At 40.3% G+C, this 72089-nt stretch overlaps 1 protein-coding gene across 2 annotated transcripts; it reads left to right on the forward strand.

The window, feature by feature from the left end:
* Positions 1 to 8543: 8543 nt before the first annotated feature.
* Positions 8544 to 36046, forward strand: LOC136100187 (patched domain-containing protein 4). 2 transcript variants are annotated; one of them, XM_065835056.2, is made up of 2 exons: positions 8544 to 9347; positions 34985 to 36046. In XM_065835056.2, the coding sequence occupies exons 1-2, from the start codon at positions 8748 to 8750 to the stop codon at positions 35483 to 35485; spliced, it is 1101 nt and encodes a 366-aa protein (XP_065691128.2). In that variant the 5' UTR covers positions 8544 to 8747; the 3' UTR covers positions 35486 to 36046. The 2 variants fall into 2 exon arrangements, with proteins under 2 accessions (XP_065691128.2, XP_065691129.2); XM_065835057.2 differs by having other exon boundaries at positions 8544 to 9173.
* The last annotated feature ends 36043 nt before the right edge of the window (positions 36047 to 72089 follow it).

The following is a 72089-nucleotide window of genomic DNA, read 5'->3' on the forward strand; positions in this document are numbered from 1 at the left end:
GGGTTTGAAAGGAAGATCTGCTTTATCTAAATTAGATTATTAAATTTAGGCAGGCAAGATCTCTCCTCAGATGCCTCCAGAACATCCTGCCTATCCCCATTGGCCACATAGGGATTTTCATCTCTTCTTTTGGGAGGAACTTGACACCAAGTCAGGTAAACTGGATCACGTTGCCTGTGAAGCTAGTTGACCTATATAAATCTATATTGTCTCTACTGATAGGTGAACCTGTCTTGTTCACTCACAAGTCTCAGCTAAGCAGCCTGTCTTGTTAAGCCCATGAAATTAGGCCAGTGCAACAAAAAGTTGATACCATATGCGAGAATCACCTTTATATACATTGTGCCAAAAGTGAAGAGCATACAGAATTCTCTTTAAGGCCAAGATATGTCCTGAATCAAATTCATGCTTTGCCAGGAATTTGGGGCATGAAAATTAAATTTTCAGCTGGTGTAAACTGGGACAAAAATCACCGAGGTCTTGGTTTTATGGAGAAGTAATGTTCCTTCCTTTTTCTAATGGTATGCTTCTCTTTTCGCCTATCTCTCAGTTTCAGTCATTCATAATTCACTCTTCTATTTTTCTGTTTTATAGCCATCCCACAGGAGTAATGTGAAACATAATCAATCAGTATTTGTAAAGCACTCTGAGGCTATCAGGTGGAAGGAAATGTATAAATGCAAATTGTTACGATTGCTCTTACACTGCTGCCAAGGGACCTGCAAACAGAATCAGGCCCTCGTATATTCAGATATACACGGATTTAGTCACATCTTGTGAAAGCAGCCAGAAGATAAAACCTGAGGAAATGTAGTAAAATGGAAGTTTAATAAAGTATAGGAAAACACGGTTTGGGAATTGTTTGTGAGTTTAAGATTGAATATTAGTTCTGCCACAGAGTTTTACACCGTTTTGCTTCTAGCACTGTCTACAATACCTACATTTAGAGTATAATTACTCTGGGTTGTCTATATTGATGTATATTGTCCATAATGTGGTGACCTACTCTTTCCGGGCTACTCCTATAGTCAATGTTACCTAATGCAGCTTTTATGGTACAATACATGTGACTGTTACTAGACATCCACTTAGTGATAAGTAGATCTCACATGATGAGAGAAATTATACCCAAGTGTTTCTCTTCATTGTCTATACGTAGTCTCGGGTAAACCCAGACAACTGTCTCAGATGTGGGCATCTATATTTGATTAGGCAAATCCCATCCCATAATTACCTCTGTCAGTAGATTTAACTGTGCCAGGGAACATTCCCAAGCACTGGAATGCAATCATCTATATTCTTCAATTTTTAGAATGGTGCCTGGAATGATTTGGGCCCAAAACAATCAGCACTTTCTCAATGCATTCCTGAGTGTGGGTCAGGATCCAGCACCAGCCAGGGACCATTCTGAGCTATCAGGTTGGATGCAACTACCCTGTTCCAGAGACTGGGAGACTTTAACGCTATAGACACAGCCAGGCTGTGCCAGCTGGATCCAGGGCTACAAAATGTGCCCTGGAGCCACTTAGTATACTCATATAGTCATATCCACAGCTCAACACCCATCACAACTGTGGCTGGGAATGGTCAGAGGTTCAGCAAAATAGACCTGATGATCCGAAGCTGAAAGAAGACTTACAGCCCTCCTGGATCTAAGCCATTTAGCATCCCATAGGAACAACGTTGCAGGGTCAGGAACACGACCAGACCCTCTCCAGACAGCATTCAAATGCTTCCCACTCCTGCAGCTGCTGTCCCACTGGTTTGGGGTTTTTTGTTGTTATGGGAAGTTTTTTGTTTGGTTGTTGTTGTTGTTGTTGTTTTTTTAAATTCTGCATTATTCTTTAAAAGACAGAAAGAAAGAAGCTGGACTGAGACATTTTGCATGGACTCATGACAATGTAGGTTTGCTCTTTGCTCTTCATGAAACATGTTCACTGGTTCCCTGTCATAAATATCCTAAGGCAATGCAGCTTTTAGGAATAATACAGTACTTTATCTTGAGACTCTTTTCCTAGGTAACAAATCCATTTGTTTTCATGCTCCTTTTTACTCCTTGTTTTAACCACCATGTCATTAAACAGACAACATCACCAGTAGGTGAGATTTATTGCATATCTCTTGATTTCATTTCTGTCTAAATAGAAAAAGTCCTGAAGTTGACTACATTTTACTCCCTCCTATCAGTTTCTGTAGCAGCTTGTTTTACTGCATCCAGCCCTGTCCTCACAGGACTTGTAGCAAAGGACATCTCAGGCCACCTCCAAAAAGACAGACTAAGGCTGACAAAATCAGCAGAGAAAGCCTGCAATAATGAAGAAGCAGGAAGCCTCTTGGGAGGATGCTTTATGAAGGTGATCTCTCCTACAATACCTATAGGATTGTCTTTTCATTCTGAGCACTCCTTTGTAAACAGAAAATAACACTGACCTATGGCAACACCCTTTGATTTAGGCTAAATAACAACACGACCCTCCATTCTCAATGAGAAGGTGAAATGATGCAAGGCAGGTATCCAAGATGTTGTCAGACCAAGGTCTGATACCATCTATTTTGTTATTTGGGTTTCTGTGCTTAAGAGTGTCTTTTCCATCTTCCTTGGGAACTGTACCATTAAGAAAACATTGCAATAGTTTGAAAAACCACAGGATAGACATGGTCTTTGCATAAAGCCCTTAAGGAAGACACGAATAGCAGGTATAATTTACAGTTACACATATCTCCACCTAGAGACAGGTTGTAGAAGACACCTTTGTCTTCAAAGTATTTTTCCAAATAGACAGGGACATATATAAAGACACATGGTGATGGAAGAAATGAATATTCATAACCATTTATGACAGCAGGAAACACAGTAAGAAGCACTGAAAAGATGAGGTTTAATTTTTGCAGAAGTGATAAGGAGAAGCACATGTGGGAGTGTATTTATTTGATATTTTTGCTCATCTAGGTAGCTTCCTCAGTCATTTCCATTTTTTCCAGCTGAATTAATATTTTCTTTCTAACAAAAGAAAACAAAACCAAAACTTAACCTCCCCACCCACACAAAACATATTACTTAACTGCCTGCTGCTCCCAGCTATCTTTGCAAGCTGTCTTCTTTCAGTATTTTAATTTTTCAGTCTTCTCAAGAAATACAATGCATTAACATTATGCATTTTATGATTCTCTTACTTGTCACAGATCTCACAGCTCCTTGCTAACACTGGAGGCTTTTGTCAGGTAGCAGTGTGAATTAGCTGCAGTTGCTTAGAAAATGGCAAGGATATCTTTGCAATCAAAACACCAACCTAAACAGGAGCGTAATCTGCTTATCTCTTTCTAGGAAATTTCTAAGAAAGCTTCCATTTTTTTGTGAAAAACTGAAATTTAAAAAGATTTGGAGAATTACTCAGGAAAAAAAAAAAAAAGAAAAGTATTTTTAACCTGTTACCAAAAGCTTGGTCTTTGAATTTACATTTTTTTGCTTTTCAAAACTGAAATAATTTGCTGATTATAGGAAAAAAAATAAATCCCATAAATGTAGAAAAAAACCCAGTGGTTTTATGTCTGATATTTTTCAAATTCTGTTTTCCTTATTTGAAAATATTGACCCATTTTATTCAATGAAGGTTAACCCTTTGAAAATCCTGGCTTGACAGTCTTTACTTATGTGAGTAGCATTTTAGCAATTTCACCAGCTGCCCTGTAGTTACTTCAGTAAATAACACCTAACTGTGGTTAAAACTTTTAATAATAAAGCAGAATATTGGAAAATATATCAATACATAAAGGATCCAATACTTGCTTCCTCCCATGTAAGAGTTTCTCTTTAGCACCTATTGCTTTTGTTACTATTACTACAGCCTGTGTCTTTACTAACAGCCTGACCATCCCTGCTTTTCATCCATCTCAGGTGTTTCTGTTTAAAATCTCCAAAGTCTCTGAGTGAAGGTTTCTGGTGATAGAGGACCTGTCTTGCTCCCTAAAAGGCACGAAACACCTCAGTGTTTCATACCTTCCATTTCCGCAGCTGGCAGGTTTTTCTCAACTACTTTCAAAACCACCAGAGAGCACAAAATCAAAACAGCAAATTCAATTACAGTAACCACAATTATTTTATTTTTCCCTGCTTGAGGGCTCACCCGAGCTCTTACATCATTTCTCCAATGCTCTCATTCCCCAATATTGTGCACAGACCTCCTCTGTCTCTCCCTTTCCATCCCTGCCCTCCCTGCCTGGCTCCTGCATAGCACTGGTCCTATAGCTCAAGGAACTTGAGAATTTAAATTAAAATTGGTAAGAAGTGATCTTTTCTTAAATCCACATTTTTAAACTAAACTCTGTATCATACTAGAGTTTTTCTTTCCCATTTTAAGGTAGAAAATCATATCAGTATATGAACATGGACCACAGTCTGAAACCTGTTTGATGTACTCTTCTATACACAGACTGTGTGGCTATTCTAAATTATTCCTCTGATTTTTCACTATTTAATGTCTTTTTGTACCATTAATTTTTACTAGATCCACCCAGGTATTAAACCATAACAACTTAAAATCACTATGTCAATAGGACTGTTTGCAGCTTTACTTGTCTGTGAATCAACTATGGCAATCTGGCTCTCAGGTACCCCACTCTACCTTCTTCAGTACTGAATTAGTGCTCCTATGCGAACCGCTTGAGTACAGTGATAATTCTTATCTAAACTATCGACAGGTTTACCGTGTCTCCAGCCCTCTGAGCAGAACATAGTTCCCCAGTGCAGCTACATCAGAGTAACAGAGGGACTATTGCCTTCCTGCTTTAAGATATCTCTGCAAGTAAATGTGTATTGCTTTGACTTTCTGCTATGTATGTCTACCATGTCTACCTTACCTTGTGCTGTAATCCTGGGTTTTTTTGTTGTTGTTTATTTTTTTCCATGCAGTATTATTTGTTCCTAAAGATGCCTCCTTTCTGACAGCAGGGAACTCCAGTTATTTTCCCCAAATACCGTTGCATTTTTTCCAAGCTGAATCTTGTTTCAAAGATTTCTGGGTGTTTTGAATCTCTCTGTGGTTTGTTACTTCTCTGGGCTCCAGAATCCATAAACTATCATTCAGTTCCCCCAGCAACATCCCTGACATGTCAGCTATTCCCTTTTGAAGAGGATTCATTGGATGACACCAAAGAGTATATAAATATCAGCATACCCCAACACCACTCTCAGGAAAGGTGTTAATTCCCTGCTTGTTTCTGAGAAGTACTCCAAACTGACTTTCTAGATCCTCCATGGATTTTGCCATTTAGGATGACTAACATAATGCATTGATAGCTTCAACATCCACATTATCTATGGGGGCATTGATGTCAGATCACACTTTCATAGAATCATAGAACCATAGAATAACAGAATCATAGAGTCATAGAATCATTGAATCATTGAATCATTGAACTACAGAATAGTTTGGATTGGAAGGAACCTTCATAGCTCATCCAGGCCAACCTTCTGCAATGGGCAGGGACTTTTTCACCCAGATCAGGTTGCTCAGAGACCCATCCAGCCTGGCCTGGGATGTCTTCAGGGATGGGGCATCTACCATGTCTCTGGCAACCTGGGACAGTGTTTCACCAACCTCATTGTAAAAAATTTCTTCTTCATGCCTGGTCTGAATCTTCTCTCCTTTAGTTTAAAACCATCACTCCTTGTCCTGTCATAACACACCTTTCTAAAAAGTCTGTCCCCATCCTTCTTATCCTTAGCTATTGTGTACTCCAATGGACAGACAAGACCAGCTCCCAGTGCCCTTTGGCAATATTGCTTTATTTTCCTGCTCAGAGAGGAACCAGCGTGTGCTCAGTCACACCTTTCTTTGTACATATTTCTTTGCCCTCGCTTTGCACAGTCTGTGATTCAGCAGTGCCGTGTCTGAACGCTTCACTGCAGCATCCTGGCAGAGAGATGTCCAAGACCCGGAGAAGCTGCAGACAAAAAAACATCCTTTGCCATATCTTATTTAGGCGCTAGAGGGACCTTGTCTTCCTAGGGTGGTCCAGACTGCTTGTGCTGGGTTCCTGAACTCTTCCTGTGGTCAAGAGGAAGATCTGGCCAACGCTCCTGAGCAATGATCAGCTCTCTGGAGGGCTTACTGGGCAAGGTCAGAGTAACCAAGAAAAGCAATTGCAGCTTTCTCCCTGCCAGACCAGGTACCAGCACCATATAAGCCCCAGAGGCAATGGGTACCAAGGACCTAGAAGCCCCAGGCAGAGCTTCTGCAGCCTGTGCTGAAGCCCACAGTGCTAAGATATCTCTGCCAGTAGCACCTATCACTTAGATACAGTGACATATTCTGTCAAAGGCTATTATAAGCCTGCACGTGTACAAATGAGGAATGAGGTTCTGACTTCCCGCTCAAGGTCTTGCTTATGTGTGTAAGTACAAAGGCTCAATAAAGCCTTTGCATTTAAACTTTATTCACTGGGAGCACTCAACCATCGGCGTAAGTGCATCATAAAATAGACAAAGAGCTGTAATTTGTACCAATGGAGCCCAGCATTTCCTGGGATGGTTGAAGCAGATTTCCATCATGAGTGAAAGTTTAAGGTGAGCAAAAGGGAAGCTGATAGTGTGTTTTCTACAGAATTTCCCACCTTCAACCTCTCCTTGTTGCCTGTAAGAACTCCAGCCCACATTTGCAAGTGCCTTCAGATCAGCAGTATTTAGGTCACTAAAAAACAGTCTGAATTTGAAAGGCATGATGTGCTTATAACACCCATTCAAATATCTAAAAATTAAGCCATTTTCACCAAGGCAGTTGTAAATCTCAGCCACTGATTTCAGTCAGGTATGTTTCCAATCCAAAGCTCCTGGCCCCTCTGTTGCATCATTTGGAAGAAGTTCACATTTCTGCACTTTTTCAGGATCTCAAGCTCCTAGTCTGAATTACTATCTCTAAGACCTAACACAAGTACTCCAAAACCCCCAAAGATGGGTTCCTTCTGTGTACGCCCTGTCCATGCACACAAAAATGTGTGTGTGGGAAGTGTTAGCATTAAAGGGATTGCTGAATAAGCTGTTTTTCTTCAAAACACTCATGATTACTTACACACAGAACCACAGAATCACAGAATGTTACTTGAAGCCAAGCATAGCCTGCTTCTTGTCTAGTCCTGGGTCAGGCAGTCTGATAACTGACAGTTTTGAGCTCCTCAGTTTGTAGTCACCCTCCTTCTGTTTCAGTAAGAGTTTATTATGGAAGAACCTTGCTCTCTCAGGCTTTGCACCACATACTTGGTCCCGTCCCAAACTAAATCGATTTCTGGTTGACAAAACTAATGAAAATACAGCAGGAATCTGGTGGAGGGGGAGGCACTGAGCAGAAAACTGCATTTTTAGGCTTTTGGTTTTTAATTATATTTTTACATTTTAGACTTATAAGTATAAAGCTTCTGTAAAACAAGCCTGCCTTTTCTCTTGCTTTGTCTGCAAGGGGCTATTGGGTCTGCTAAGGCTGGATCTGCTGTCCCAAACAGTCCTGACTGAATCTCCTGGTGGAGCAGATCTTGCTGCCTGGAGAGTTGGTGGGCAGCTCTCCTGCTGCAAAATGCATGCATTTCTCTGCTGCTTTCCTTTGGTCCGGGAAGCTGCAGAATTTTCCGCCTCTTATGTAATGGTCTGCTGGTGTCTTTGCTTGGAAAACCTATTTTTTTTATTATTATTTTTTTTTTCCACTGACGTGTCAGGACCTTTGTCCTGCCCCTCTTGGGTGGGACAGGGAGCTACTGGCCGGGGGGAAGAGGTGTCAGGCTGTCGGGTAGAAGAAGGGAGCAGCTCACTCTCCTTCCCCTCCCCGGCTTGCTCCAAGCCCTTCTCGTACTCACTCTCCCCCTTGTAGGAGCACAGAGCAGCTCCCCCTGGGCGACCTCGGGCTGTAAATAAGAGAAAGAGAGGTGACAATTTTGGGCTAATCGCTTTGTCTGGAGTGGTGCGTGTGTCCCCCCCGCCCCCATCAAAACCCATAGCGCGGCTGGGGCAGGGCTGGGTGCGGCGGGATGCAGCAGCCGTGGGACCTGGGGGACAGAAAGCGGAGGTCGGAGGATGCTGCTGCTGTGAGAAAGCGCTTCCCAAAGTCTCCGGACAAAGCTCTCCGCTCCTTCGGCACCGGCAGGGAGCGGGGGAGTCCAGCGTGCGCCCACGGCTGCGACCGGGAGTGGGGAAGGGGGGGGCGCGAGGGAGGGGCACGATGGGGTCGGTGGGATGTTAAAATGCAGCATCATCCTCCCGCCCCGGCAAATTCCCCGTGTGTGTGTGTGTGTAGAGGGTGGAGGGAGGATAGCGAGCAGCGGTGCTTTGCAGGGAAGGGGATGGGGGGGGCGGCTGCTGGCGTTGGCTGCACCGCCCCGGAGAAGCGGTGCCCGCCGCGGGGCTGCGCGGAGCGGCCGCGGGCGCCCAGCGGGCACTGCAGAGCCGGCAGCGCTCCCGGTGCAACGCCTGAGCCTCGCCGGAGAAAGGGGGGCACTCGGACGGGGGGGAGGCGGCAGTGAGGGGGGAGGAGAGAAAAGCGGGGGGGGGGGGAAGAGAGAGAGAAAAAAAAAGGCAAGGACCCCCCCTTCTCCTCCCTCCTCTGCCCGGTCCCTTCCACCCCCGGCACACACACACACACACCCCATTGATCAATATTTGGCTGTCTTGCTGCAACTTGCTGCAGTCTTTTAAAGGAGTAGTAGAGAGAGAGGGAGAGAGAAAGGGAAACTGACAGGAAGGGGTAAGGAGCTACACATGTCACATGTGCTTTCTAAGACGGCCAGGAGCATCTGCAGGCTGGATCTGGTGGAGGATGCTGCGGCAGGTGATACACAGAGGGCTCCAGTCGTTTTTCTACAAGCTGGGTTTATTCGTGAGCAGGCATCCGGTGTTTTTCCTGACTGTGCCCGCAGTCCTGACCATCATCTTCGGCTTCAGCCTGCTCAACCGCTTCCAGCCTGACACTGACCTGGAGAGCCTGGTAGCCCCCAGCCACAGCCTGGCCAAGATCGAGAGGAGCTTAGCCAGCAGCCTTTTCTCCCTCGATCAATCCAAAAGCCAGCTGTATTCGGACTTGCACACCCCGGGGAGGTATGGCAGGGTGATTCTCCTCTCCAAACCCGGAGGCAATATTTTGCATCAGGCTGATGTGATCCTGCAGATCCACCGAGCCGTGCTGGAAATGAAGGTGAACTACAAAGGCTATAATTATACTTTTTCCCATCTGTGTGTGTTGAGAAATCAGGATAAGAAATGCGTGCTGGATGATATTATTTCAGTGCTAGAGGATCTGAGGCAGGCTGCCCTCTCCAATAAGACAACAGCCAGGGTGCAAGTGAGCTATCCCAACACTAAATTGAAGGTATGCTCTTACTGCATGCTTTTGCCAATTAAAGAGGCAGCACTTCATTTCTTGTCCTAAACAGCAAAGAGAAATATAATCATATCTATCTCTATATATTTAAATGTATGTGTTCTGGGCTTTCCTCGGGAAGCAGTTGAAACTGGTGCCTTGCAATTGTTCTGTAGGAGGAGGGAGGGTGGGGGGACTGTACACTAACGCACCAGGAGAAGCAGGGAGTGGAGAACAGCCTTGGGACTGGGAGACCTTGCTATGCCTGGAAGGGTTAATCCATCGGGAAAAAGGGACAAGAGGTCGGTGAGGGGTTGAGAGCTGGGTTTTGCTGTCACCTTTTCTACCTCTACTGCTGTGGTGGGATAATTTATCCTTAATATGGCCAGAAAAGGCTTTCCTAAAATGCACAGTGAGCTCCTGTATCTCCCTGCCTCTGTGAGTGCCATAGGAGCAGTAGGAGGTTTGGGCCAGAAGTGATTTCAAGTGTCCTGCCTTCTTTTCTTTACCTGCATACAAAGAAGGGGAAGGGAGGTGGAATTTTTTCTCTCTGTGTGAAAATAATTAACTCTGTGGCTGATGGATGGGCTGGAGTTTTGGGACAGATCTCATCAGCTAGAGGCTTCCAGCAAAGGGGGAACAAGGTAAAAGGTGAAAGAAGTTTAAGTCCTTCCGATAGAAAGAATGAATAACTTGGCATAAATGATCTTGGGAATATTTCCCTGGCATACAGGCACCCATATGCTTTCCCTCTCACCTGGAGCAGTCCAGTTCACCAGGACTAACCTGCTGTGAGCAAATAAGGTGCAAAGTTTGCAGGTGGCTGCTCAGAGAAGTTTCTGTGAACTACAGTATATCTGCATGCTCCCCCAGGCATTGCACCAGGGACAGGATTTATTTAATAGAGTGTAACAAACTCCCCAGCACACCAGTTACTCATGGCTCGGGTCATAAGGAAGAGGATGTGGTCCTTCTTGTAAACCAGAGAGGATCTTCAGGGTTACCTGTCCCCCTTTTATTCAAAGAGATCCTCAGGGATGAGGAAGATAGTGCTTTCGTAAGCACTTGCCAGATTCTGAAATTATTGTTTGTTTCTTACTGTTCAATTTACCAGGAAAAAAAAAAAAAAAAAAAAGAGTAAAGCAAATTCATGCCCCGAAAACTGAAACAGGGACATTGGTTTTATTAGGGTTTTGGTTTTTTTCTTCAGTAAAAGGGCCAGGACAGTTGGGATTTGGTTCCATTCCCCTAGATGTTACAGCAATTGTTTTGTGCAGAGTTGTGGCTGTTTGAGTTGCATGTGTGGAAACGAAAAGGTGTCCTTGCTGCTGCTGCTAAATCCCGAGTTCAAAGAGTGCTCAGAAACATGAGTTATTCTGGATTAAATATCCTTGAAAAAAAAATTATCTTTAAGTTCACCATGAAGACAATCCTCCTATTGCAGAATTAAAGTGCTTTCTTTTCATTTTGCTTATTTTTAAAGTGAAGATCAAGCTAGTTTGGTGGAGAACACTGATAATCTAGACTAACATCGTTATGAACCAGCTCTATGCAGAAACAGTCATTCCACTCTCTCAATCCAGATTTTCTTATGTAGAGGAACCTGAAGTGAGCTTGGCAAAACTAGGATGGGGTCACTTGCAATGTGTTTTCTTTCTAGGAGAGCGCCTACAGCTTCTTCTTTTTTAAAGATAAAAAGAAAGGAAAAAAAGAACATGGTCTGAATTAGCAGTTTATTGGAATAGAGGTGATTGGTAGATAATTAACACAAAGACTTTCCCAAAACCTTGGTGTCTGACTCCAAATAGCACCCCTACGCCTTCAGTCCCCAAGAAGTTGTTGTATATCATCCTCGGGATAAAGGAATAAATACCCTTAAGCATCTAGGTTTAAAGTCGGGGAGAGCAGGCAGATATCTACCCACTCCTCAGTGAAGGGAGGTAAAGCCACCAAAATCTGTGACTGCTCTTTAGAGAAAAGCTAACGATTGCAGCCCGTTTCTGTGGATAAGGAAAGTCCCTGGTGCTGCTGAGAAAAAGAAACACACTTTGCCATGGTGTTTCTTTTTCTGGTACAGTAAGGACTCTGTTGCAGGACCATAGTCAGCCCTTAACCTGGGACCAGCTTTCAGCTATGGCATGTCCTCAGAGACTCACTTCCTCTGGTCTTTTTGGCTGCAGCTGCTGGGAATAAATTACTGCTTTGAATAGGTTAATTTGTTAGGCAAGCTTCCTCTCTGTCATCTCTGTTATCCCATCTACCAAACTACAAGGTTAGGAAGTTGTGGGTGAACATCTCTTTCGCTACTTCAAGTCATAGCTAAAATATTTATTTAATCAAGGCTCCCAGACTATTTACTGACCTCCCTCTCTCTGCATCTCTGAGCACAGGCTGTAGAAGTCAGGGCTTGTGCTGCTTGTTTTGGGGTGTCTAGAAGTGTTTAACTAGAAATGTAACAGTGGATCAGGCTCTGGATGTTCAGCAAAGGGAACAACCCCTGTGCTTGTAGCTATGAAGTTTTTAATATCGTTTTGCTTGAGTCGTGATGTGAAAGAGAAGTTGTGGATGGACCGCATGGGAATGCAAAAAAGAGGGCCAAACCTACCTGCCCTTATTCAGTGCGGAACAGCGTTCATTACACTCATGGGTCCATATCCTTGGGAGCTTTGTCAGATAAACTTTCCCGCACCATAAGGACCCACCAGGATCTGATAGTACACATTACTTGGTTAATACTGGTAGATTTTGCTCTGTCTTGTTCATTTAATAACGTCCTCAGATTGAACAAAATTCTTCTAAGAACAATATGGTGGGTTTACAAACTGTGAAGGTGTCCCAATTGTGTTAGCGTGCAGCTGGAATGGGTCAAGTGCCGACCTGTACTGGTTTGGGAACCACAATCACAATGTTGAGCTGTTTCAACCACCTCTCCTGCTCTATCTGGGAGCTGCAAAAACAACTCGTAGATTGTTTTTCTGATTTTGTTTTTTCTCTCAAGCCTTGTGTGCACCTCTCACTTTGTCCCTCTTCCTGTCTCCTACTGGAGCCCAAATCGATTTGTTTCTCCCAGGTGAGGATGACTGGAAGCTGGCTCTGGGTGACCTCTTGCCAGGTGTCTCACAGGAGCTTTGTGGGAGCCATATGAGCAAGTTTCAGCAAACTGTTCTGGGTTTGAAACAGCTGTTATTGGGCTGCAAGATCTAATGAAACTTCTTTAGCTTTTCTTAAGAAAATCTGGCCGTGAAGGGTAACGATTGGTTAACTGTTACTTGCTGTAGTGTTGAAAGACCTTATATCCTTGAACACATTTGTCTTCATTGCCCCCTGTGAGTCGGGAACTCTTGGTCTCTCCTTTCACCAGAGGAGTAGAGAGATGACACTTACATCCAGCATGCAGACTGCAGTGTGGTTTCAAACGACTGGGTTTAAAATCCACTCTGACAACACTGGAGTCATTGTAGGCAAGTTTACTCTTCTGAAAGGCCAGGTGAACCAGGTTGTACAAAGCTGTCTCCTCACATTGCTTTGGGAACACTCTGTAGCCCGTTCACAGTCACTGCTATGCTACGCTGCAGTCTGCAGCCCAGCCAGAAGAGTCACTTGCCCAAGGTCATGCAGACAGATCATGGTGGAGCAGGAAAACAAAGCTGGATGTATGAAGTCTTGATGAAGACTTTTGAGACATGTCCTGGAGCAAGGCTGCTTGTGCTTCCCAGCTCGTGGCACAAAACAGATGTTCCTGTCCTTGGGGTCTGGATTGTGCCCTAACCACACAGACTTTCAAGTGTACACTAAGCTCTGACCCTAGGTCATCAAACTGTTAAATTGCAAGTTTTAACAAATCCTAGCATCATTTTTGTAAATTAAAGGTTCCAGGGTAGTGCCTGGGCATGGTTTGGGAGTTAGCATGCGAAAAGGGTGCATTCCTAGTTGGTGTATCTACTTCATTCTGGGGATCGGTGTATCTTCTTGGTTATGTTGTGACCTGGCTGCCCCCAGGGCCAGAATATGGTGCGAGGCACATTTTATTGGTTGGTGTAGACAGAATTATTGATTACATGGGGATTACTTCTTGTGTACTATCAGATGTGAGGAAAGAGATTGACTTATGACCCTGATTGTCCAATAATCCCAAAAAATTTGCTGTCTTTATCAGGAAAAAAAATTTTAAAAAATCACTACAAAGAATGAAAATTATTTCTGAGCACAGTAGTTATCCAGAGGAAAAAAAAAAAAGAAAGCATTTTTTTCAGGTATTCCATCTTTATTCTTTCTTTTCGTGTTTATTTGCTAGTTTGTCAGAGAAAGCATAACTTAGAAATTATCTCTCTGAGATAAGAATGAATATGACAATTGCTGGTTGAAAGGAGCCTTTGTAAGCAGGTTGCTTTTTGTAAATCTGCCTTCAATTAATTATCAGTCATTTATGAACAGTAGGCTAAACAGCAGCCAGTAAAACAGATGTCTCTATTACCGTGTTTGTGATAAGCACATGAGCTGGATATTGAATCCTTTATTGCTTAAGTGGAAAAGTTACTTGCTTTCACTTAGCAGCTTGAAATCTGTAATCGCAGACTTGCCACTGGCCAGATTCTCAATTTTTCTCACGCTGACAGCTGTACTTTTAAGTAAGTCTTTCTCTGCTTGCATTTGTGGAGTCTTTCCCACTGTTTTAAGATTAATTCTTTTTTACGTGACCCTGAGGCACCAACCACCTCCATGGGACAGACAGAATATAAAACCAAAGCCCACCTACATCAAAGCAGATATCTGCATATCAATAATATCCACTAACTGATTATTCCTTCAATAAAGTCAGTTCGCGTATAAGATTACTCTGACTCCAAGTACCAGACGCTTCCTCAGAGGCAATGTGGCTCTGTACGTATTTGTGATACCACCCATCTCAATCGGAGCCTGTGGCTCAGGATCCTATGAAGTGCTCTGTGGCTGACAAAAGTTGCTGAGTCAAAGCAAAATAATGATAAATGAGAAGGGAGAAGATCAGAAGAGGAAGGATGGAGGCTGCAGGTACTTTTCATCTCATCCTCTCAGGATTGGGCAGGAGTAGCTGCTCAGTAGCATGAAAGCAAGACAGAAAGTGTTTGAAGGCAAATAGCCTCTTCCGGCTGACAGGCTGGGAAACTTATTTAAAGAAAAAAAAAAAAGACCCTCTTGCTCTTCCAGCTGTGTTTCCATACTGTTTGACAGGACTAGGAAGGGCTCCTTACCCACCTCACCTAGAGGGGCTGGCGCAGCTGGTATCTGCAGTGGGTGAGCTGTGCCCTTGCTGGGAGGTGTCCCTGCAGCTATCAGCTCTTGAGGACATATCAGACAGCCTGCCTGCTTCTCATGGGCAAGAAATCAAACATTTCCTTGCATTTTTAGGAAAATTCTCCACTCCTTCCTCTGCTTAGCACATTAGGAACAGTTTCTTTCTCAGCTCTGCTAGACCAGATGTTAAGACAACCCTCTTGCCCAAGAGGGAGGGGAGACTATGAACCCTGACTATATCAAGGACATGCAACAAGGTTAACCTGTACCAGGACAAGCTGCCCCCGTATAAACAAAGAGCAGAAAGACAACAGAAACCTATAAAAGCAAGGACGGGGTTTAGGGCGTTCTTTTTGCATTGCTGTTCTTCAGTTATGAACTCAAGTTTCCTTGCCTCTGGGGTGAATTCTACCTTCACTCCACTGGGGCTGTAGGTGAGAGGTTGGTTGGGTGTGAAGCTCATTCTTTCCCATCAAGCAGTTGATAGCAGTGGCCCTGCAGAAGACTACAAAGAAAATATTATCCATTGACCTCTGAGATGACCTTGGTCAGCTGCTTCATGCCTTTCCCTCACAGCTATTCCAGTCTTCAGTTTTGTCAGTGCTTGCAGGGAGACATGGCCTTTTATGCAGTGCCAGGCCTTCTGGAGACCTTGCCGTGATGTGAATAATAATAAAGAAGCAATTGGAAGTTTGTTTGGGTAGAGAGAAAAGGAAGATGCAATTGCCAGCCCCTTCAGTTAGTAACAACTGCTCATCACTGTGGATCTGGGATGCATGTCAACCACTTACCAAAGGTAGAAAGTGCAGTAACACTTTACTGTCTTCCTACAATATCTACTTCTCTGTAGACAGAAAAAAATGATTTATTTCCTTTACTAATTTTTCAGCTAACTCTTTGCAGTGTTTCTATGCTGACACAACATCTTTTAATCTCAACCATCCCTATGCCTTTCCAAAATGTCTTTGAAGCCCCTTACTGTACTGACTGTGTAAGCTATTGGAGGGCTCTGGGTTTACAATGTATGGGTATTCTCACTATCTGTAACAAGGTATTCAGAAACTGCCATGCTAACAAGGCAAGAGAACACAACTGACAAGCCTTAATAAAGAAGATTTGTCATCTTCCCAGCCAGAGAAAGATGCTTGAAAGGAGAGGAAAGAAGAAGAGAGGAGATCTTTAAACCAACGCTAAAAGATTAAATATGTGTTCTGCAGTAGAAGTGGGAGGAAGTTTGTAAGGAGAAAATTAGACTAATAAATATGTTTTAAAAAGTTCCCAAATTATTCAGTGTCGGTGTGCATATTACATGTACGTCTTTCTTAGTTGGTTAACAATGATGTAGATAAGGTTGTGCTAGACATTTTGAAAACAGTAATCTAAGAACAGCAGTCTTTCAATACCAGTCTTTCAATACATTAAGAGATAAAAGACCCCTATGCAGAGCTCTGGACAGTTGTTATTACAGAAGTCACGGTGAAATAACCTGCTGAATGGTTTTCTAAGAGGAGGGAATTGAGTTATTACAATCATGATCTCACATTTCAACAGAAAGCTTTTCATTTATGCAGACCGCACAACCCTTGCACACTCCTAGTGCAAACAGTGAGACATGCTGTGCGTGACCAGGACTTGAGCTGAAAGAAGCTTTAAATACTGATGAAACAAAGTCTTCAACAACGTAGAAAAGCAAGTGCTGTGTCTAGTGGAGAGGAGAAGGCAATGGGAGGCAGAAAGGGCAAGCTGTAAATTCTTTTATACCTCTATTTCTTACTACATTTGTCCTGTTCTCTGTCTTCCTACCTACTAAGGTGCAAGATGTTCATGTGGAGAACAGATAGCAAAGGAAGTTCTTGTTGGTGGGGCTGTGAAGCATCCTACAAAGGGAAGGAGCAGTGCAGAGATGATCATGTGCAGTGGCACATGTCGTTGCCCCAGCCCTGTATTCACTGGGTGTGAATTAGTCTCACTTTTACAGTGATTAGGCTACTTGGGAGCAGCAGCTTTGAGTTAAGTGCTTGGAGATCTTTGATGATCCTAGCAAGTGTGATCTGGTGGCAGTGGGAGGATTTCCAGCTTAAAATAATGACTGTGGAAAACTGGGAATAGTTTGTTAGTGGGCAGCTCTGGTATGGCAAAGAGATTTTTCTGCAGCTTTTTTCTTTTCCTTAACCCCGCTCACATGTTGACAGGTAGCTCTTGCACAATGTCAGTTCTGCTTGCCCAGCAGCAGCTGAGACATCAGACAGCCATCATCCCACAGCCCTGAGTTGGCCAGATCAGGTTTTCTCCCTCATTCTGACACCAAACCTGCCTTCCCCCAATCCACTCTTGCTGGCAAACTGGTATTGCAGCCAGGGAGCTGCTGGGAGGATCACACATTGTGAGACTGGCATGTCACTACCCAGCTAATATTGCAGCAAGGTTTTGGTCTGATAATGATCTATAACTAAGGTGAGAAAAGTCAGTCAGAACCACAGCTGTACAACATTTCCTTAATACATATGACAGTAAATGTTTTGGCATCTCCCAGAGAAATTTTTCATTAAAAATACAAATTTTACAAGCCCTAAAGCCTGTTTTGCCTACCTGTTCTGTGCCTTTGAAGGCAATGCCACATTGCAGAGACTTAAAGTATAATGCAGCCCATATCCCAGGGTATGTAAATTTGCATTAAAGATCAAGTTCCTAATAGGCCAGACAGCAACAATTAATTTCTTGTGCCGTTGACACCTGGGAGGTGTCATTGAATACCTCCACACCTGAACACCTAACCTTTTGCTCTTGCAATATATAAGGAACATAAACATCACCTATAGGACCAAGTTAGATACCCAAAAGAGACAGAAAACTTGCCCTTGCATAAGGCAGGGTCCTGCTTTTTTTACACCTTGCATAATTGTTTCTACCAGCATTACACTAGTGTTGTCAGTCTGATGGGGGGGTGCTATTCTTACCACATACATGGTGTGTTTTTGCACATGTCAACAGCTTCTTAGAGGGTGCTACGATTCAGAGGAAGCCATGGAGGGCTTTGTTGCTTCTGTGCTAAGTCACTTATTTACCTGTGCTAAATCACATTATTATCTGTGCTGCAGGTAGGGTGGGCAGATAAAATTTCAGCTGAATCTTTTTCTGTCAGAAATTACAGTATTCCTGAAATCAAAGGCATCTGTGCAACAATGTCTGCGTCACCCTTAGTTTTTGTCTCGGAGGAAGAAAGAGTGGGTACCCATTTGACATGGCCCTAACGAAATCCGTCTGTTTTTCTGTGTTGAAATGGTTCTTTGAAAGTATTCTTTCAAAAGTATTTTGCTCTCACATTATACTATAGATTAGAAAATGAAGGAGAAATTTAAAAAGTAACTTTAAAAGGAAATGTTTTCCCATATTGAAACTTTGGGGAAGGAGGGGTCACTCTGGTTTGAAAATAGCTGAGAAATGAAGCGACCCCACCAGCCCGGCTTGGCGGGAGGACACACCCCAGTCCCTGTGGACACGAAAGTGTCCCCAACAGGCTCTTGTTAATGTCATTTTTCACTGGAGACTGATGCACTGTATTGATGGGCCAAATGATCTTCGCTTCCGGTTTTCCAAGCAGGTTTAGTTTGTAAAACTATTTACAGTTCTTTAAGAAGAAAGATGCTGTTAACAGTACTTCATTATGCAACACAATCTCTTGTTTGATGGGGCCTGTCACTTAACTATAAATCACCCTTTTCCTAACCATTTTCCAGGATGGTTTCTTAGAGTAGATTTTGATTCATTAACTAAACACATTAACAAATTCAGTGCTGTGCAGATGCAACATGGAAAAATTCATGTGCGTTTTTCTCCTTAAAATCCACACTTCAGTTTGCTGATTTTCTGGATTCCTGTTACACGCAGAATTTTGGATAAACATGATAAAGCAAATTCTCTTCAGAAGTGGCTGGAAAGTATGGTAATAGATGCTCTACCAGTGGTATCTCTTTGTTAGCTAACATTATTTTTTCTGTCCATAACTGATTTTCTACCTGCATGTAAAAAATACTGGTCACCCAGTTGATGTAAAACAGATTTATCATTGTTAATTGCCCAGAAAGTTGAGACACCAGCAGAGAAACTTGAATGTTTCTGAACATTTACAAATGTCTCTTTTCACAGGCTTCAAGATTAGCACAAGTATTAGGCTTTAGGTGTACACCCAAAAATAAATTTCACAAGCTTGACAAGGTTAAGAGCTCCCCTGCTCTCATTAAGTATTTAATGATGTTACATTTTTGAGAAGAATTTGATTTTAAATAAAATGTGTTTGGTTTGGTTTTTCTTCTGATATAAGAATAAAACTTCCATTCTTATAACTTTTACCATCTTCTTGCCTCTTGTGTAAGATTTTGAAGCTGGGAGAAAGGAGAGGACATCCTTGAAGAAAAAAAATGTGTTATATAAATGCCAAATACTGTAATTGCATTTTTTCAGTGGTCTTTTCATCAGAATATTCACCTCAAAAAGAAAGTTAAAGCAGGTCATTTGTCACTACTTAACAGATCTGAACAATACTTCTTTAGGAATGATTCTGATAGTTTTTCTGTGTGGAAAACCCAATTACTCTTTGAAGTAGTAAAAATGACAAGGAAAAATAAAAGCAAAATAGGACATTTTTTCACTTCCTTTACAGTAGCTAAATAAAAGGTAACCAGGATAGAGAACAGCCCAGAATGAAACTCAAAGAAACTCAAGTGCATCCTGAAATGATAGTGCCAGTTTGAACTGGGTCTTTCCTGCAGTCTTTTCATGAGGATACTGTGGACAGAAAGGACGTTTCCAATGCTGCTTTGTGAAGGAGCAGTTTGGGGTGTCAGATGGTGATTTTGGTGCAGGACCACGTATTCAAGAATTCATATTCTGCTGCAACTCAGATCTTTCTCTCCCTTGCATTGATTTTCCTGTCATAAAGGAGTGCTGTGGTGGAGCTGGAGAAATTCAGTCGAAGGGCTGTTGGTGTTTTATGAGCAATCTCATCTCTTTTCTGTGTAACATCAAGAGGTCAAAGACGTAAATATTTATAAGGTCAGTCTAGCCCATTCCCTGGCCTGTGCAGGATTACAAGGAAATCCTAATATAAAAATTAATTTGATTGGCTTGGATTGGAAATAAGTCATGTGGATTGGAAGCTGGCTGAAGGACTGTAAACGAAGAATCATGATAAATGACAATGTAACAAGTTTATGGAAGGTATCTTGCAGGGTATCCGGAGAATTTGTGTTAGGTTTGGTCTCATCTAACATCTCTATTAATTATCAGGAAGTAGAATTGAATTGCACAGGAATAAAATTCACAGATAATATTAGATGAGGAGGAGATGTCAGCAATACCTGACTGAGAGAATTTACACAGATGGAACCAGAGCAGTTAGAAACCCAAACAGAAAACTAAAAAAACATTTCTGAAGAGTTTTGGTTGCATTCTGGTCCCCAAGGGGCAATCTAAGGTCCTTCTTTGAAACATATTCCTGGGAGCTGAGTTTTGCAAATGTCAAATTGAAGATGCAGTGTTTAAATTACAGAACCAAGGTCAAAGACAAATTTGCTGTTAAAGTTGGGATTTTGCAACCGCCAAAGAAAGGGCACTTAGTTTTGTTTCTGACTCTGATACTGCTTTGCAAGTACGGACATTTTGCTATTCGGTGTTGTCCTTCATTCTTCACCTTCTTGCAGATCAAGTTCCGCAGGACAAAGAGAGCTCCATATGTTGAGTTTGAACGGTGCTTTGGAGGCTGTAGATGATGTGTTAAATAATCAGTGAAGCCTTGATAGATTGTTACTTTGCTTTGGTACTTTTGTGATCTTTCTAGAGTGGAATCAGTCTTCTTCTGGAGTTGTGTCCTGACTGTGTGGATTTTGGATGGGCTAACCTTGAAGTTGTTTTGCCATATTGTGCGTCATCTGATTGTTCCCCAGCACTTCAAATTTAACTAGCCTCATATGCCTAAAGTCACAAATTGGCTCAATTTTGTCCCTGTTTAATTTTGTCATTCTTTAATTCTGATTGTGCCAGGGAAAAGTTCTTGTAGCAGACAGTCTTAAAGCTCGAATAAGAATAAAAAATATTCAGCTGGATCATTTATAGTATTTTCTGTCCAACTTGAGTGTGATGGCAGACCAAATCAGGAACAGGCTGCTGATGTTTGTGAAATGGATTGTGGAGCCAGGCCATTTCTTCTCATCTTCTTAACAAATGTCCACAATGTCAGGCCATTTGCTGCAGCAGATGGTACCTGGTCTGGTCTGCAGAGCCAGGTTGTGACCCTGCCCTGCCACAGAGGGCCCGTGATGTAGACGTTTGTGGGTGTTCATGCAGAAAGTCATGATGGTAAAATCCAAAAACGACCAAAGATGGGATGTCTTTTTCTAATTTGAACTCTTTCACGTTTGGCATCTAATCTAGACTGGCCCCAATGTGCAATCAGAGGAGAGAAGGGTGAACCTCCAGAAGCAATGCATTTCACTTTTTCTAAACAACTGCATTAGATGGGAATGAATTAATCCCTCAGAGACATCATGGGCAAGAGAAAGAATGTTCGGATTATGCACTCACCTTTCAATTGGTTAAAATTAGGTGACCTGAATCTCACCATACTTTCGTTTCAAATTGCCAAAGCAAAAAAAAGTCTATGACATTTTCATAAGCATGGGAATATGCTACTTTTAAAGATCTTTATAGCAAGACCTTACGTCCGATGAAGTGCTTCTGAATAACCTAGGGTATAATCTGCGTTTGCACTGACATCAGAAAAAACTTCCCAGAATAATTTCATGGGGAAAATCACAGTTTCTTCTCAAGCTCATTGCAGTTTTGCCTCACACCAAATCTTTGGCAACGTTTTGAAAGATTCTTTTTGGAAATTATTATCAGACTGTTGCAATAGAACTAAAATACATTAATCTGAGGAATTAAATGGGATTAAATGCCATCCTCCTGCAAAACAGATTGTCAGATATGAGCACTTTTCTGCAGCAGGGAGACTAAAATTTTGCAGAGTAAGTGCAAAACAAATGCTGAGGTTCTATCATCCAGAAGTGCTTTACCATCTGATTACTCTTTGGTTTATTTTATCAGAATTTTCCCCTAAATATTTATTTGTTTGAAATCCAAAGATACCTAGATACCACAATGTCCCAGCATCTGCAGCACTTTTGTTTTAAAATTAGAAGGCAAATCCTTTCTGTTCTACCAGAGCCAAAACCTTTCCAGACAGGTTATACTAACATGAATTGAAAAATCACTTTGCATTCCAGGGGACTTTGAACAGCCTTTAGAAAACCACGAAAACCAAAGAACACCACCACCAGCACCAAAACCCCATGTATTGCATTAAAGTAGCTGTAAAATGTCTATCTGGGGAAAAAAGTTTTGGTGTCTTTCAGGGAAACATCTCAGATAAGCTAAAAGGTGGTGGTTGTTGTCATTATTGCTATTGTTATTGTTTGCAATGAATATACTATATTTCTTCAGAAGTACTTATACACAGTAACTAAATATTCATTTTATTTGGTATCTTGAAATCATTCTTAGTAATAGCACCACATTAACATGTACATCTAAGAACACATATAGCCTATATTTAAACATTTCAATGAAAGTGTTTAAATTAAGGTTTGGGACATTGCAGACATTAGAAGGATTAAAAACCCAAAGAATTAAATTCAGTCCATTTAAGATCAGAATTGCCCCCTAGGGCTGCCCTGTTTTTCTCTTCTTCTTGATCAGGCAGCCTGGGAGTCCTGGCATTTCTAACCTGGTAAGTCTGGTTAGGCGGGGCCTCAGAGTCTAAAGCCTGACTTTTCATGTTTTGAGTCCTGTTCTGGCTGGAGAGGCACATCCAAATCAGAAACTCTACTTGAAGTTAATAGGGACCGTGTACTCGCACAAAAGTACAAATACTCAGCTGTGAAATACAGCCACCTTGGGGATGAAGCCATTGAGGTGTTGCACAGCTGACACCACCACTGGACTATGGGCTTTGAGCACAGGAATTAAAGAAATCCTGAGCCAGCTGGCAACAAGGAGGGGATTAAATCTTTTTTTGTTGTTTTTTTCTTTTTTTCCTACCCATTGAGTTTGTATGAACCTGAATTAGTTTTCCGATCCAGTTCACCGCATGCTACAGGAGCTGCGGTTCCCCAAGCTTGACAGGGAGGAGGTGCAGGCTCAGGAAGGAGAGGGAAGGGGCTCCTCTTTTGGCAACATCGCCAGTTCGTACTCTGAAGTACAAAGACTAATGAAACTCCAGCATCAGATGGGAAGAGCTTTGGAGCATGGGAAGCTTCTCTAGCTGTATGTGCACAGCATTTTGCACAGTGGGGTCCTGGGCGATGCCCAAACCTCACTGGTGACCAGTGATAATGATCTGAACTGAGACCTCTGCATCTGCTGTACCTCATAGAATCATAGAATCAGAATGATGGGATGTCCTGAGTTGGAAGAGACCCACAAGGATCATTGACTCCAGCTCCTGTCCCTGCAGATAACCCCAGAGTTCATACCATGTGTCTGAGGGTGTTGTCCAATTACTTCTTGAACACTGTCAGGCTTGGGACCATGACACCTCCCTGGGGAGCCTGTTCCAGTGCTTCAGTACCCTCTGGGTGAAGAACCATTTCCTAATGTCCAACCTAATCCTCCCCAGCACATCTTCCTGCCATTCCCTCCAGTCCTGTCACTGGACCTCATGTGGGTCCTCCCAGACCACAGCACAAAGGCTCCATCAAGATGAATTGCTCCCAGCATGTGGAGCTTGATCAGTGACAGTTGTTAGCAGCTCCTGCAAGCTCTCGATTAAGGCTTTGGGCTGGTGTAGAATTTTCAGGTTTCCGTACGTTGTTATTTAGCACTTGTTTTTCATTGCAAATGTGCTGTGTGCCATCTGAGACAGCACGAGACACCCTCTCCCATAGAGTACGGCTTAAAAAAATAAAGCTGGCCCTCATTATGTCAGCAAACCTCCAGTGTGAGAGCTCTCCAACGATAGGAGGCAATGAGAAGCCCAAAGTGGAGAGGACGCCATGAGCTTTACTTTTTCGATTTGAATAAGAATTAAAGAAAATCTGTTAGAGAATTACATGTCATCACCTTCATCTCTATGGACTACTAAGAAAATCAGATTTGTGAAGGACACATGATACAAGGTAATCTTGAGAGAGATTTTCCAAATATAAAAACTACCTGCACATGTGGGTGCGAAAAATCTCTTTGAATGTACTGATTTCGAAAGTACCTTCAGATCCACAACCCCAGCTTCAGTTATATTTTAATGCATAAATACAAGCCTACTTAAATGCTTCATTTCCACTCCCCCTTTCTAGATTCTGGTCCAAAGTTATGATTAAAGAAAAGGAAATACATTTGAAACCAGACATTTTTTTGGCTCTCTCCAGCTAATGATTGGCCAAACTCATTAAAAAACTGTGTGTGCTGGAGGAGAGGGGGGGATGGTTCGGGGTAAAGAAATTGTTTCACGATGCCAAGTTTGAGATTTAAAAGAACAAAAAAAAAACCAAAAAAAACCCCACGCAACCATACACACACACACAAAAGAAAACTCATTAATTATTTCTTAAAAAGAAAGACTTTCTACCTGGAAGTGTTAAGTGTCCTTAACTGTAGTCGCTCCGCACAGCGCCTTGTTAAGTTCCTGAACAGAACTTGGAGTAAGAGAATAGCACAACTTTGCATTCAAAGGCTGGGCTTAGTCAAACTTACAAACTTCGTATCTGGAATTTGACCTCAAAACCATGTTAACCCCCAAATCTTGCCACATTCATGCTTGGCTCTGATTCTTCATTATTTCTTTACTTCTTGCCTTTGATAAAACATTATCATAGACTTTCAGTACTTTGGCTGCTGGTCCCCAGAGAAACCAGGAAGAGCAGAGACAAGAGAAAATTAAAAAGATGTTTGCCAACATGAAACAGTTTAAAAAGAAAAAAACACCTTTTTCTGTGTCATTATTGAAACTTCAAATTGTAAGAGCTTAAATGATTCCTGTGGATTTACTTTAACTTCTCACTTCCTATTCTCTGCTGTTTATTTTTTAACATTTCCTTTAGATGGAGTAATAAAACCAGGCAAATCCAATTCCTTTTACTTCCTGGCAGGTTTTCTTCCTATTTCTTGTGTGTGTATTGGACTTCAAGTGGTGTAGGGAAAACAATTAGAAGAGATACGCAGTGGGATGCACACAAAGCGAGAAGGCCTACAAAACTGTCAGTGAAGATGTGTGACGGCTTTTTAGGATGCTCTTTTAGGGACAATTATTGGATGCAACTCTCGTCTTCCCAAAACCCTTCAGCTTGGTCAAATGAAGTGTGCAGTGGAGCTTTGCAAACAGTGTTGTGCCTTTTTGCTTGTCTAGATATGGAAAGCAGACAAGAAAGGGAGTTTTCTTGATTTTTTAGTGTTTTCTGCTGTCTTTTTTTTTTTTTTTTTACTTTAGGAATTATGTTCTTCTTTAGACTATATCTCTATAGACTTGAAAAAGATTAGACCTTCGTAAGAGACAGAAAGCATTCTGGTGGAATATTATCCTGCTTACTCCCATTTGGAGAAAGAAATTACCCTCTTGAAATAGCAGAATTCTCTTGGATGTCACTATGGCACAAGATGGCTTTATTTCATTAATCTTGCTTACTCTTTGTTGCCAATTTTATTTTTGTTGCCAATTCTTGCATTTGGGGGAAGGAACTTCATTAGAAATTGGACAGCTGCATTCTTTCTCCCCCTTCCCAGGAGCCCATTTCACTTTTTTTTTTTTGTTAAAGAGCTGGAAAATCCATGATAACTATGGAACTCTCAAAGGCATCTTCTAGTCATGCTATGGAGGACACTATCTTGGTGTGTCATGCTTTAGAAATGCACAGAGACTGAAAATTGTGCTAGATAGACCATTAGCCTGCACTGAGAAAGCATTTCTTATCTTCTTGCTCTCTTTATAATTGTCTTCCTTTCCTTTGAACATTTTTTGACACTGAGTTTGAGCTGTGGATGAAACGATGGAGTATTCTTTAATATAAAATATTCATATTATAGATTCCTAGACTTTACCAAATATGAAAGATGATAAAAGTGTTCTTCACACACATGCCTGCATATGTGAGTGTTAAATTCTATATATCCAAATATTGGTGTTTTCTGAATGTCCCTGGAGGCACTGCAGCTTCCTTAGTCATTCATTCCGATATTTCTCCTTGGCAAAACAAAATCCTTTGAAATGAACAATAACTGCACTAGAGAAACAAACTCAGCTTTTGTTTAATTGGACCTGGGTATTCTTCATGGCTTAGCAACTGGCAGAGACCTAGATGTTCATGGAATCGTAGAATAGTTTGGGTTGGAAGGCACCTTCAAAGCTCACCCAGTCCAAGCCCTGCCATGAGCAGGGACACCTTCACCCAGCTCAGATTGCTCAGAGCCCTGTCCAGCCTGGCCTGGGGTGTCTCCAGTGATGGGCATCTACCACCTCTCTGGGCAAACCAATGTGGTCCCAGTTTGCACAGGTAGACCACAACTGTACCATGTAATACAGGAGCTTGGGTTTCCCCTCCTAAAGCCAAGTGACACCTCCTTGCAAAAGTCTGTCATAAAGCAGGGTTTCAAAATATTAAACATATGAATGTTGTCCTGCTTGGTAAAGAAACATGGAGGTCTTGGAGTAGAAAAACAGTTTTGGGGGAAATTATCACACGTCAGAGCAAAGCTCCTGGATAGATGAATCAACCCACTGTGTTAGAAATCGAACTGCAAACAGTGCAGGCAAGAGGATGCAGCCAAATATCTGCAGTAATCAGGGCATGGTCCTGTGCATGGTGAGAGGAAGTGACTGACCTGTAAACCGAATCCCTGTTTCTTTCCAGGGCAGAAACAGAGCTGGAGTTATTCATGCCAGCCATTCCCTCTTTCCCCATCTCTCACCCTTTGCATGTTGCTCTGTTACACTGGGGAGACCCCCAGAGCTGGGGATGGGGCTTGAACCCTCCTGCACTGTACAAGTCCCTGAACAGATGCCTAGGGCAGCACAGTTTGGCCATGCAGGGCTTGCAAACCAGGTGCCCAAGAGGAGATAGACACGAGCAGGAAGAAAAAACATGTGCTACCCAACCTGAATTGTGACTTCTGGGGTCAAAATGCTTTCCTGTTCTCCTGTTGGAGTGGGGGATCAGTTTAGGGTATCTAAACCCAGCTCTGAGTTACTGCGTCTCTGCTCAATGCTACTGTGTGGCCTGGGTCACCATGGGGAGGTGGGAAGGAGGGAGGCTGGAGAGGGTTGCGGAGGCAGCTGAAGCAGGGAGTGCAGTGCAGGGCTGAGCTTCTCTGCTGTCACTGGCACGACAGCACAGGGCATGGGAGACACAGCCCTGCTGTTTGCTGGAGGATGTCGGAGAAACTTTGTTTCCACTTGCATTCTCCTATCCTGTCTCTGGGTGATCAGGGTGCAATGAGAACTGCTGCTCCATTACCCCTCACCCTGTGTTTTCTCCTCCTTGCCTCCTCCTTTCGCACACCTCCAGTCACTATAGGGCACTACACTCCATAACCCCACTTTTATTTCACATTCACAACAAACTCCACTTTTTTGCATCACTGACCACTTTCTTGCTACATAAATTCCCCACAAAGCACACATCCCACTTGTTTATTTTGTCCACAGCCATCCCTCAGACAGGAACCCTTTCATGGATGGGCAAAGGAAACTGTGCTGGTCCCCAGTGATTATTTCTACATCGTCCTTCATCCTGGAGGATTTAGGGGCTACATGCAGTCTGACTTTTTTCTCTGTGATACCAGGGAAGCTCCACGGGCAGGGACAGGCAGTGAAAAGCAGAGGGCTGAGCCCAAGGTGACTTAAGGGATTTGATTCTGGACAAGGCAGAGCACAAACTCAAAGGACAGTATAAAGTGAGGAGGGAACTGTGGCTCTGTGCCTGCTGAAAACAAAAGGACAGGAGTATTTTAAGACCTGCCCTGGTAGATTTACACAGCCAGGCTTACCTACAACTTGAGAGGTCCTGCTGACACGAATCTCCTGTGAAAAATGAACGGACGCCACCAACAGCAAGTTTCACTGAGCCACCCACTGCAGGACTTCCTCTCCTGCCATCTCACCAGCCTCACCAGTCCCCAGGCCACTGGGCACTCAAAGCCATCTGCACCCTTCACCCTTGGATCCATCTTGTAAGGTTGGGGTACGGCCACCAATTCATCTGTTGCCCCTCTACTCTGTAGTCCTGCATCTAGATCTGAAGCCCTCAGAAAGACATGGACCTGTTGGAGCAGGTCAAGAGAAGGGCTACAAAAATGGTCAGAGGGATAGAGTACCAGGTTGAGAGAGCAGAGGTTGTTCAGCCTGGAGAAGAGCAGGCTCCAGGGAGACTTTATTGTGGCCTTTCAGTACTTAAAAGGGACCGATAAAAAAGATGGGGACAGATGTTTTAGCAGTGCCTATTACAATAGAACAAAGACTAATGGTTTTAAACTAAAAGGAGGGAGATTCAGGCCAGACATGAAGAAGAAATTTTTTACAATGAGGGTGGTGAAACACTGGCCCAGGTTGCCCAGAGAGGTGGTGGATGCCCCATCCCTGGAGACATCCCAGGCCAGGCTGGACGGGGCTCTCAGCAACTTGATCTGGGTGAAGATGTCCCTTCTCATGGCAGGGGTTGGACTGGATGACCTTTGAAGCTCCCTTCCAACCCAAACTATTCTATGACTCTATGATCTCCCAGCAATACCCTTCCCCACACTGGGAATGTGTGTAATTGCAGGTACTCAGCAGCTTCAAGGATACCATTGTGTCCTTGGATGCCCAGATGCAGTTCAAGACAGCTGAGGACAAAGCTGTGCTGGGAATGAACTGGGCAATAAATCCATTCCTCTTTTCCCAGAAGAACTGGGTTGGGATCTGATATGGACTGAATGGGAATCTGACCTTGACAGTGAAGGAGTCAGCTGAGCAATGAAGAGCTTAAGATAGAACAAAGAAGGTTTGAAAAGAATGTAAAGGTGAAATACAGTCCAGTGTAAAGCTGAAATATAGTCTAGGTGGGAAGGTTTGCTGTGGAGTGAGCTGGTCTGCAAGGGTTTATCTTGTACTTTTATTCCTGAGGGATGTGCAGGGGAGGCAAAGGTGGAGAAGCAGCCTTTTTTTGCTTTCTATCTCTGGCCTTCCCCTCTTTAGACAGCTGAAAACCTGGTGGGGTGATACTGAAGGAGCAAAGTGGGAAGGACCATTCAGAAATGCAGTGTGTCCAGCACCAGAAGCTCCTCCACACAGAAGAGGTCTGCAGTTGCAATCACACTCTGCTATTGCACCCTTATGAATTCCTCCATAATTTGATTTACTTGGAAGGAATAGATCTGTGTTAGGAACACTCCTCTTACTCTCATTGCTCCTAGAGGATATAATTCTCTTGAAATACCTTTCTCTTGATCTTGTCTCTTTTCAAATTCTCTGATCAAAAACTAGAAACCCAAAACAATAAGAGTCTGGGCTTCAGCGTGATATCAAACTCATTAGAAAGAGATGCCAGACAGTTCTGGTTGAATTTGGGGTGTTCTGGGTACACATCTGCACCAAAAAATTACACCAGCAATCCTTGATTTCCCTGAAAGGAGGTCAAGGTCTGTATGGTAGTAAACATGCAGGATGTGTCTGTGAAGGGGCAAATATGAGCCAGGGATAACAAGACAGGTCAGCTAATTTTGTGTTTGCTTCTGCCACTGAGGATGAGTTAATATCTCCTGACTTTTTTCACCTAACAAAGAGAAGATCGAGCCTTAAGTTATCCTGTGACTCTGCTGTAAACGGAGAGAATCAGGCAACTGCAGAGCGAAAGTCTGGCTTTTACCTATACTTGGGGATGGGGAGGATCATCCTTTGGCTGTGCCTGACTCTTCCTAGTGACTATAAAACAAATTTGCTTGACCAGTTGGTAAGTTGAACTTCAGCATTGCCAGATAGCTGGAAATAACTGAATTGCTCTCTTTGCAGCAGAGACCTAAAGGATTATTTCCTGGATAATTTCTCATGACCACTTTCATACATTTTATTTTTACTGAGTGAACAGATCTCATGGTCATTGTTGTGTCCCTGTTCACAGCCAGACAAGGTGTATTTTTAGCTCTAATGTGATACCCTCAGAGTTCACTGGCCCTGGACTTTCTCTTCATCAGTCAGCTGTACAAAATAGCTGCACAGGGACAAGCACAGCAAGCAGTCTGATGGGTGTGCAAAAGCATCTACACAGCTCTGAGGGTAGGAAAACTACTGCATTGACGTAAATCAGCATTACATGCGACCGTTTGAAACGGATGTTTGAGGATCTGTTGATAATCAGTGCCTGTGTAATAAGGATCAACTGGTATGAGGATAACTATGCTAGAGACAGGGACAGAGAAATCAGTTCAGTTGTGGAGGAAAAAATCTCCTTCCAAAGTTTTACAGTGAGCTAGAGGGAGGTAAAAGCAACCAAATATATCAAACCTAAAATAACATATTGAAGAAAGGGGATTTTTGTGCTATTTTACCTTGAAAACTTTAAGTGAACTAAAGCAACTGACCTCATTCTAACTTCTCTGGATTTTAGTCTAATACTTTCTATGACCTAGGTTTGGTAGAGTTGGAATGTCCTTATCATGAGGAGAAACAACTAGATTGATCTCATTAGAATGTTTATCACACAATATCTTTCAGCAGACATTCCTGGTTGCCCTCTGTTGAACATTTTTAAGCTTTTAAGATAAAACAGAGTTTAACCAGGATTGGATGCTTTATCCTGACTTTTCTAGAATGTAGCTTGATGATTATCCATCACTCCAGTTAATAAGAGGTAACAGTTAAAGAAAAATAAAAACAGAGATCAATTTGCTGGCAAAGGTTCTGCAAATGTATTTGAAAGAGAGCAATCTGGCAGTAGGGTACAGGGGCTCCCCTTGTTGCCAGGGATCTGAAATGACTTTTGGTCCTCTCAGCAGCCTTAACCTCCACTGAGCAGGGTGCTGTGAAGGCAGTAGACATGCCAAATCAAAAATGCATTAAACCCTCTGTTTTTCCTATGAAAGGGAAGTCAGCGGAGGCTGATGCCATTCAAAGCAGGGACAAGGAGGTGATCTGCCCAGGGCTGGGGTGGCAGCAGGCAGTGACCACATGGGACCCGGGGATGGCGGTCAGGATTTCAGCAGCCGCACTGAAAGTATTAAGGAAACCAAAAAGTTCCTATGTAATTTAATAGTAAAGGAGTATTGTTAACATCCCTTTGGGCTGCATACAGGGAGGATCTATGCCTGTGTTAGCACCAGCAAAAGGTATTTATCTCAGTAGAAACAGCTGGTTTTATTTAACCTGAGAGGTCCTGCACTCACCTCTGAAGTAAGCCAAATATACCCGTGCCATTTACACATCTTTTTAGAATATTAAGGATCCAAGCATCCTTGACAGACAAGTTGCTAGCCTGAGATATGGTAGGGATTTATTCTGCATCCATCCATTCACTATTAATGATTTTTACTGTTGAATGGTATGTGCGAGGCCAGGTCTGCATAAACGCAGGTGGCACAATTTAACAGTATACATCAAAGCAAAAATATTTTTCTTGTCTTCTGTTTAAGATCAAATATCACATGCCTCAGCAAGTGATCTATGTGATCTATATTTCATGCCATTTTTAAAGATGATCAGGTCTGGAGAGAGTCAACTGCCATCAGAATGGATTATGGCCCTTTTTGTCCTCTGGGAGAATAGACACTGTGAAGTTTTCACTAGATATTAAAAGAAAAAAAAAAAAAAAGAGAGAGAGAAAGACACATAGACACAACCTGTGAATCTGAAATTTAGGTTCCTGCCACACTAGTGATCTTGCTAAAGACAGTTACCATCTTGTGTTGTAGGAGCTCTGGAAACACACAGGTGTAAAATGTTGTATGACCAATAAGTATTGTTATTCTATTTTTGAATTTGCTTTTCTGCATGTAGGATTAGAGAATAGCAACATATGCAGGTAAAATGTGCAAGGGATCTGTAGTCTGAGACATGCAACTATTGTTATGAAATTAAAAATGGCATCGTGTAGGCATACACCAGGAACAACACAATAATTAACAGCAGAAAGTGGGTGTTTTTTCACTGAAGAACTAGGTAGAACAAGGAACCTTGTTCAAAACCTGCCTGGTCTTCAGGCCTCATTTCTACAAGTCACTGTGTCTTCCTTTTGTTTCAGAAACCTTAGGCTTAGCCCAGGATCTGAACCATCCATGTCTCTTTCTTTCATCAAGATGGTCCTGTAGGACAACAGAGAACTTGAGATGGTGAATAACTCCCCTCAAGTGCCTATGAGACACCAGGAGGTAGTTAGGCCCCTGGTTTGGAGGCCTCTAGGAAATGTTTGGAAGCATATTTGGCAGCATTGGGTCTTCATTTTCCCACACTTCAGTCTCCACCTGTAAAATTGGATGAAAGGCAGTATTTTTCCTCATCTTTCTTCTGTCTTACTTGCTGAGATTGTTACCATGGCTGTGAGCTTTGCTTAGCACAACAGAACCTGTATCTCACTTGAAGCATTTGGCCAAGCCAACATGTGAGCTGTATTAGAAAAGGGCCTCATTTTCCCAAATGCCCTGGTGACAGGTTCATGTTTGCATGCTATAAAAGCAGCAAAGGCAAAACCCTTGCGTAAATAGGACGCAATCTGCCTTTGGAAGGGAAGGGATGGACAAAATGACCTCAAAGCAATTCAGCATCTCTGATTTCCTCAATTCCATCTGAAAGCTTGCTCTTTATTTTGCTGACATATGAACTGGGTGCTCTATTGTACATCAGTGTAACAAATAGCCGTTATCTTCTGTTTCATGGGAGATACGGTGGAACATGATTTATTTGTGCCTACTCTGTTGCCTCTTTTGAAATATTGCCGTTGTTCAGTGCACCTTACGCAGAGGAAGGCAGATGGTCATCGCAAAGTTTCCCATAACCTTGCAGCACAGTGAATCAATGAATCCTGAATTACAGTCCATTGTCTGAGTTTGGAGCTGTGCTGCTAAAGTATCCTGCAGTGGCTGAAAACCTTTGAATGTCAACACCGCATATATACGAAGAAAATATAACATTTCTCCCTAATATTTCAAAGCAGTGCCGAAGGGAATTTTTAACCACAAAGTTGCTTCTGATGTGAGCAGGGACTGCATTGCTCAAACCTTAATTATTGGACTGGAAATTTACCTTTTGTGAGTGTGTGATTGTTGGGTATGACACCTCCTTAGAAAAAAAAGAATAGAAATAATGAATTAAAGTAAGATTCTAACATGAAATTCTAGACACAAGGACTTTTTTGGAGCCCAAACTGCACCAGCTGTCCCACAGTACTGTCTCTGCTTATATGACATTTGCAATGAGGCTTCAGGTGATTTGAGAAACTAGCATTAAACTGCAAATCACCTTTTGTGTAGTTTGTGCCAGCATACCTTGCCAGAAGCCATTATTTCAATAGGAAATAACAACTGGGAATAGGGAAAAAATGAACTTCTGAAAAGCACTTTGTCACGTTCCTTGGGCCGTGGCAGGCAAATGCCGGAGATGGCGTGAGCTCCTGCCGTGAAAGCAGGCATAGGCAGAAATTTCCCAGTGAGAGGATTTCCTCCATTACATACCAGAGACAAGGCAAGAGGAATATATAAAACAATTTCAGCGTTGTCTCTCAATTTCTGATATTTATGTGCTCTATGAGTAGACATGCTGGAAGACATTTATGTTTCATAAAGCTGGGTACCTTGCTCCATTGATTTTTCCTTAGGATGGGAATCATTAAGGCAAACAGGTCTGGTAATTTCAGATGATGACCTGCGTGCAGCACAGGTGTTTCTAGAAGTGGTTCACGTCAAATGTTAAAGATGTTAAAAATGTCTCCCCCAAATGCTTCTGGCCTTTTGCAGATGATTGCTTCCATGCGTGTGTGTAGGGTAGAACATCACCCAAATTCAGACTGTCAATCAGCTCATTCCATAGCACATCTAGGCAAAGAGCATTATCTCACGTGAACTCATTGCTGCAAGATGTTTTCTGTATTAACTGGCTTGAGAATTTTATGCTTTTACTAAGTACAAGAGGAAAGATATCTGAAAACTTATAATCTAATTTACAGGAAAAAAAAAATTGAAACATTATGTGGTGTACAACAGACATTTAATCCCTGGGTTTAGAGTTTTTTGATCAAAGAGATTACTTATGCTAGAACATTTTTATTCAATCTACTTGAGTCTTCTTCCTCAGTTTGCAACTGGGTTTGATCTTCTAAATCCAATCAGGCTTCTCCTGTCTTGAAAGGGGTACATTGCAGTTATTCTAGAGAACTAGAATAACGAGCGGCTTAAAAGCAAGGACCTTCCTTACAGGACCTTTCTTAATAGACCTGTCTTCTGAAAAAAACAAATGAAACCAAACCAAACCAAACCACAAACCAAAACAAACGAACAAACCAAACCAACCAAACAAAAAACCACAACAAAACCAACCCACCACATCTAAATGGGACCAGATAACTCTACAGAAAAAAAAAAAAGAGTCTTGTAAATAGACACGGGCTGATCCTGAGTGCACCTGATATGTCCTTTACTGATTGTCATGGAGTTTTTTATGTTCTAGTATACACTGAAATAAGTGTGACCAGAGTATGGTTTTTATTCTTGAAATATATATAAAAAAACCTGGCTAAATTGAGGTATAAGATAGATTCTCTTCCTGTGCCACTCATACAAACCCATGAAATCTCAAATAAACCCTCCAAAAAGTATGATTTGAATTATACTTTTCTGGAGCCAGAGTAAGTGTTAAACTTTGTGGATACATCTACATTTACATCTGTGTACTGAGGAACCAGACTGTATATTTCCAACTTTTTAAAAGCATTTCCAAAGTGTCTGGAAATCATAAATCTTCCAGAAATTGATTCTTCGTCTCAAATATTTTTTAATTCAGTAATTGGAGATTTGTTGTTGTCTGTCACAGTTAAAATGTGGGGAAGTGACCCTCTCTTGTAGGGTGAGGAGCTTGCATGTTTCATTTTAGTTCTCAAACATCTGTGACCGCAATGAGTATCTGGGCAGTCCCTGAACTGCAGCATAGAACTGAAAATGATTCTATAATGAGTAAGGAACAGAGTTGTGGCAAGGAAAAGGGATGGGTCCCAAAGCCCACTGAAGTGAATGGTATGACTCCTGTTGACTGCAGTGGCCTTTGAGTTAGGTCTTGGCATGTCTGTGGAAGGAAGATGGAGTCATACAGTATCACTGTGATCACATCTTGCACAGGATAACCACATGCTCATCTTTTTTACTTTCCCTCCCAGGATGGCAGGAGCAGTTTTATTGGCCACCAGCTCGGAGGGGTCATGGAAGTACCAAACAGCAAGGACCAGAGAGTCAAATCAGCCAGAGCCATCCAAATCACTTACTACCTCCAAACGTATGGCTCTGTCACCCAGGACCTCATTGGGGAGAAGTGGGAGAGTGAATTCTGTAAACTGATGCACAAGATGCAGCTGGATCACCAAGATCTGCAGCTCTACTCACTAGCATCCTTTAGCCTCTGGAAGGACTTCCACCAGACCAGTCTCTTGGCCAGGGGCAAGATTTTGGTGAGCCTCATGCTGATTCTCCTGACTGCTACCCTCTCGAGCTCCATGAAGGACTGCCTGCGTAGCAAACCTTTCCTGGGACTCTTGGGAGTACTCACTATCTGTATTTCCAGTGTCACTGCGGCAGGGATATTTTTCATTACTGATGGAAAATATAACTCTACTCTGTTGGGAATCCCTTTCTTCGCTATGGGTAATTATTTATCTTCATAATAATAGGATTAACAGAGCTTAATGACAGGATTGTAAATTACATCTTGGGTTATAAAGTGCAGATTTTACCTTGAGTGAAACTCTAAGTTGTTTTTATCTTGTTAAATTGATCTGTGCCTTGCCAAAAAAAAAAAGGAAACAAAACAAAGCAGTAGCAACAATAAAGAGCAAATGACGTTGCTGGAATCTCAGCCAATATGAGAAAGGAGCAGTTTTATTGATCTCTGTTACAAAACGAAGGAGAAATTGTTATTGAAAACTAGTCAGCTCAGCAGAGAAAATGGATATGTGTTGACCTGACTTTGACGGGAGGTCAGTCAAAAGAATAAGTTAAAATAGGAGGGCTCTGAGGAAGGAAAGATTTTAGAATCCTTCTTGAGGAGAACTGCTCTTCCAGCTTTGTCTGAAAGGCAAAGGGGAATGGCTTGGTGTAAGAATAAGATTGATGGACTTTGTCTCAGAGAGGAGATTACTGTTGTGGTGTTTGCCAGGCTGTAAGCAAAGGACCCTGTCGGTATCTGTAGCACATAATCCCTTGGTTTGTGAAGTCCCAGATCAGCTGCAGAGATTTCCTTTGGGGGGAAGGTGCAGACGAAGAAAAAATATAAAACTCAGCTCTTTTAGCAGAAGAATTGTTTTCATTCCTTCTCATTTCTGTTCCAAGTATTTCAGTGCATCTGAATGGTTAATGAGTTTGCTGGAAAGGTATGTTGGAAAGGGAGGGGGAAATGTGCCCACAGTGGTTTGCTGAGGCAGCGTTGTTCGGTTCTATCACATCCAAGTTTGTCAGAGTTTCCTTGTACCATGAGTTTCAGTCCCAGCAATTACTCTCGGCAAAATCTCAGTAGTGGCAACTCAAAAATTTTTGTGCTGGGTTTTTGATGGCAGGCAGCCTTACCTGTGGACAGAACTCTGTATCTTTACAGTTAATTTCTTAAATTCCATCCATGATTCTGGTACTCAAGCCCAAGTCCTGTGCTATGGTGAGAGATAACTAGATATGCAAAGCCACAAGCTAGAGTCAAGGTTTGGAGAAGGGTCTTTTCTTTTTCTGAAAATCCTCAACCCCCAAAAAACTGCATTTGCTTGCTCTTCCCCTCAAGAAAAGCCCCCTATTTTGTTTCTCCCTGTTAATGCGTCCATGTTACTGACCAAGGGGGCTGAGCTGTGGCCTAATCAGTCCTGCACCCAGCATCTCTAGAGCAGCTGGCTGAGGTGGGAAGGAGGGGAATGGAATGGATGGTTGAGATTCCAGAGGGGAAAGGGAGGCGTGAGGCAAAAGACCCCAAGGAACTGCATGATTGTTTCAGGCTCATTAATACTGGTAAACAAAACTGTGCCAAAGCCTCTAATTCAATCATCTGCACTGTTAAATTGTGACAATGGCCCCTGGCATGGGCTACCCTGTGCCAGCTCTTCAGACACCGTGCAGAGCTCTGCAATGTAAGTGGGTTTGCTGGAAAGAAAGTACAGAGAGGGGGAAGAGGCCAACAGCAGGAGCAGAGAATGTGCCAGGTTGTGACAGCGATGGATCCCGACTCGAGTGGGGACTTAGGAAAAAGAGATCTGCATGGCAGAATGGAGGAAAGGATGACAGTGGGGAAGGTGAGGCTCATGGCAACCTTTTTGTTAGTTGCCGGGAGGTGTGTATCAAAGAGTGGGGCCAAATGGCACTGCCTTGCTTGTGCAGCAACTTTTACTAAAGATAAACACTGAAGTGATGAAAAGCACCTTCCTTCATTTTTTTGTTCCTCTGGTGGTGTGACTTTTTTAGACAACTATAGAGAAGGGTGACCCATCTTTGCTTGACAAGTCCCAAATTTGTCACTCCCAAGGAGGATCAAGTAATGCCTGTAGGTGAAGCTCACCTTTTGGCTGAGCTCAACAGCGTCATCATCTGTATAGACCAGGGGCATCAATTGAAATGACAGTATAATTGCACTCAATATATACATATGTTGAAGCCCCAGGATGAGACAAGGGTGGGAGTTCCCAGTGGTTCAGTTTCCCATTGAGGATGCTGGTAAACCAGGAGTTTGTTTGCTGTCTGAAGAAAAGTAATGTTTATAACTTTTTGTTGTGTTTTGTGCTGTCATTCTTGTCAAACAAAACCGACCAAACAAAAAGACAAACCAAAACAAAACCAAAAAACACCTCTCTTGAAGTGAGATATTTGCAAGGATTGCTTCTATAACATTATATTGAGCGAACTTCAGATTGGAAAAGAAAACATTTAAGTAACCCTTCTATGGAAACTTCACTCAGGAATCTCAGATTGAAGTGAAAATATCATTAGACAGCAGCTTGCAATGCCTGGGAACTGCTGCTGGTAAATATTAAGCAACAATTTTGCAGTTTGGTGAACTAAAAGACAGGAAACCTGTCTTACCTAAGTAATACCGGGTTACGTCCTGCAAAGTGCCACGTGCCTTTAGTCTCTTGAATGACAGTGTCACCTAATGACACCTCACTCTGTCCATGATGTGTCCAGGGTCCCACAGAACTCAGGTCCTCACAGGGCAAAGTTTTCTACTGAACCTGGTTTAACCATCAGAGTAGATCCATTGAAGACCCCAAGGCTGTTAATTCTATCGGGTAGTAAGTAACTGTGGCCCATGTTTTACCAGCAACCCTTGCTGCTAGCACAGCAAATGCAAACAATAGATCAATAACTGAGCAATTATAAATGAACAATTGTGCAATGGTTTCCCAGAATTACGAATGCCAGATTTGCAAGTCAGCCTTTCAAAGTCAGGTAACTTAGGTTAAAAACAAAACAAAACAAACAAACAAAAAGCAAAGGGCACAAACCAGGCATAATAGCCATAAAATGCTTGCAAGTGAAATGCTACAAAGAATACACAGGCAACCCTAATTCTGGCAACTCCTAACTTTGGAACATTTCAGACTGAAATTTCCAAAGTGTTCATTTAAAGTATACTTTTTTGGTCAAAAATATGTAGTTTCTTCTTACTTTTCAAAGGACTAATTTTAATGGAAATTTTGTGATGTTCCTCTGCACTTGTCTTCTTTCCTGCAGAGATGGCAGGATGCTGCCGTCTCAATGACAGGAATAACCCCGGACTTGTACAAATGTTTAGGTCCATAATTTCTATTCCAGTGCAGAGCCTCCGTGACTTTCAGTAGGTGATAAAAGCCTATATAATAGTGAAATGTTTAATATTTTTCTAAATTTGGACTGAATGACCTACACATTAATTATTGGCTGTAGTCCTGCTGAGAGGTAATGGTCTGCTGGGATAAAAAGTATCTCTGATGTGCTGGGGAAAGAGTTTAAACTCAGACTGGCTTTTCTGTTCTTTATCCTTGAAGGTGAGAAACTTCAGCCTTAAGTTAGGAATCAGGACAGTGGTGGAAAATCCTGCTTGCTCTCAGTCTCTCTAGACAAGTCTTCTCAGACAGCTGTCTCAGGAAAACCAGTTTCCCCAGTATAGTGTCTACCACTGCATTTTTGGAGTCAGTGAGGAGCATCTATCTCTTCAGAAAGGTTGTGTGCTAACAATGCTCTGCCTGCTAGAATCTCCTGCAAACAAGAGCAAAAGGTGCTTATTTTCAGTTGTTCATACCCCAGACAATCAGCTAAAAGTGGTAAGTTAGAGAAGAGATGCTGCTTTAGTTTCAGGCTTCCTTCTTTAGGAACTGAACTGGACCTAGATGTTTTGTTTGTCTCCTTTTTTTTGAGTTGGGTTTTAGTAACCACTATGTCAAATGAGAATATGGGACAGTTCTGCCTTGCATTTCTCTTCTGGGACAAATGCAAACTGCAGTTTCTTCTGCAAGTTTGACACCAGCAGAGCTATCACCACTGGATGTGTTTCAGAGAAGAGATAGAGTCAAATTATTGAGCTTCAGGTTTGTTCTAGATGTTGGAAATGGACCTGGTTAGATCTTCACATCTGCCTTTTGCGTTTGGATTCACAATGCAGTTTCAAAGTGATGTTATGTACGTGACATAATTATGGTTTCCCATGACTAATCATCACTAATTAATATAACCAGAAGGTTAACTACATAATTGAGATATTATTGCTCCCATGATTTGCTTTTTAATACACAGGAAACAGACTGATATCATCAGAGAGATAATGATTTAACTTAGCTGAGTATCTGTATATTTTTAAATGCAGGTGTATTCATTATGTCATTTTACACCTTAATTATTCTGGGCAGTCCATGAAGTACCTCATTATATGTATTAATAGAAATCTTAGTTTAAAAATATAACTACAGTGTAATAAGAGTGTAATTATGCTTTTTGTATTATGAAGTGCATGTGCTTTTTAAAAGGCTGGATTTGTAGTGTTTGGATGTAAGGAATATTTCCCACCCTTTTTAAGTTCAGACTATTAAGACCATAAGATTGTGGGAACAGCTATTTCTCATTGAGTCTTTAGAGAACACTAGGCTCAATGGATGTCCTACAACACATTGCACTACTATCACTACTACTACCAATAACAATACTATTAGTAGAGGTGCAGTAAAGCGATACAAAAACTTTAAGAAGCAATAAACTACCTCTTTCCAGAAGTAACCCCATGCTCGATGCAAGAGCGCAAGATGGATGGCAAAGACTGTACTTACAGTGCAGAATTTTTCTGTTAAAATTCCCAGTTATCCCTTCCCCTGAACTATTCAGACGGAAGGAGGAATCAAGGCAAAAGAAGACAAGACTCCAGGCAGTTATTAACATTTCAGACAGAAGCCATTTAACCGCTTTGGATGGTAGTTAAAATAATGGTTGGTCATCACCTTTAAGTAAATTTGAAATGTCACAGTATTACCATTAGTGGTAGAGTTGCGGAAAGTTACAGAAAAAAATCCTAGTGCAGAGGAGGAAAAAAATTTTTTGAACCTCAGAATACGAATGAAAATGCTAAAGTGCGTACAATTGCTGGTTTACTTATACATTAAGTATTACAATGTTTCTAGCCTTTGCTTCATGCAATGGACTTTCTGATTCCAACTGCAACTTAGAAATATTTCAGGAGTGACTCTGACTTTGGTTTCATCCTTTTGATGCAGCAGTAAAGCAAGTCCCATATGAATTTCATGTTATATGATCATCTCCTATCTTTATGAGGAACAAGAAACTGACCCCTTGGACCAAAGAGACCTATTGACATAAAGCCCTGTCACTCCATCCCTTAGAAATACAGAGAATCTGTCATTTTATATGTTATAGCAGTTCATGTCCCCACCCACGCAGCAGATCATTAAGGATTTGGAAAAACCTTGTCCTTAACTAGAAAATATCTATTCTTGAATTTTACAATAGGAAATGGGAATAACGAACAAACAAACAAGCAGTCAAACAATCACACTACATGTGGCAGCAGGAAAAAAAAAATGGAAAGGTATAAAAATGTTTAAAATTGCCTATTTGGATAGGTAGATAACATAGATAATTTATATGAATGGCTTCAGACATACTCCATATTTGTAAGGTTGATTTCCCCATAACTTGGTATACTTCCTACCAAGCCTGTTCCCAGTTGCAGAAAGATCGGGGGGTTTTGTTGTTGTTTGTTTGTTTTTGTTTGTTTTTGTTTGTTTGTTTGTTTGGGGTTTTGTTTGTTGGTTTGTTTTTTTGTTTGTGGTGTTGATGTTGTTATTGCTGTTGTTGTTTTGGGTTTTTTTTTCATCTCCTTAGGAAGGGACAACCCTCCCCCCCAAACAGCCTTTCCTGGATTTTGAGTAGAAAACCCAAGTCTGTTTGGGATGCTCTGCTATACCTGCACCATACAGTGTGGCCCTGCAGCTGTGTCCTGGAGCTATCATGGTTAGGGAGAGGTGACAGAACTGAGGTGATCCCTCATACCCTGAAACAGAGGCAAGATGAGAATATCTCCACAAGGGTCCTTTGGGCCTTCCCACACCTGGCAGAAAGGGGTACAGTAACAGCACAGCCAGCCTCAGCCCTAAAAACAGGGTTTGTAGCACCTAATTTCAGCTGTGTGAAATGTTCCTCCCTTAACTGAAGTGACGGAATTTCAGTTTGCTTTGTAGTCAGTAGAAACAAACAGGCAGCTCCAAAGTCATTTGGACCACCACTTAGTACATATTTGGGATGAACTGTGCTAATTTCTGGAACATCCTATCCATCTCTGAAAAAGCTATGGTGACTGCTTAGGCTTTAACACCTAGGATTATATACATAAGATCTCAGATAATATATACTCATGTATGCATATGCAGACATATGCCTAAACTGACTTGAATCCCTTACACATTGAATTCTACCTCTTCCTGTACAGACTTAGCAGAAGGTCTTTTATCAACTCAAATGTCATCATCCCGTAAGGCAATTGCTCCATCCCAGGAGATGGGTCTGCAGGTCTGCTGGTCAGTGATTCTGAGGCTTAGCTCAGATCAAAGCATTTACCTTTGGACCATTGTTCAAACACAGACCGTCAATACCAGATCCTCCATAAAGACAGACCAAATACAAAAGATATTGGCTGCATGATTTGTTGCATGAGAACATTCAGCTAAATTCTTCCTTCTTCTGACTCTAGCGGGAACTCAATCCATTTGTCCAAAGTGAAGTCTCCAAATACAATTGTCTATTATTATTATTATTATTATTATTATTATTATTATTATTATTATTATTATTATTATTATACCAGCTTCCTCAGCTCTCTATCTGCAGCTAACAGACTTGTACCTGTGAGCTGAGCTGCTTCTAATTTGCTGCAAGCATTTCTACAGTCCTTTGGAAAAAAGGGGTTTCATAGGAGGAAGGAACGGGTTTTGAGCTAAAAAGTCAAAGGCTAGAAGGAATGGTTTTCTTTTGCACTTAAAAGTGTCTGTTTAGTACTCTGAATCAATACACAAATTCTGTTCACATAGTAAAGGATGTTTCTTTTTTAGATGCCTCATACATTTCTCTGAACTCCTCTTGCTTTCATTTTTCTACCCATTCATGGCACTGCTCATTCCAATGACTGGGTTATTTAAGATTCTTTATTGGATGCACCTTTTCTTCGTGTTGATCTAATTTAGCAGGAGTTTCATTCCTTGTACTTAGTATGTATCAATGCACATCACATTTACGTTTGGCTCATTTGGGCTGGAAAGGAGCTGCATCATGGCAGAAATGATTTAGCTCCATATACATCATCCCTAATAGGGCAATGTCAAATCCAGCCTTGAATAGCACCATTGCTAGCGATTCCATAACCTCCCTCGACAGCTTGTTCCAGTGCTTAAACAGCCATGCATTTATAAAGATATTTCTTAATATTTTCACTGCTGCAACTTATGCCTATAACTTCAGATTCTGTCTGGCCTGACTGTGGAGTGTAATGATTCACAGTAGCTGCATATTCGCAAATACTTTTAGGATATTTTTATGCAGGGCTGTGCATACTTTGGCTTTCCTACTAGATCCCTTTTTCCTCAGATTTTTCACTGTAGTTCACAGATTTCTGTGAACTCCATCAACAGGGGAGGATTGATGGTGGCTTCTGGTCTCTGCTGGAGCACTGCGCATCTTTAGCAAAGAGTAGATATGGGATAGACTGAGCTTCAGAAAGATGTGTCCTATGCTGTTTGGTGTGTGGTGTAAAAATTCGATCTTGCATTGTCCTTTCTTTACTGCGCGACAGGAAAGGTGAGCTCTGCTACCTGAGGAAGAATAGAGTGAATGATTCCATGCTCTGTCAAGCACACTGTCTGCTCTCCTCATGTACCTGGTTCCCCTGCAGGGAAATCCAAATTTGTGCCTCTGTTTTTTAAGCAAAAAATGAAAGGTAGCAAATGCGTTTACCTTCTCCTGGAATACATTTTGTGTGCAAATAACCCCTAGAACTCACTGTTGCAAGATACGGTTGTGACTCAAAAGTTCAGAAATAGTTGGATTTTTACACAGCTAGCTAAAATATGTTCAGTATTTTGAATATTATTGTAATATTAAAACATAACAGTAAGGAAGAAGTATAAAAATAAATGACCATGCTCAGAAGCCCAGTTAAAAAACAGACACAAAGAAATCTCACTTGTAAAGAGATTTTCACATAGGTACCCTCTTTCAGTCTGATAATTTCCCCTTGAGAAACTAGGAACAGAATATAGAACTCAGTATAATATTTGCCCAAATGTTCTAAATCAATATTTATCTGCTATATTCATCTGCAATGTCAAAAACTTTGCATAGAATTAAAAGCTTAAAGAGTCTAATGAAAATACAATAGACCTTACTCAATATTATGTCATTTATATGTCAACCACTAGCTAGCTGAGATTTGAATAATTCAGTTTCAACCTTTGTCATGTCCCACTCTCAGGTGTGAGTTGGGGGAGAAGTGACTCAGGTTCGTGGGTCCCCTTTGGTTGGAAAACAGTACACATGGTATTTAAGGTCCACCAACAAAAGGCTTTTATTCTGCAGCTTGGCCCAAATGGTATATGATCCGGTGGCAGAAGGGTTTACATTATTGTAGGTTCAATTAGTAAACATAAAAAGTTTGTGGCATATGCAGAGTTGTAAATCTTATATTATTATGTTACTTATAAAAGGGAAAGCAAAAAGATAGAAGTATGGGAAAGAAAGAAAAGAGAGAGAAAGATTTCACTATCCTTATGGCTCTGCTCTACGTGTGACGGAGTTCTCAGTCTCAGGTCCAGCAATATGTGGCATCCTCTGGTGTCGTATTCAGTTCATGTGTTGAGACTGGTGGACAGAGTGGTCCTCAGGATGGTGGGTGAGTGCTGTCAGTGTTTGCACAAGGTGGGCCTTTATAGCCCTCTGGGTTGTCTGCCTGTGTAACTTTGGGTCTTTTGTGGGGGTGTTACTGTGAAAGAGAGAAAAGTCTGGGGGGAAAGGTTGATTGCGAAAGACAAAGACAAGTCTCAGGCCATATTGAAGGGTCCCAGCTTTTCCTTTTGTGCCATGCTGGGTGTATCAGAAGGTGGAGCTCTTTGTCCTCTGGCACATCCCCCACCTCCTGTATGGTTGGCCTGGGCTGTTGCTCCTTAGCTTGTCATTGATATGTAAATCACAATTCACCCTATACTGAATGTATCATCTCCTGTGGCTGGATGAACTGGTTTTGCCACAATGTTTCAGCCATTATCCTTATCAGTACCTGACAACTTTCCATTTTCATTTCCTTTTTTCACTTCAATTCTTTCCCATTAAGCGACTTCTCTCTGGTAAGGTAATTGCCTTCAGAAACACACAGTATGCTGAACCTACACTGGCTCCAGGCTCACTGCTCCACGAGTAGTAACAAATCAGGCTAGACATGAGAAAGAAATTTTTTACAATGAGGGTGGTAAAATATTGCCACAGGTTGCCCAGAAAGGTGGTGGATGCCCCATCCATGGACACATTCGAGGTCAGGCTGGATGGGGCTCTGAGCAACCTGATCTGGGTGAAGGTGTCCCTGCTCATTGCAGGGGGTGGGACTAGATTTGAGATTTGAAGGTCCCTTCCAACCCAAACTATTCTATGCTTCTATAATTCTATTAAATGTTAGCATAAGCCTACATTGTTCAACAAGCATCTTCCATGTCATTCACATAACTCCATGCTACTGGCCTTCAGACAAAGGTATACTCAGGTATTAGAGCTGAGGCTTTCCATGTGTTAGTCCTGGTGGATGTGGTGAAGCAGGTCAAGTTTCATCAACACTTGTCGGACTGCAAGAGGAGGATGATATTTTGGATGCTTAAAGTGGTAGTAAGAGCTCCACCAGCAACAGATGTCAGCACAGGACTGCAAGTGATACCACCAAATAAATGAGACAAAAAACTCAGGTTTTGCAACTTTGGATCACTGTAGATACTCTTTATTTTATTTTTTTTTTTCTGCAAGAGTGGGTATACTGTCCTCATTATCTTGACTGAATTTCACGGGGGATAATTGCATTTCTCTCTTCTCCAAATTCCCCCTGACATACAAATTAGATACAGGGTTGGTGACCACTGCCAGGCTCAAAGTGCTATACAGGTGGTGCTCTGCTGAACAGCTGCTGGTTTTTGCCCTGACACGACTGCATTTCACCAGTGAATGCAATAGTCCCATTATGTGGCTCAGCAGTCTCTAAAAGCATTCTGCATTCCCTGAGAATATGCAGCTATGTCTTGGCAAGTTGTCATTGCAATTTCCTGTAGTATTTCAACAGCAGGGAATCTTTTCCTTATACTCTGTCCTTAAAGTCCAAGGAAGAAAAGCATCTTTTTATAGCCTGATATACCTGCCCAACCTATAAATCCCAAGCCATATTCAAATGCAGATTTGCTACAGAAATTTTAGATGTTGTAGATTTTCCTGGTGTTATGAACTCCATTGCTGATGATAACCTGCATATGAAGGAGAATATCTTGCTAGCATAACTGTGAAACAAATCAGTACTGTATCATTTTTCAAACTTTACATAAATTCAGAAAGCAGAGGTATAATCTAGTAGACGAAGCACTTATCTTGCTTTATAAAGAAGATCAAAGGGTAGATCCAGTGAGACCCTAGCAGGTGAACTTTTCTGTGTTTCTTTAAGTTTCTGGTTGATATTTTTATGGTTATTGTTGAGAAATTATCCTTCAGGGAGGATACAGAGTTGCAGAAGGTGAAGGTGGAGAGGTGTTCTGCACACCGAGTGTAGAGCAGGGAAAGCTTTTGTCCTTCTACAGTAACTTAGAACAGTTTAGCACAAAGCTTTCAGTTAGGGCAATTTAAACCTTCTGAAACTAGACAGAGAGACCTGGGAACAAAAAGCCTGTTTGTGCTTAGAGTTGATACCACGACAATAAGAAACTGTGCAAAGAGCAACCCCAAAACCCTTCTAATGCACGATCTTCTCATGGGGACAGCTAAAACAGGAGAACACCCCACGGGAGAGATGCTAACTACACTACTGAAAGCATTACCAGAAAGTGTGACATTGGGGCTTATACAAAAAAGAAAAGGCAACAACAACAGTGCATATATTCCTTCCACCACACTGCCAGTCATCTTCAAGGCACAACTTTTAGGACTGAGAGCTGCCGTACTAACGTAGTCTTCAGCTCTCTGAGAAAGTACAGCTCAGTGCCTTTTGTAATCCCTTCCACGGGCTTTCAACATCTCTCCCATCAGAGCCAAGAAACAGTGAGAACTTTATCATGCAGTTAGCCTGATTTGAATTGAATAACCTTAGTAGGATGTTGAGGGAGAGAAGGCTTTACTAATCATAGGTACAGATGTTCTACCTCTTTCTTAGGTTATTAGAAGTCAAGATCTGAACAATGCGGCTAATGAAGCAAGTCTCAAAACATGTCTCCTACGTGGATTTTGACCTCTAATATACTTACTCTTTACAAAATATTTAAAAAAAAAAAGCAGAAATTTATTGTGATCGAAATCTCGTTTGCTCTGTCACAATTTTAAAAAATTTCACATGAGGTACAAAATCAATTGGTGGTCAAGGACAGACAAACAAACCCAAACACATATATACAAACAAACTCAAATGCATATAAAAACAAAGAACATTGTGCAAAACAAAGCAAAAATGTCAATCAATTTTCCTTACATATAGTATAAAAGTAAAAACCGTATAAATGGTAAACAGTCATGATTCAGCTTTCACAGCATTGAATCATTAAACCTCATCCATTCAGGAGTTTTGTTCACAAGTTGGAAAAGATACTTTGTCAGCTTTTAAATTGCAAGTATACTGTCAGTGCTTCAGGAGACCTTTGCTTCTCTTTTGTGAGCTCTTTTACCCAACCCTGTCACACCACTTTCTCAGGACCTTACACTGTACTGCAAAACACACATCAAATTATGCATTCCTTATGGTACTTTTTGTTTCAGCTATTGTTATACTTTCCTTGGAGTTTTTTTGATGTTTATTTTAAAAGAAGGAAATATCTTTTGTTTCATTCATCAGTGACACAAATGTCCCACTTACTGCCTTTCATGGGAACATATTGCAAGGTTTTTCAACTTTTAGGAAGGATTGTTTGACCCGGTATTAGTATAAAAAAATGAAATTATCATAAAAACTTGTAAAAATAGAGCTTTTTTTTTTTTTTTTTTTACATGCGGATCACATTCTTCCATAACTTTTCCCTTAACAGTGTGTGTAAATCTATCACTGACCCACTGATAATTTACATAGGTAAATGAAATCTATTGCAAGTTTCTTATAAGCTAATTTAAAATGAATTTGTTAGGAATTATTTTTGTTTCTCCTGAAGAGGATTGGTTTAACTTTACACGACAAAACAAAGATGACATGTTTCAGGATGACAAATTTTAGCTTAATACCCCTCTGTTTAGTTTTGTATATTGAGTAATTGGTGAAATTCAAAGGAAGCTTTAGGTCATTGAATCCAACTTCTTGTGACTACGAAGTCTCCATCTTAAGATATCTTAGATCTGAAGTTCTGCAGACAAGAATCATTTCAACTAACCTTTATCTTTTGAAATTTGGGCACCTGTTCTAATGTTGAGGGTAATTTATCATCTCATTTGGACAAAGAATCTAAGTATTACTCCACCAAGTCAGGCCAAGGTTTCATCTAATTAAAATACCCTATCTCTGGCAATGCCTGGTAACAGATACCTTGAAAAGAACAGCAGGACAGGGAAAGTGCACAGTTCCTGGACTATCCCTCTGGTTCAGGAAGCCATAAATAATGTCTCTACACTTAGCAGCTCCCATTAGATTTTTCATCCAAGATTTTGTTTGATTGTTTTTTGTTTTGTCACATAAACTTGTAGCATCCATAATTTCAGCTTAACTCTGTGTTAGTAAAGAGTTACTTCTTTGAGATTGTCATAACTATATCACCAGTTAGTTTCACTGATGACCTTGGTTCTTGTGTTGGAAGAGACAGTGTGCAGGTCTTCCCTAGAGATCTTCCCTGTATCATTCATGACTTTATAATTGTCTCCTCCATAAGACAGATGAGGTCCTATCTGTTTAAACATCTGTCATATGAAGTCACTCTCTATGGGTTTGGCTGTGCTAGATTCCCTTTTCATGACACCTGGAACCCAATTTCTCTGAAAACACTTTGAAAAGCCAGACCCAAATACTGTCAGGAATTTCATGTTCATCAACAAAAAAACCTACTAGCCTGAAGAATTTACTGTTCAGGGAAAGAGAAATCTGATCAAAGCCATAGCACCCAGCCCATACACAACTTTTAGTATAAAACAATATACTGAGAAATATCTATTTCTCTCTCAGAGTTCCTTAAAAAGCCAAGGAAGTTCACAGAACAATAGACATCACTGTAATCTAGACATGTAGCTGGAACCTAAATTGCTATAGTCAACTTAAATCTTGATTGCCAATTGCTAGGTAGCCAAAGGCATAATGGAGCATCATCAGAAAGAACTTGTTCAAGTCTCTTGAAGACCTTAGATTTTGTAACCCCTGATTAACTACTGTAGTCAGAAAAAAACAAATTGACCCTTGTTGTCAGTATCTGGTTTAGTACAAAGTTACTGAGTGTTACCTGAGCTTTATCCACTCTAGATTTCAGAGCAACTAACAATTGAAAATATTTCTCTATAATTTTTTTACTCTCCCAACAATTTAGGGTTTACATTTCAAAGAACCTTCAGAGATTTTAGAATAGAATAGAATAGAATAGAATAGAATAGAATAGAATAGAATAGAATAGAATAGAATAGAATAGAATAGAATAGAATAGAATAGAATAGAATAGAATAGAATAGAATAGAATAGAATAATAGAATTTTCATTTGGAATAGATCTACAATGATCATCTAGTCCATCTGCCTGACCACTTCATGGCTGACCAAAGGTTACAGCATGTTATTAAGGGCATTGTCCAAATGCGTCTTAAACACTGACAGGTTTGGGGCATCGGCCACCTCTCTAGTTAGCCTGTTCCAGTGTTTGACCACCCTCTTGGTAAAGAAACACTTCCTAATGTCCAATCTAAACGTTCCCTGGTGCAGCTTTGAACCATTCCCCAATGTTTTATCACTGGATCCCAGGGAGAAGAGATCAGCACCTCCCTCTCCATGTCCCCTCCTCAGGAAGATGTAGAGAGCAATGAGGTCACCCCTCAGCCTCCTTTAGTCCAAATTAGACAAACCCAAAGTCTTCAGCTGCCCCTCACAGGACATGCCTTCCAGCCCTTTCACCAGCTTTGTTGCCCTCCTCTGGAAGCATTCATGTACCTTGAAGTTTTCCATTGTTCACCAAAAGTTAGAAAAATTAGTTATTCTTCATAAATTGCTCTGAAAATAAACTAGTAAAAATATTTTCATTGGTCAAAGTGTAGGAAACATTTCCTGGGAAAAAAAAAAAAAAAGTTAAAACTGTTTCTAGCTTTCATAATCTTCAGTTTTTTCACTTTCCACTCTAAAGCCTCGTTTCTCTTTTATTTTTCCTCTGAGAAAAAAAGGAAGTAAAGAAAAAGGGGAAGAAAAAATCAGGGTGTGAGGAAATGGAGAAAGGAAAATACCCAGAAGTCCCTTTTGATTTTTAAGCTGTAAACATACAGAAAAGAAAAGAACATATTTTAATAGATAAAATATTTAAACAAAAAGTTCCAATAACTTTATACTCTAAAACCTTAATGTTAAATACAATGGCAACAGATATTTTAACACCCTAGATCAAATATTTATCTGCAAAAACATCAGTAAATATCATCCCCTAAAGTGTTTTTTTAAAATGACGCAATACATATTTCCATGATATAATGGAAAATAGGCCTTATTAGATAAACCTGATTTTTAAAAAATTAATCTCCAAGTTTACACAGGAAAAAAATCCGTGCTAGTGTAGTATATTCAAATAATGGTAATATGATTTACTTCTGCATAACATTTTGATGCATGGATGTATTTGTACTGTATTAAATCACTGTAGCTTATTTTCAATGTAATAATGAAATATTAGTTTTTAAATGTGCACTCTTCCTTCTGGAAAGTTACAAATAATGAGGACAAAAAGAATTTCTTCAATGTTATTCAACACCTTTCCTCATGTTCTGGAGTGAAAAAGAAATCAATAGTAGTAACATTCTCTGATTATGCCAAGGTTTGGCATATAAAAATAATGAAAATGCAGCCCAAGCACATCGTCAGGCAGGCTCATTTTGTCAACATGTGCTTCATCACAGTTAAGTGCTAGATTATGCATCTAGAAACACAAAATGTATTCACATTTGCGAGATGAGGAATCGCATCCCCGAAAGCAAAAACAATGAGATCACAGTAGATAATACATCGGATATGAATTCCTAGTGTGCTGATGTTGTTAACATGGGAGGATGAAATTGCAAATGTGTGTTATAACAGGAAGGTGACATCAGTTAGGTGAACAGCTTTAGGAAGATGCTGGTTGGCACTTTGGGTGAGATTCACCTTGATAAAATGTGGATGTCTATGTTGTGCAGTGTATCTATGGCACTGTAGAGCCCTTCCTAGAGTATGTTTAAAATTAGACCACAAAATTGGAGTCTTGCACCAGGAGGAATATGATGTTCATGTTGTTTTCCACAGCAGGCAGTGTAGGGCAGGTGGAGATGACATAACAAGATACAGTGTCTGGAAATTACAGTTAAACCACTTCATAACAGAATAAAGGTGTAATTCTTTTACACCAGAAGCGATTATCCACTGGGACAATTTCTCAGGGCTTGACAGACTCTGTATGACTGGAAACTTTCAGACTAAGACTGCATCTTTTCAATGTATAGGCTGTACCTCAAAAACTGTGATTTTGATGCAGAAATGACAGACTACAATGTTTTGGCATGTGATCATAATAGTTTTCCCTAGTCTTAAAACCTATGAATTTTCTGTTATAGAACATAAATTTTGTCTTCCATCTGTGTGACAAATCAACTTCGCTTGTGTTCATCCTATCTTTTTGTCTTCTCAGCCTCATCCCACTATTCCTCTTTTAGGCCTACCCTTAGAGAACTTCAGATAATTGTGTTTCCTCACCAGATTTCTACAAATACTCATACAGAATAATCTTATGTTCATATATCTATGTTACATTCATTTCAATTTACAAGGCTTCAATAATAAAAACTGCTCCAACATTTGATGGCATTTTGTAAAACTACCACATTACAACCAGCATACCAAAAATACAAAATCACTTCCAAAACTTTCTTCTTAGTACATTTTGCTAAACATCTGAGCTCCATGGACACATCTGATATACAGAGAGGTTTCTAAACTTATTTCCTTCCTTTTTTTCTAGAACATTCTTAATTTTTAGGCTCTTCAGGGCTATTATGACTCATCTGGCAAACTCTTCCAAGCCTACATGTCTTTTTGCTCATATAAATCCAATGCATGTAAGAAATACTGGAAGGCTATTAGTATTTTCATGACCCCCTGGCTTTTGAGCACATTTTGCTTGAGCTCATATAACAGCAGGACTGTGTGAGATGTTACATCACAAGGATATTCTCTAACCAAGACCTATTGCATTGCTTCTGTTATTTTCTGTTTATATATTAGTGCTGGCTACATATTAGTCTTAATGACATTGCTCTTTCATAAACCCATACAATGTTTCTACCTTGTGGCTAGTGTGGAGTCCCAACAGAGAGCCAGTGAAATGCTGGTATATTTATTAAATCATTGACTCTCAGCAGAGGCATTAATTTCACCCGGTTCCCTTATCTGGTACCTCGTTAACAGCATTCCTATTTAATACTTATCCTTCCTTTTGCCTAGGCATAAAAGCTAGTTTCAGTGGCTAGCAATTGCTGTACTCTACCTCTTAAGATCAGTACCACAATATGTTCTTCTTATATTCAGTCCTTTGAAACCACTTTTTACATCTTTCCAACACAAGCTGGCAGGAATTCAGTGAAGCTGGTCACAAACATCATTCCCTTCACACTTGTACAGTAGAGGAAAAGGCTGTGTACTTTGGCTTTACAAAATATCGTGAAGGAAGAAGTTTTGGTAAGAGTTGAAATTCAAGTTCCTTTTGATCTGAGTTATAGAACTTGCCTCTTAACAAACTTGCTGGTTCTGTGATAATCACAATCTGGATTTCACAACAGTGTGAAGCCCATACACAGTGCCTCGGATTACAATACAAGGCAGAAATAGACCACTTAAAGTTTTCTCTCATCAGAGCTATCCATTTATGGCTTTCTTTCAGTAGCTTTAATTCCTCAGGTCACCGCTGGATACCGAATTTACAGTATAACAGATTAAGGTAATATCCAAATCATTTGGGAACTGAACACTTTCTGGAAATCAGAAACTGCTGCTTTAAGCAATGTATGGTTAGAACTACTGGCAAAAGGGAACAATTTTTAAGGGAAATTGAAATAAAGCAGTTATATTGCTTTTTGCTTTTTATCCCTATTATGGCAGTTTTACTTGCAGCTGACCATCTTTTAGAGGCATTGCTATGTCATTTCCCTGTTTCCACAGATTCATCTAATCATACATTTTTCTTCTGCTGTCCATGTAGTCAATCAGAAGTTCTTCCTTTACCTTTTCTTCCAACAACCTTACACGTCCTTGGCTCTTCAGGATCAAACTGTGGTCTTTCTTGTTTCTTTGTTTCCAGCTATAACATTTGGTTCCTATTTTATCAAGCATATGACGTGACTATGAACTTCCTCTAACCACTTCACAAATCTCTTCTATGGTTCCCAAAGAATTCAGGCTATCAATGTTTCCCCACAATGTCTTCTTAGAGGTAACATTCTCACAAATCCGTCTCTGCCAGCTGCATGTGCTGACAATCCTCAGATGAGGTGACATTGTTGAACCATAATCCATAGTCTCCATCTTGCCTCTTCATAATTCCTATCTGTTCTTTTAATAGTCAAACACAATAATACTTCAAATTACAACCAAGGTTGTATCTTGTCTTCATGGAGTGGCAGAGGATCCAAGCAGCAAGTAAGGCTAGAAGGAGAATTTGCTTCCAGCCCCATCACAGCAAGGGTGGTAAAAATGGGTGGTAAAAATGGCTGGTAAGAGAGAGCAGTAAAATACTCACCCAGGTTGCCCGGAGAGGTGGTGGATGCCCCATCCCTGGAGACATCCCAGACCAGGCTGGATGGGGCTGTGAGCAACTTGATCTGGGTGAAGATCTCTCTGCTCATTGCAGGGGTTGGACCAGATGAGCTTTGAATGTCCTTCCAATCCAAATTATCCTATGATTCCATGAAGCCTGCAATACATGTCGCCTGCTCACCCAGGTACTGGTTTTGAGTGGCTCCCCACACCAGTTACTTGGATTCGAAAAAACACAGTTTCTTGTAGAGGCTGGGAGTAAGACCATGTTGAGGAACACTGAAGGACTTGACTAACTAGAAGGTACTTGGGCTCTCAGCATCCTGTCACCTTTTCCTACATCTTTTGAAATTATCTCATAGCTCTTCAGAAAATGTATGGGTGAAATGAAGTAAGTTACACTGTTCATCTGCACTTTACTTTTTGGATTTTGATGGGTGAAAATCTGCCATGGACTGCAGTAGCTGTGATGCTACGTGATGTCTGCTCATGCTCCATCTGGGAGAGTCCAGCTCTTTGGTTTCACTTGTGTCTCAGACCCTGATCTTATCTGATCACTGGCAGTTGAGTGACTACAGTAAGGACCTCCACTGACTGGAGGGAGCTCTGAAGAACTCGGCAATGCCTGTGTGAGGAAGGACTTGCTGGTTTGGCCCTCATATGTGCAGAGCACAAAAGCATCATGAAACAGGAGAGCTGCTTGTACCAGATACTTCCGAATGCTTGACTAAGATGTTTTTGTATTTTTCTGTTACTAAAAAAAAACACAGACCAACAAACAAACAAAAAAACCCCACATATACATAATGTTGGCTTTGTAGTGACACAAAATATGTATGTGGTGTGTCAGACAAGGAGCTTCTCTACTTCACCCTCGATCAATCTTTCCCCTTCCCAAAACTCTTCTCAATAAATCAGTGTGGAAATGGCAGAAATCATGCCCTTTTCTCCCTGGCTTCTCATTGTCATGGCTAAATTCACAGGATGAGTGTATCAAAGTCAATGGAAATGCCTCAGAAATTAATTTGTCTGGGATAACTTGCAACAGATGTGCCATTGGCTTCTGCTTTTATTTTTTCTGTGCTTGTAGCACGGCCCTGTTGTGTGAGATCCATTCCAGGCCCTGAGGACCCTGTAACACGAACTCAGTCCAGAGACTGAGAGAAAGGAAAACAGAAAGACTTGACCAATGTCACAGAGGAGACGTGGTTTTAGAAACTTAACATGGCCCTCGTGTCTTCCTTGCATGGTCTATTTTTGGACCATGCCACCCATCTGCTATAAATGTGAGTGGGAGTAACCACGGAGGAGGCCAGATATCTGCTTGAGAAGGTATCCAGGGTTTGTTATCACCACGTGAAAAGAGAAAAGAACAAGACACTCAAACTACTTTCTAATTTTACACTTGTGTTTGAAATATTTTATCTTACCACAAAGCATTTATTTGCAATAGATGCAACTGACCTGGGTTGAAATCAGGTCACAAGTTACTTGGCTAAGCAGGGTATTGCTGCAGAGGTGGAGGTGCATTGCACCACTGGGATACAGCTGTTCGCTTGATGTTTTGGCCATGAGCCATCACCAAAACTCTGTCAAGAGGACTGAGACAGCTGCTCTAATGCTATATATGTCTATGCTATGCACTTCGGGACTTTCATTCAGGTACAGATTAGCATTTAAGGTGAAAGAGGATAAAGGGAAACAGCTTGTTCATTTGCTGTTCTGCAGCCAGACATGTCCACACAAAGAGCTACAAGCAAGTAAGAATAATTATAATGATATTGGGAAGGTCAGTGTCTTGCTGGAAATACCTCAGACATACTAGACATTGGCTGATAAAGGAGAAAAGAGGAAAACTCTTTTGCTCGATGAAAAGATAGATGAACAAGAGTATCAGCCACTGTGCCAGCAGAATTGCTACAGGTGCCAGCTTCACCGAAGAAGCAGCAACAGCAATGGCAAAAAATTTTCATAATCCCTAGCTGATATCAGCATCTTTCTGTTCAAGTATCTAGCTGAAGTCACAGCATACTTAACCTTGGCTGGGTTTTCAGAGCAGCAATGTCCTGAAGAGACTTGCACTGAAAGAATATATATTGTCACATATGTGAGTAGGAAATTCATATTGAAATCTTACCAGAATTTTTTCATGTGGCATTTCATAGCTAAGTATGGGCTTTTATAGGAATGAAACGTTAAAAATGAGACGTAAGGCCTGAGCATCTGTTTGCAAGAGGACTTTTTTTATCTCTCAGAAGTGAGATCCAGAGTCACCAGCAGGATGAGGTTCAGGTACATCCTTTCATAGTTACAAAAATAATATTGTACTATGTAACTATGGTTATCCAAGTACTATTGATTAGGTGTATTCATCCTCAGTACACAGTTCAGCTGTCCTGTACTTTCACATCAGAGAAGACACTACCTCCCTAGGAAACATCAGCAGGTAGTTTTACACACTTGTTCCTGGTTTGTGTAGTTATTTTATGAATAGCTCCACATGCAGGATGGACAAACAGCAGCCATCACTGCAAGACTGTTGATAAGGCTTTATCCTGCGTCATCCTCCAGCATTGCAATGCCTTTAGGTAAGAAAAAGCCCCAAACTCACCACATAAATATGCATTAATTAAAGCCAGATTTTCTCCTTTGAACATGGCTTATTGAGCAGATAAGAAGGTCACAGTTTGGCAAATTACTGACCAGGTTTTTGATCTGAGAACAGAACAGAACAAACAAACATAAGCACTTTTATGTTCTTCCACCAGTAACATCTTGCACAAAAATGGAACATTTATCTAATGTGGAGAAAGTGAAGTTTGGGGAGAAATAATTAAGATGAAAGGATGTCCTTGGATGGATGAAGAGATTCAAGATGAGGCTCAGGAGAGCAGAAAAAAACAAAACAAAAAACCAGCCCAAATTAAACTACCACAACTTCTGACTCTTTTATCTATTCTGATCAAGTTTTAATGACTTAAGTTTCTACTTTGTGTTAATTAAAATATTTGTGATTTCTCTCTATAAAAATAAACTTCTACTCTGACAGAATAAAAAGGCTAAAGAGATATATCCTCAGCTACTACAATTACACTGTAGTTACAATGAGACTATAACATAGCTAAATTGCAGTTAACTTTGAGATACTTTTCATACTGATTTTTCACATAACTGACAGCTCATTTAAATGATGGAATTATTGATGGTTTTTTCTCTATTTCTTCCATATAAGCACAGTTTGTGGCACAGAAGTAGTGACAAAAACATTTTAATCTAAAATAGGTTTATACAGAAACAACTTCAAAATTACAGCATAATTGAAATGCTATTACCCTCTACCAGCAGTTTTTGTATAGTGAATGTATATGAACGTATAACTGGTAACTTTAAAAGTGATCAGATACTAAAGTGGCAGATCTGGTAGGAAACCAAAGATAGGTATGTTAAAAAATATTAGTGTGTTTTTCTTCAGTTTTTGCATCAGTTCCATGGAAGCACCTATGTTTATAAGCCACAGTTCACTCATTCTTATTTGTTTAAAACAGAATATTCAAAACTACAAATTAGTATACAGCAGATGTCCTCTTCACTCACGAAGTATTTTAAAACTATTTCAGCTTTAGCTTTCTGTCCTTCTATCATACCCTTAACTTCAGTTTAAACAGGAACAAGCTGAAATTAGGATTCTTTGACTTATGAATTAAAATGTGAGTCTGATAATTAATGAATTAAAATACAGACATTGCTCTCTATTTTGAGCCAAATGAAAAAAAGAGGCTAGGGGGATTCTTTAATAATAATAAACATGGAACTCTAATTCCTTTTTATGTTGTGTGATCACATACAAAAGATCTAATAAAAATAATTGCATTAGATGTCCTATTTTTGGAGAAATGCATAGTTAGTATTTAGGAAGACTCTTATTGCTCTGATTTATCTATTAATGAAGCAAAACCTAGTTAATTACCTAATTTGCATGATATTTTGCATCCACATAGATTCTTGGATGAGCACTGGGGAGAGGTTTTGCATCAATCCATTTTTTATAAGGTAATGAAGTTGGCTGGGCTGAATCTGTAGATGAAATCATTGGATGTTTTTCTCCTGTTGGTCTGAGAGCTTGTAAATCAAGGTACAGATAAAACAACCTTGTGACCTGGGGAAGACAAGACCTTTAACCCACCATTGCCAAGGTCTGGCTACTGCACTGGAACAGCAGATGGGTAACCTGCTTGAGGTCCCAAATTAGTGTGTCCAGCAGGACTAGGGAAGTGATCATCCCCCTGTACTTGGTGCTGGTGAGGCCACACCTTGAATCTTGTGGTCAGTTTTGGGCCCCTCCCTACAAGAATGACATTGAGGTGCTGGAGAGTGTTCAGAGAAGGGCAATGAAGCTGGTGAGGGATCTGGAGCACAAGTGTGATGGAGAGCAGTTGAGGGAACTGGGATTGTTTAGCCTGGAGAAAAGGAGGCTGAGGAGAAACCTCGCTCTCTACAACTACCTGAAATGAGGTTGTAGCATGGAGTGTGTTGGTCTCTTCCCCCAACTGATAGGCTGGGGGGAAGTTGCCTCAAGTTGCACCAGGGAAGATTTAGATTGGATATTAGAAAAATTTTGTCACTGAAAATGTTGTGAGGCATTGGAACAGACTGCCCAGGGAAGTGGTGGAGTCGCCACCTCTGAAGGTGTTTAAAAGATGTGTAGATGAGGTTCCTAGGGACATGGTTTAGTGTCGATGTTAGATTATGGTTGGACGTGATGATCTTGGGGGTTTCTTCCAACCAAAATGATTCTATGTTTCTATGATTACATTGTCCCATGGCCTTGAGTGGAGGCAAAGAAAAGGATATTGTAGTTTGTACCTTCCTGTCTCTCACCTTCTTGCCTTCCTGCTCTATTATACCACCACCTTGAGGTAGAACACAACTTTGTAAACTGACAGCCAGGTCAGGTCGGTAATATCAAGTAGTAAGTGGTAGGTCTACTACTGCTTTTACCTCATTTTTACATCACACCTTCTGTGTTCTATGGTGTTTCTTCCTGCTCTTTGTCAATCCTTAGTCCCATTGTGTCGGGCTGCCTTTTCTCAATCCACCCATCCCTTTGTCAGTGTGTTCTTGATGTTTCTGCACCCCATGTATCTGTCAGGAGAAAGCCAAGACATAATTTCCTCAAGGAAAAGATCTAGACAATTTTCTGCAAGACCTTCCCAAGCCCTGTACAGCAGAGGGTCTGATTTGGCCTGTAAAGATAATTTGTGCATGAGCACATCTTCCCTAACATTAGCTATTTAAAACCAAGGCATCCAGTCTAAGCCAGTTAGCTGTCCAGGCTGAGCTTGCAGTGGCCAGACAAAGCAGTATCTCCAGGGATTGCTTCTTCCAATCCTGAGATGGGAGTTGGAAATAGGATTGAATCTCTTCTTTGATATTCTCCCCTCCTCCTCTGTTGACAAGAGAGGGAGCCAAAGACAACAAATTTAGTTTATACACACAACTCTGCATGGCTAAAGTTTGGAGAGATTAATTTCATCCTTAGGGTCTTCTGAAAAACTCCTACATGCCCTATGCAAGCACAGAAAAAGTGTCATTAAATACAAAAACTCATGAAACAAACTAAGTTTTAAAATGCAAACATCTGCCATTGCAGAAATGAGGGGATTTGGCAGGAAAGAGCTCTCCAAAGAACAGTCTATAGTCTTCCAATCTCTGCTGCTTCAAGTAACAGTTACTACATTTGAGCCATTTAATACTGAAAAGAGGGCAGACTCTCATCACTGGAGATAAATTACTAGTTCTGGAAGCTCAGCTACAACATAAAAGTAACAACCAGCTAAAAAAAAAAAAAATATTGTCCTAATTACACTGGGTCATATATTGAAATATGGTAATTTGAGTGCTGAGTCACCAAGAGTGCTTAGGAAGTATGTCCTGCTATAAAACAGAACTGGTGAAGTCTGTTTTCTGTTGTTAAAACCATCATAGGGAATAATTTAAATAAAATCACATGATCTTTTTATCTGATGAATGTGATTATACTTGATTTTAATCCAACATTTTAAAAATACATTTGGAATTTTATTCAGATGATTTACCTTTGTGTCTAATATGAATTTTAACAGCTAACATAACAATGAAACTCAAGGAGCAATCTGAGCTCCTTGTTATCCAGGGCAGAAAAATGTTAGCTATCTCAGGACACAGCAGAGAGAGATGCCTACATAAAAATTCAACCTGTGTATTTTAACCATTCAAAAGTTAGTCTTCTAGCCTAAATTAGGGCAGGGAAGTGCCACCTCCAGCATCAAGTGCTTGTGATAACATCCATATCATAAACATCTGATCATGCTTTACTGTTTGTAATGGAGAGATCCTTCCTTGATATTTTTATTCGCATTTGTTTTCTGAGTTTTAACTCTGGCAAAGTGTGCGTTAAATAACTTGGTGCACACCAAGCCACTGTTCACCTGTGACTTCTCTGAGAATAACGCAGGATCTGTGTAGCTCTCATGCTCATGAGATAAATAGTGCTCTCATGGCATGCCATGTAAACCTGACATAAGAGATAAAGAGACATCTAAACACAGGCTTTAAAACCTACTTGGTTTCATTGAAAAATGTACCTGCAGCCTTGGTTTCCCTAGTGTTGTGCAAGGGAGGACAAGGGCCACCTGATAACACAAGAAAAAAAGATTATGAAAGTCTCAATTTTCAGGGTAATCACCAACTTCCCCTGTTTTCTAGATGTCTCCTTGAGTTCAATAATTGTCTGTGGGAACTTTTGAGAATTAGATTTTGATCTGAATTGCTTAGTTGCCAGAAAGATAGTGAAGTAGGGCTAGATCATGACAAAAAGGAAAACGCAACCAACAAATTTCAGTAGCAGTCTAACTACTGTTATAATAACACAGAATATACAATGCAACATTTGGACCCAAAATTCTGCAACAATGTTTCCATACTCACCTTCTTGTTTTAAATTCTTATGCTCTTGAGGAATGATATAAAATTTTCCAGATTCATTAGGTTAAAATTTCCAGTTCATAGTAGCACATAAATGTGTAGTAGAGCTAGTATAAATCAGTCTCAATTCAATGAAGCTTACAATTAATTGAGCTCTGCTCGTTTACCCAAGTATTTTTCCCCAAGCATTATTTTCATCCCTTGGTGATGCGTCGATGGACCCCATTGCTTCACACAGTACAGGCTCACAGACACAGGCACATAGACCATCAGCACTGGGTCCACATTTGAATCACGGCAGCATCACTACCAAATAGTAATAGGCTTCATTTTCTAAGCACAATGGTGGAAAATTACATGGGTAGGGGAAGGTAGTAGAAAAACTGTTGGTTCTAGAATGTAATAAGGAATTAGCTGGTGCCTTAAGAAACTTACTTTCAGGAGATATACATGAGAACAAAAAAGAACAGAAGTTTATCCCTTAAATCCTCTCCTTTTTTTTTTTTTTTTTTTTCAGAAGAGTGTGTTTCTCTGGCATCTTAAAATCACTGTAAAAGTCATCTCTGGGAATAAAAGTCCAGGCATCCCTGAGTTTAAGCTCTGCCTGAGAGCAAAATAATGATTCTTCTCTAATTTCCATAAACTTAGCACACTCAGTGCAACTAGATATCAAAATTCCCTAATCAGGCTGGCATTTAGTTACTCTATCCAATGAGATGGGAAAGTGATCTTAAAATAGAAGTAAGTTTATAAATATATGTTTGTATTTCTGAGGATGGAATTAAAGTGTCTTGTTTCATTTGTGAGAGCTTTGCAATTTTTTCTGCAGCTGAATCTGAGGTCTGACGAAGTAAGAACATGCTCTCTGGGCTGATTAAATCAAGTGAATTTCACAGCCTCAGCAGATGAGGCCTGAAAGTCTCCTGATACAGCAATGGTGTGTGCTCCATTCCCAAGAGGTGGGAAAGAATTGTTTCAGGTTTGCTGAGGGTTGGGATTTTTATAAAGGGTTTATTGCCACGTTGGCCTGTGTTAAAGGTCCTTCCTCCATGGAGAAAAACAGCTGACACTGGCAGTTTTGAAGTATAATTCTTTGCAGGACAGAATAACAAAAGAGACCAATGTGGTTTTCTGCTGTGAACTCCCATCTAGGACTGACAACAGAAATGAGTGCATTTCTGCAACCAACTACATAAAAGCAAGAAAAGAATGAAAGACAAGACATTCTCATCCTACTTGCCTTGTTACTTACCTTTACTCCACTGAATGTGATGTGAGCCTTTGTGAAAAGCACAGATAGAGATTTTTGAAGATGGCACCCCAAAGTGAGTGAAAACTTCTGAAAATGTAGACTGCAATCATGTTATTCCCCAAGTCAATGGCATTGGGTCAGACAGAAGGAAAACAGGCAATATGTAGAGGGTGTCTGGTAAGGAATATGACCATGGGGAGTAAAAACACTCACGAGAAGGATATAGGAGAAGAGAAAAGCCTTTGTCGGTAGGTACAGTTCCTGGTAGTTCGACAGTAATGACAGACCAAAGGAAACATGGCTCTTGCAAAGAGGAAAGAAACAAAAAGGCAATGCAAAGCATAGAAGGAACTTGCATAAAGTGGAAAAGAATGAGGCCAAAGAAAAATAAAAAGAGAGTTTGCTTAGGGACTGGCCATGATGTTCCAAAAGACAGAGACAAAAAAATGTTCTAGCAAGAGGGAGGAGAGAATACATGTTCCAGGCTCTTCAACAACCTCATAGCCTGGAACACTGACAGCAAACACCCACATACTGAAAAAACCCCACCGTTGTCATCACCGTTTAGATGTTTCTCCAATTCCATCGTGTGTTGCAACAAGCATCTTCCCTGCAGTCCTTGGGTTATAGAGGGCACAGAGGAAGCTGGAGAGCACTTCAAAGAGGACCTGACAACACTGTGTGCTTGAGTGGCACTATCATGACAACGTAATCAGTGCTCCAAAGAGCATTTTGTCTCTCTGCTGTAACCTCATTTCTCATTCATTCCTATTTGTGTGTAGAATTACACTTCATTCTTCTAGTGATTACACAGTCCTTACTCAAACAGAAAACCACCTCTTAGAAGAAATACTCCACTACAGCACATAGAAAAAAAAAAAATGAAATTAATTCACCAGTGTAAAGTTGGTAGGACCAGATATTTTTCTTTCCCTGTTGTACATTCCATTCTGGTATTTATTACTGCATTCCTTTTGCCTTATTTTTATTTTCATCAGAGCGTGAACCTTGACTGGGTTCTGGAGACAGAAAGTTGCTAGGAACTGCCTCTGAATTAGATTCCTGTCTTCAACTCATGATCAGTTTCCTGGAAGTGCATCAAATGATCTATTTGACATTTTCCTTTGATGCAGCTTGAGGCTCCCTCTGCTCTCTCCTAACTTGAGGTACTCAGCTGAGATGCTGGCTTGCCCAAGGCACTTTCCATAGCCAAAGGGAAAGAGGGATCTCCAGCAGGTGTTTCTGATCTCAGTAGCATCTCTCTTCCTAGTGATTATAAGGAAGCCTGGTGTAACAACCTGCTAGTGTAGGTATCTTTTAATTATCTAAAATTAGGTAGGATGAAGCTAGGCAGAGACATGAAAAACTGAATGCCATATTTCATATTCTTTGAAGTAACGAAATACAAAACATACTTGCTTGATCTGGTCCTTTTCAACAGTAACCACCATTAGTTACTCCATCACTACTTACACAAGTACCTGGATCTTGTCTTCCTTTTTGTTATTAGGTTGTTATTTTCATTGTGATTACTTTTGTCCGTGAATATAATTCTGTGGAGTTTTGCATTGTTACAGGACATGCTAAGAGTACACAGGTTGAAAAGAGATGATCTCCTTTACAAAGAGACAAAACCCCCACCACTCCTGGTAAACTAAAGATGGTCTTTTATTTTTCAATCTCTCTAAAACTTTATTTGGTCTATTTTTTAATTCCCGAATCACGTGGACAGCTGCGAGGAATGAAACTGGACCCTGGGAGGCTAAAATATGAGAGCAAAATCTCATCTAAGCTTTGCAATAGACTTCTGTGGTGATTGTATCCAGTATCATTCACCACCACCAGGGAATATTCCATGATTTATCACTTTAATCTATTTCTTTGTCACCATTTTTTGCCAAAAGAAAAAAAAAAAATCTTTAGATTAGCTATTTGAGTGAATAGGAGTACTTCCAGTTAACTCTGTAGGCTTGTGTTCTCCAACACCCTGTGGTGGATCTAATATTATCTATCCCTCATGGAAGAATATATTAATGCAATGAAATAAAATACACCTTGAAACATCTGTGGTCCTGCAAGAGCAATGCTTTGGCAAAACGTCTTCGTTAATGCAATATAGCACAAGTCTTTGACTATCATATCACTGAATAAGAATATTAGTAAAGGTACAATATTTTATGCAGTTGAGAATATCTATATCTTCTTGCCTTTTTTTTTTCTCTTTATACCATTCTGGACCGGAAAGTGCGATGGGAGTAATTATACCAAATTAGCTGAATCACAAGGGAAATTATTCTCTCTATTTAGTAGTAGTGAGAACTCATCTTATTTGTGTATTTTGATAACTGGGGAAAGAAAATTGAAGAAATTCACTTTGTGAAAGCATGCTACTTTCTTTAAACTTCAAGGTGTTGGTGTTCCTCCAAAAAATAAAGCAGGGATATAAATTTATGTTGTTGTAATTTTATAACTGATGTCTCTAGCAGATGGCACATTTTAACGAGGTTGAAAAATCCCTGTGGGCTCAAAAGAAGAACAGGGAGCATAACAAACGTTTCATAAGCAAGCTAAATCCAATATATTTAAAAAACAAAAGAAGAGCTTTTTCCAGTAACCAACCTATATACTGAATGTTTTTATTCTCAGGGGTCTTTAAAACAAACCAAACCCCAAACAGTTTTAAATGTGCTTGAAAATAATTTTGGTCTCCTCTAGGATGTTTCTTATTAATGTTTTCCCTCCATTTTCCACCATGGGCATGTTTGAAGAATTCTGTAGAGAATTACTATAACTGACAGTGAATTTATATTTCCTCAGGGCTGAGACAGATAAAAATCACCACTTCCCTAATTCCCATCAGGACAGCCTCATCCTTGGTGTCGTTTCTTAGATGACTAGAGATCTACTTCGTATAAAATGGAGCTGAACCAATGAAGGTCATTTATACAGGAGTGAATCCAAAGTAATTTAAGAAATTTTAGCAGATGTACTTGTGTTTAAGGCACTACAATTGAGATGGCAATTCAGAAAAGTATTTAAGCACAGACATAACTCCATTTCTGTTCATACTCAGCTTTAAACATACATTTAAATCCAATCAATTAAGTACACGTTAAAGTATTTTCCTGAATGGGATGTTTTTTTGAATCACAGCCTAGAGTCTAGAGTGATGTTCCCATTTTACGATGTGCAGTATATTTAGGTAATGTCACACTTCACAGGCACTCAGAATGGGGAACTTAAAGTGGTAGTGATGTTTTAGAACAACCTTAGCATTTATTATGCAGATTTGGCTTGTGGCTCTGTGTTTAAGGCCATTTTGACTTCCTTTTCTGATTCAAAAAAGAATCTAAATTCCTTATTTTTTTCCATAGAGCTTCAGTTACTTCACCATTATGTTTTGGACTCTTAGTCAGTAGGTCTGAACAGCCCCATGAAAGATGATGAGGAAAATCAGGTGACATAGGTTCTATAGTGAACAATGGACGTGGAATTTCAAAGCTTTGTTGGAATATCTTGACAAGTCAAAAATGTTAACTGTTGAGATAGTCACCTTTGTTTCACATCCAAACATTTACAAAGCTCTCTCTTGAAACACACACGATTCATTTTTTCTCAGAGTCTGAACCGCAAGATTTGTGAAACTTAAAAATTTCAGATCTCACCCACACATCCATCCTCAAAAAGAGTCTTTTGAGAGATTAATCTCTTTAAGAAGATCAGTCATTATGGGCAAGAGGCTGGGGAACTGGAGGGAAAAAAAATCTCTTTATATCCTGTGTATTGTCTAGTTTGATTCAGTCTTTGGATATTATTTTAAAATAAATAAACCATAATTATTATAATTAAATCACTTTTTAATATTTCTCAGTTGACAGAGATATCTGTCTTAGGTACCTAGAGGGTCTCCTTTCTCTCTCCAGTGACCAAAGAGGGAGCAGAGATGATAATTTTGGACTGGGTTCCTTTCTTTGTGGCTGAAGATAGGGAAGATGACCCCCAACAACCCTTGGTGTCCATAACGTTATCTTTGCTATGGAATAATCCATTACTACAATAGAGGCGTCTCCATTTCTAGACATTTCTAGGATCTCTGAGACCACAAGGCAGTAGCTAAGGAAGTGTGACATTAAGTCATGTTTCATTATGGCATTTATGCAAGCCTGGTTTTGAGATTTGCATTTATATTTCCTCACTTTTTTCTTCTAAAGTAGAACTTATTGGAAAATAATTCATTGAAAGCATTCTCATCTAAAGAATTTCTGTGTGAAAGTACATGTTTTACGCCCCTGAGGTAATGCTTATTTGACAAAAACAAAAGACAACCGTTGACTCTGCTTTTCAGCAAAAACTTGTTTTTAGACAAAAAGCAGCACATTTTGACTGGTACGCATCTGATGGTTTCTAGTTGTCTGTAATTGTTTAAAAGTTCCACCTACCTGAAACAGTAAAGAAATGAAGACATCCCTTCAAAAACTTAACCAAAAGATATTTTCTGATACAAAATAACTTGTTTTTTTCTCACTAACTCTGATATTCTGAACTTTTTTTACAAGCATGGGTTCTTGAAATACTGTGCAGTCTTATCCTGAATGAGATCTGCTGTGAATATGTAGCTAATTTTGTGGAAACATATCTACGGTGTTCACGTACATCTGTTTAGACATCTTGCATAAGAAAAAAGAGTGGGCTGACATTTCTTCACGCTTCAGGCTCTTTGTGTTCACTACACCCTCACATTTCTAAACTGAAACCATTACTGATGTCACCACCACAACACTGCAGCTGAATAATCTTGGTCATTTTTGCAACTGGATTTTTGTTTAGATTAATGTCGTAGAATATAACTTCTTCCCCTGTATTTGAATCCCTTCAAATAACATATATTATAGTCTTTGAGCTATAAAGAACCTATGCTAATGCATTTCTAATCCTGACAGGTGTCTGTGGACAATATTTTAGCAAAATACACTTACTGCCAAATGCCTTTTCAAAGTTAATGGTCCATTGTTAAAAATGGTATCTCATGGTAATTTGAGTTCTTTCTGAATTTGAGACACTTCACTGTGCAAGAATGTAACTTCATCAGAAAGAAAAATGAACTGATATGAGTGGTATCCTTCTTTAGTTTTTAATATACACCTTCTTGCTCAATACGACTAGATCCGTTTTGCAGGAGAAACACAAAATGAAATAAAAAGATATTTAAATCCGAAAAGCATGTTTTCTAAACCCATTTTTATTAGAGCTTGCAATATGTTTTGCTGGCATTATATCTGAGAGAAATGCTTCAGGGTTTCCTTATGCTGTCTTTTTAAACAACGTTGGCAATCTGATCCAATAGAGATGGAAAAGCAAAAAGCGCAAGAGAAGCTGCAAAGATTTCCCTGCCTCGTGTGACACAATGCATACAGAGGGTTGTACCACGATATTGGTAGGACATCCTTTGTTTTGTCTCCTCTCAAGCTTCAACCTCTCTGGTAAATGTGTGACTTTCTCTTATTTGAACTCATGTTAAACCACACAACCACTATAAAGTGCTGTAAATTTGTCTCCAATGTGAACAACAGGTTTAGATCAAAGTCAATGCTTGGAGAAGATGTGAAAAAAATATGTTCTTTCATATCTCCATCTCATCTTTGGAAAGATAAGGAGGAGAAAATAACGTTCCTTGATCTCTTGTTCCACAGTTACAAATCAAGTAAAGCCTGAATTTTCTGAATTAAACTTTTCAAGTTGTTTACTCTTTTTGTTTTTCTTGGTGAGTGCACAACTCTGTCAATGTTTTCTGACCTCACTGAAAATTCTTGCCGAACAATGATTGAAAAACTTGACTTCCAGACAAGCTAGTTAAGATAGATACTGTTTTTATTATAGGGTATACAATACTTTTTTTTAAAAAAAAGTCACCTCGGGAAATCATCATATTGCACAGAAAAACTTATTCTTGCACTGACAGTCATCCTTATTCTGCTTTTCTAAGAATGTATTGCAGTGAGAAAATTAATTCTGCAAGTTGAAAGGCAAGATTCAGGAGAAAAGTGTGAAGGGGAAAAAAATCATTCTTAACTTTTGAGGAAAAAAGGCCAAATGTATTAATTTTGCCTGAGTTACAATGATGGGAAAAAGCAGGTGGCAGAACACTACCTATGAGTGGGCTGGTTGAAGAAATACCATTTATGAGATTTGGTAACTGCTAGTGATGTTGAGAGTGACTTTCAAACATGTTCAGACAGTCCCCATCAAACAGTGAGCCTTTGGATCATTTCAGTCTTCTGGAAACAAAAGATCAAGTTCTTTCCCCCACACTTCTTGAATATGGCATAAACCAGAACATGACAAGATTAAAAACTACCAAAAACCAGAAATAACAGCAACAGAAACACCACACCTCTGCTTCCTGGTAGATGACTACTGTTGTCAATATTAACTTCTTATCTACTTTATCTGCCTGTGTTCTTGGTGCTTTCTGTAGTCATTGTCATCTACTTATCATATGTATTTTCCTTTTCCTAAGTATTTAATTTACACATGGAGATTACATAAGTCCCTCTCCAATGTCATGTCTCTCATAGTAGCCCTGATGATGAAGATAAAACTTGAAGTAGGATCTTCCAGGAAGAAGATTGTTATTTCTGTGAATGCTTCCTGATAGCAAAACAATTCCAACAATTCAATTGTTGAAAAAATCTAGTCTGGTTCCAGGTCTGGGACTCAAAACATTCCAGGGCTCCTAGTGCCAATCTGATAAATGTTGGAATACGTGATATGTAAGTTGGAAAGGTTTACCTCATGGGTAAAGAACTTTACATTGGGCTTTTGCAATAGAGGATTACCTGATGTTGGAGAACTGCAGTGGTGCTTTGGTGTTGACTGGCACCCTGTACAGGAGTTACATAGAATTTCATTGCTAGACCATGATATCTGTATGGTAGCAATCATGAAGGCCTTTTCTTGACATTGGAGAAGAATCATTGCCAGCAAGGGAAGAGAAGGTGTTGAGAAAGTGGGAAAATGAACCAGAGGAAGCAAAGTCAGGTATTAGATGACATTTGCATCCCCACCTCTATTTTAATGGATAATCGACAAGTTTATCCATTGCAGAATATTTAGTCTCTTTGCAGAAGCATTCACTTGCTTTTCAAATTCAGCCAAGGGGCTGTGTATAAGCTTGCAAAGCTGTTTACTATTTGCCCATCTCACAACATGCAGGCAAAACACACGAATAAAATAAAAATCTTCTCTAAGCCTTCAAGTCAGAGAGAAAATGTCACTCAGTCTAGGGCAGCAATTGAATACAACAAAAACCCAGAACCTCAAAAGTGTTTGGATATCTTATCCCATGAATAAGGTTAGGGTTAAATTCCTGTGCACCTTAGAAGACAAAGGAAAGATCAGAGGGTTTTTTATTCGTAAGACACCTCTACCAGTCAGTTACAGGAAGAAAATGCTACCACAATTACCGAACTGTGTTAATTATTTAGTCAGACCATCTGAACAAGCAATTGAATTAAGACAGTTTGGGAATCTCTGTTGACTAATAGGGGAGAAATATTCAAGAGCTTAAAGGCAAGGAGTGAACTGAGAGTGAGTGTTTATTAATACATGATTTAATTTACTACTCCAAGGAGAAGTTTATTAATTTGTTGCAACTCTTTGGTCTTCGTCTACAGAAAAGAATAATTTGGAAAGGCTTCAGAATTGTCAGGTAGACTCTGAAACATAAAATCATGAAGACAGTAAGAAGTTAGAGGGAAAATCCTAAAGGAGAACAGATAAAATGTCCCTTGATCATCATTTCCGTGCAAAATGGAAATGAGATAAACAGGAAAGAAATAAGGTAACTAGATGAAGAACTTTTGTTTCTTTGTTTTTTTTAATTAAGACAATAAATTAATTACACAGAAGAGAACATTATTACCACAGAAAACCAGAACGACAACACAACAGACTGATCTTGAGCTTGTTTCTTTTGGTTTAAGTGTCTTGGTTTCAGTATTATGATGGTAACTAACATTTGCTGTGCAGTAAAAGCTTTGTAAAAAGTAAATTAGAAGGCAAAATTGAAATCCCAAAAGTCACAGAAGCCAGAAGAAGTAAAGGGTGGGCTTCAGCTGTCACAACTTTAGCCATGTACAGCATAGCTGTCTGAGTTGGTTCCCTTTGTAATCAAATGGATGAAATATGCACTGCTGGGTCAATTCATCTGTCCTGATTTAGATGCCCTCCTAGACAGAAACGAATTGTCCCCTGAAAATATTCCTCTTTCGTAGGCTAAGAAGAGAATCTGTACAACCAACTCAGTTACCTGTGTCCAGATGTACCTGACTCCAGATGTTCTGTAAATGCATGAAATTTCAAGGAAGAAAATAGTCTATTTGATTCTAATTAGAATCTGTATGTAGCAAAGAGGGAAATATATATATTCACACATATATATATAGATATATAATAATTTGTAGCTTGAATTCCCATTCTCTTAAGGTTTTAGGCACCCAATAACCACTGGAAACAATGGCTGTATCTTTGTCAGTTACCAAGACTGTGTCACTGTTTATTTTTCACCCTGGGGGCCAGTTGGCATTATCTGATAACATCCATAAGTTTCAGTTCTCCTAACCTTCAAAAGAGAGTGACTGTATCCAAATTTCCTATTGGGAATGCTTCCTGATCTATAATACATCCTAAACTATGCCTGGGAATTACTAAGGAGAATTCTACTTGGCCCTGATCAAACCTGTGCCAGGGAACCCTGTGGCAACCAGAAATATGGCAAATAGATTTGCAGTGCCCATTCCAGGGTGTTGTTTGATGTATTGATATAGAAGCACCCCACAGCCTTAAGAATTTGGGTTTCAACAACCTTCAGCAGAGGCAGTGTCAAAAAAATAATACCTCAGTGCATGCTGGATCTAGCTCCGAGTTATCCTGTCTCCATTTTCAATAAAATATAAAAAGAGATTTAGAAGCTATCAAAGAAGGTCATAATATAGTGAGAATGAATGACAGCTGGTGCAGATAAAGGGAAATATTTGCTGGGTAACCTAAGTACATGTGAATATAAGAGATACAATCAATGGGAAACAAGCATTAAAGTGATCACTGGCAAATAACTGAAGTCAAAGCAGACCAAAAGAACTGAAAACTGCTACATCTTTTATTTTTGATCACTTTATATGAGGACATGAAGTGATCACAACAACATAGAGCTAAGCTTACAGCTTATCTTTTAAGCTGAGAAGAGGATATATCTGGAGTTCCACAACATTACACATTGGTAAATGAGCAGCAAGTGCTCCAGTGTAACAATGGATATGTCTGGACAACTCATACTTGATCTCAGTTGAATAGGTAGAATAAGAATGCCACCAACTGTAACACTATCAAAATATCTAGATCAGTCTGAAAACACAGTCTTTAAAAGAGAGTGGTAAGATGATTAAAAGCCAGCTTGGGCTCTTTGGAGCAACAGGCAAGACCTGTATGGTTACCACCAGGCTTTCACTAGTGCCACCATAATTTTAAGTAAGTGGTACAGTAGGATTATTGCAAAAGATAAGTTTTCCCTATGTAGGAATAATATTACTGTAATAATTATTCTTAGGAATGGTAAATGTTTACATATCTTACATAAAGGAAGTTGATTCAGTTGCTTAGTGTCTACTGCTGCTTGAATGATGCTAAGGGACATCATTTTAGAGACCTATGGGAAAAACATGTTTTTCTTCAATCACAGGTAGAAATCCTAGGATATCTTCAATGGCATGAGGTGCCTGTCCAGGGACATTTGAATAAAATAAGGCTTTCTTGGTTCCTATTGTATCAACAGAGGTCAAAGGTGGGATTCAACTGCTTAAATAAAGGTACCTTGTCCTATTTAAGAAGTCTCGGGATATACTCTGTCTGGTCTCCAGCTGCCAAATGAAAAGGAGATGAAGAGGCCCTGTTTCATCCTGCCATACCTTTGTCTATGTGTCAGATGCACAAAGGTATCTGAAATGTCAACGAATGTCTGTGTTTGCATAACTGTGTTTCATCTCTAGTAAGCAAACAAAGTCAAGAAAGCTTTTCAGTTAATCAAATCCACTTCAGGATGTGCTGAATATTTTTATAGATTTTGCTGACTATTGAAAAGTCTTCCACTGCATTAATACTTACCTCCTAGGTGCATACCTACACTGCAGATAATGAAATTTATGTACCTGAATCTGGATCTGAATCCTCCCCCTTTCTGCGGGTGTCTAAATCAAATAAATTCCTCTTTCAGGCTGCAGTTCAATTTTCTAAGAGCATGGATCCTGTCAGCCATGTTCAAATATCCTGAATACTCAAGTCCTGGACATCTATGTTTAGGTATCTGAATCAATTCAGATTTTGGTCAA

Source organism: Patagioenas fasciata, chromosome 3 (genome assembly GCF_037038585.1).
Source record: "Patagioenas fasciata isolate bPatFas1 chromosome 3, bPatFas1.hap1, whole genome shotgun sequence".
Taxonomy (NCBI): Eukaryota; Metazoa; Chordata; class Aves; order Columbiformes; family Columbidae; genus Patagioenas; species Patagioenas fasciata.

Bases quoted from the DNA above. Each gene is read 5' to 3' on its own strand.
- LOC136100187 (XM_065835056.2), top strand. From the start codon at position 8,748: ATGTGCTTTCTAAGACGGCCAGGAGCATCTGCAGGCTGGATCTGGTGG. The intron at 9,348-34,984 runs GTATGCTCTTAC...TTTCCCTCCCAG, and splicing joins ATCCCAACACTAAATTGAAG to GATGGCAGGAGCAGTTTTAT.